This window comes from Euphorbia lathyris, chromosome 8, assembly GCF_963576675.1.
Source record: "Euphorbia lathyris chromosome 8, ddEupLath1.1, whole genome shotgun sequence".
Lineage (NCBI taxonomy): Eukaryota > Viridiplantae > Streptophyta > Magnoliopsida > Malpighiales > Euphorbiaceae > Euphorbia > Euphorbia lathyris.
The window spans coordinates 47,985,969-48,058,057 of NC_088917.1; the positions used below are offsets into that span (position 1 = coordinate 47,985,969).

General features: G+C 38.6%; 2 protein-coding genes across 11 annotated transcripts; both read left to right on the top strand.

Moving 5' to 3' along the window:
* The first annotated feature begins 5,484 nt into the window (after window positions 1-5,484).
* LOC136204199 (succinate dehydrogenase [ubiquinone] iron-sulfur subunit 3, mitochondrial-like) lies at window positions 5,485-8,351 on the top strand. 8 transcript variants are annotated; one of them, XM_065995411.1, is made up of 6 exons: window positions 5,485-5,747; window positions 5,962-6,017; window positions 6,214-6,293; window positions 6,944-7,164; window positions 7,236-7,445; window positions 7,512-7,784. In XM_065995411.1, the coding sequence occupies exons 4-6, from the start codon at window positions 6,992-6,994 to the stop codon at window positions 7,660-7,662; spliced, it is 534 nt and encodes a 177-aa protein (XP_065851483.1). In that variant the 5' UTR covers window positions 5,485-5,747; window positions 5,962-6,017; window positions 6,214-6,293; window positions 6,944-6,991; the 3' UTR covers window positions 7,663-7,784. The 8 variants fall into 8 exon arrangements, 7 of the variants coding, with proteins under 7 accessions (XP_065851483.1, XP_065851479.1, XP_065851480.1 ...); XM_065995407.1 differs by having other exon boundaries at window positions 5,962-6,036; window positions 6,214-7,164; XM_065995408.1 differs by having other exon boundaries at window positions 6,214-7,164.
* Window positions 8,352-12,564: 4,213 nt separating this feature from the next.
* On the top strand, window positions 12,565-51,079 carry LOC136202841 (fe-S cluster assembly factor HCF101, chloroplastic). 3 transcript variants are annotated; one of them, XM_065993769.1, is made up of 16 exons: window positions 12,595-13,191; window positions 13,279-13,383; window positions 13,471-13,610; window positions 13,695-13,745; window positions 13,988-14,143; window positions 15,064-15,207; window positions 15,283-15,425; window positions 15,630-15,699; window positions 16,236-16,331; window positions 30,636-30,725; window positions 30,852-30,905; window positions 31,387-31,510; window positions 31,781-31,905; window positions 48,059-48,181; window positions 50,694-50,760; window positions 50,839-51,079. In XM_065993769.1, exons 1-15 carry the CDS (start codon window positions 13,122-13,124, stop codon window positions 50,754-50,756), a joined length of 1,554 nt encoding a protein of 517 aa, XP_065849841.1. In that variant the 5' UTR covers window positions 12,595-13,121; the 3' UTR covers window positions 50,757-50,760; window positions 50,839-51,079. The 3 variants fall into 3 exon arrangements, with proteins under 3 accessions (XP_065849839.1, XP_065849838.1, XP_065849841.1); XM_065993766.1 differs by having other exon boundaries at window positions 12,576-13,383; XM_065993767.1 differs by lacking the exon at window positions 30,852-30,905 and having other exon boundaries at window positions 12,565-13,383.
* Window positions 51,080-72,089: the final 21,010 nt, after the last annotated feature.

Below are 72,089 nucleotides of genomic sequence, written 5' to 3' on the forward strand. Positions count from 1 at the left end.
CATATTGGTTCTCGCCCAGTTGCACAACTTCTGCAATGGGTGTGGTAAATTTGTTGGCAGCTTAACAAAATCAATCGCCTCAGCCTCACTATTAACTTTCTTCAAGGCCTTCACAAAAACTTTTGCCGCCTTGTTTGCCTCCTGATTGCAATAATTAAACACGCATTATACAAACAAAGAAATAATCAAAACATATAATACAACCAACGAAATAAATGAATATTACCTCAACAGATTTGACACTACATAGAACATTTGGCCATGCTACAATAGACCTCATTGCCTCTCTAACAACTTCCAATTCACCTTTTATTGGGTATGGCAGACATGCAGCTCCATCATCAAATGACACAATCTCCACTCTATAATTGTCATTTCCCAGTGGTTGCCTATGGATTGTCTGCTCTTCTGGGTCAATGTCTGATTGTAGCGATATGCCATGGGCAACAATCTTCCTACTCTCTTCCACTGATAGTGCAACCTCAATGTCAAGTACATTGTCCTGATTCAACAATTTCAAATACAACTAATTAACTAAGTATATATAAGTGATGAATTCAACAAGCTGACAATCATAATAACCGTTTACCTCTAAGATCGTTGGAATCTCACATCCTACGCCTTCACCAACAACTTCCTCTTCTATGGTATTAGAGACCTCTAATACTAACTTCTTCTTCGCCACAACTTCATATTTCCCTAATATCTCCTCTCTATTGACATCATCTCGATTACAACTACCTTCTCCTGATTTGCCATTGTAAGTTGTTGGTGGAGCTGCTGGGGATTCCTCAGTCGTAACCCCTTTGGACACAAGTTTCTCCATTCGATCTAGTTTTTGGACCATTTTTGCTTCAGACTTCTTTAACTCATCTTGATACATCTCATGTATCTTCTTCAATTCTTCATCATGTTTCCTTGTTGACTCTTCCTCCCACTTTTCCTTTTCTGTTTCAAGCAATGCTTGCAACTCCTCAGCTCTTTTCTTTCTTCCCCTCTTCTGACCCGGTAGCTTGAAGAATACTACCGGCTTCACAACACCCACTCCTCTAACCCTACCACTGTGTTCTGGATTCCCTAATACCTCAGTTAGCACATCATTACTACCATTGGCTTTAAACACACCTTCAGCCTCCTCCTTTTCCAGTTTCAACTATGGAAATAAACATATCTACATCAGTTATACATATGTGTTTTTTGAATTACATTGTGTAATAGTCTAAATGCTACTTACAACTTTTTTAATCGCCTCCTCTACTTCAGTGTCCTTAAAATTTCCCAGTTTGTCTTGCCTTCCCTTTATCCAATATGTGTGCCTACTGATTTTTTCGACTTCCTCTTTTGATAGCTCTGAGGTCTGCCACGTAGTACAAATAATATCAATAATCATACAAATCTGAAGTCTGAAAATAGACAATAAACGACCATACCATTTCAACTCGGATTCCTCTGTACCCCTTGCGAAACATCCGGTGGTTGTACTTATTCTTTTGCCGCTTGGATATCTGCACTTGGCGGATTTCCTAAACAATAAAGCCATATATATGTGTATTTGTTAGCACGACACATACAAACTAACAAATTAATATTAAAGCATATACATGAATCAAATGGCAAACCATGTGCTGATTTGTAAGCCGATCGGATACAAACTGATGCCAGTCGTCCTTATTCATGAACCGGTAGTCATCAGGAACCTTTTGCAAGACTTCAACATCATCCTTGTGGGGCTATGATATACTTGGACATAAGTAAAGACTTGAAGTTCCTCCATTTGGTTGCAGCAGATACCAAGACTTCCTTCTTTTGACTCAGTGATAGTAACAACATACAAGTACGGTCTAAAGAACAGCATACAAATAACGTCTAAAGAACAGCATACAAATAACATCTAAAGAACAACATACAAATAACATCTAAAGAATGACATACAAATATGTGTATACCTTAACAGATTCCTAAAGCTGTTCCTTTGCATCAGCTGGCACTTGTCTCCAATCTTTGTACGCGATGGATATCCTCGTGCGTGCCAACACTCCTATATAAGATTCCATCCACCCAAACTCTTTGCTAATAGGATCTCCATGGCGATTATACTTAATGTTCATCCGAATCATCTGAATCATGGCTTGGGTCAGCCTTGCCATAGTCACGGTCTCACGTTTCATCAGTTTTAACCCACCAGTCACATTTGTGACTTCAGGTTCGTCGACAACAGGTGGCGATTCAGAGGGAGGTGAAGTCGATTGACGTTTTACTAAGGGTTGTGATCACTGTCTCATCATTGTTGGGTGACACTTTACGTTTTCTCTCAGTTTGATTGACCCTCTTTCGTTCCAATGACTTCTTAGCAGCTTGCTTTATTTTTTTTGCAAGATGCTGCACACGCGTTTTTTCTGGTGCTCCTCTCATATTAGAGATGGGTGCAATGATGATATTCCTGAAGTTGCATCAATCAAAACATACATGAAGGAAACTTATAGGTACATGACATTAGGATTATGCACAATAATTCACAATCAATCACATTATAACCAAAGCAAGTTCACACATAATAACTCAAGAAAATCACATTGATTTCATCAAACATCAATTATTCCAAAGTGTACAAGTAAATCCAGATTGACATACATGGTATAAGAACAAGCACACAAACAATTTCATCATAATTTCACTTATCAATCCATATTGCTTCTTCTCCTGGTCTAGCATATGAAACTGTACAATCGGCGTGAACATCATCGAAGGTAGGCACATTCAGTGGATGTTCATCGAATATCCTGCTGTTATCATCATCATAATAATCAGCATCAACCACATCAGCTTCATCTTCGTCATCACATTTGAAATATTTATCCGGGCACGTCACGACAATCGACCATTCAGGATCCAATAGGTCCTCAATGTAAAATATTTGCTTTACATGGGTAGCCAGCACGAATGGATCGTTCAAATGACCAATTCTATCTAGTTTGACCAAAGTAAAGCCTAGATCGTCTACTTTCACCCCTCTAGCTGACTCAACCTAATCACACAGGAATACTGGAATCCTACAGGGGTAGTAGTCCACCTCCCAAATCTCACTGATACGGCCATAAAAATTCATGTCCATAGTCTTAGGCCTTTTATCCTTTGCGCTTGCAAACTGCATAGCATCAGCAACTAAGAAGACACCACTGTTTTGAACTGATCTGGTAACGTCCCGTGCTTTTGTGTTGAAATCAACGACGTTGACATGATAACCCTGATATGTAGGAACGTGACTATTCGGTCCAGAAGTAAGCCACCTCAAGGTCTCTGAAACGGCAGACTTGTCAACTCTTATTTCATTTGAAACCTAACAAATAAAATCATTTATAGTTAGTACACAACAACCCATTACTTCAACCGGATATGCATAAATATCAGCAATTGAATTCATGTAAAAATTACCCTATTTTTAAGCCAATTGGGAAATGTCTTGTTTTGATTATCTCTCATCCACTTAGGATTCTTTTTTTGGCCGGGATAACTCAACTCTAAGAACTTCATATGCTCCCTATAATTAATACATATTTCATAGATAAGCAATAATTACTTATTCTACAAACAAACAAAAATAAAAGCAAAATCACAAGGTATACACGATAGTACTTACAGAAAATAAGGTTGTACATCTTCACAATTTTGCAAAACTGTTAAATGAGCCTTATGTAGTTGTTTTGTGTCCACTTGTACAATGGTAGGGGCAGATAAAGACTTGCATCCATTTACTAGTCCCGTCACGTTCCTTCTAGGAAGCCCCACAGTTGCAACATCTCCATTACTCATATGCTCTTGAACAAATTCTACGGCTTCTTCAACAATGTAGCACTCCGCAATGCAACCCTTAGGAAATTGTCGATTATGAACCATTCCTTTAAACACTTTCATATACCTCTCAAATGGGTACATCCATCTATAAAATACCGGACCACACAACTCGACTTCTCTTACAAGGTGTAGGGTTAAGTGAATCATTATGTCAAAGAAAGAGGGTGGGAAAAACTTTTCAAGCAAACAGAGGGTATTGACAAGCTCACTTTGGATTTTGTGAAGGACTGATATGTCGATTACTTTAGTGCAAACAGATTTAAAGAATAAGCAGAATCGAATGATGGCAATTCTAACAGGTTTGTCCAACACTGAACGCAATGCAATGGGCAGTAGCAATTGCATTATAACATGGCAATCATAAGACTTTAAATTACCTATTCTGGAATCTTTTAACGAAACTAGGTTCCGTACATTAGATGAAAAGCGAGAGGGAGTCTTCATATTGAAAAATGAATTGCAGACAATCTTTCGTTCTTCCGCATACAAGTTGATCTGACTCATAGGCAACTTGTCTCTCTTTTCACCAGATGTGGGTTTTAAGTCAGTACGGATCCCCATATCAATCATATCATTTCTAGCTGCAACTTCATCCTTTGTTTTACCCGGTATGTTCAATAGTGTCCCAAGAATAGACTCACAACAATTCTTTTCAATATGCATTACATCTAGATTATACCTGACTGTAAGGAATTTCCAATATTCTAGTTCATAGAATACAGACTTTTTCTTCCAACATATCAGGGTCACCCTTATACGAAACAGATTTCTCACCCTTCCCACTAGCTTTGGGCAAGCATTGAACTCTTTCATATACCTCCTCCCCAGTTAATGGTTTAGGAGGATCATCATTTTCTACAGTATTATCAAAAGCAGAAGCTTGCTTCCTATAAGGATGGTTTCTTGCAGTCCACCTACGAGTCCTTATATAAGCCATCTTTTTAGAATACTTCAACCTTATCGGTTTGGTCTGGTCAATGCATATAGGACATGCATTGTACCCTTTAACAATGCTCCCTGATAAGTTCCCGTAAACGGGAAAATCGTTAATAGTACATAACAAGACCCCTCTCAACCTAAAGTATTCTCCTCTCACTACATCATACACCCGATCAATTCCATCATCCCACAAGACTTTTAGGTCATCTATTAAAGGTTGCAAGTACACATCAATATCATTTCCAGTCTGCTTGGGTCCGAAAATTAACAAAGTTAACATCATGTACTTTCGTTTCATACATAGCCACTAGTAGAAAAATGGCCATTTGCATCGACCTATTTGCATCGGCCCTTATAAAGTGTGATGCAAAAGGTCCATTTGCATCGGCCCTTTATTTGGGGCCGATGCAAATGCCATGACATTTAATATTTGCATCGGCCCCTTAATAGGGACCGATGCAAATAACTGTATTATTTGCATCGGCCCTTTTAAATGGGCCGATGCAAATATCAATTTAATTATTTGCATCGGTCCTTTATAAGAGACCGATGCAAATACTCTTAGTATAAATTTACAAATTAATAAAATAGAAGGAGGGTAACGGTAATTAATTGGGGTCAATTTATAAATATAAAAAAGTTAAGTATAAATTTGGATTTTAGGGTTAAGGATTGTCATTTGTGCCGCCTCCCATCTTCTTTTTCTCCTTCTCACAAGAACGAAACCCTTCCATGGCTGCGTTTTCCACCTTTGATTACTTCGTTCTCTTATCGGTTCTCCTTCTCGGCTTCAATATATCATGTCACCGTGACCGGAATCTGACTCATAGCTCACCGAAGCGTTTCCTGGAGACGCGAGTTTCATCTGAGATCAGAATGAAAACAACTAGGATCAAACGCGAATTCTTAGAGAGTGTCGATCTAAGCCTCGAAAGCTCCGGAGTTGAAAATAGACGGTAATTTGCTGGAACACCTCTCTTTCTCTCTCTAACCAAGTATTTATCCCAATATAGGTTTACTATGCTTGCTACCACTCTCCATGCTATGCCTATTTTGTTGAAGACTTGCAATTGGGATTGGTTTATCAATCTTAGTGCCTCTGATAATCCGTTGCTCAGAAGATGGTATGGTGAGTGCCCTTTTTTGTACTAATTAAGCTTTAATTTCTAGTGTATGCAGCATCGAAGTGGATCCAATTTGCCAAAACATCAAAAACAAGAAGAACAGTAAGTAGCCCTGCAGAATGTAAGCACGAGACGAACTGATTCATATTGTTTTGTTCATATTCTTGCAACTCCATTATATATCTTTAGATTATGCAGCTTGCATCTTGTGTTGAGTAAACTAGTCTTCTTCATGCTAAATCTAAATTTATATACCAGAAACTATACTGATCTCCATTTATTTTGCTTTCAATTTTAGGCAGGAACTGATATTAGTCCATACAACAGAGGAAGGGAAAATACGGTCTGGGGTGTTAGCCTCATGCTTGGTTATCTTGGGTAATGATTTGATCCTGCTTGTGAATGATTTCCCCTCTTGCACTAAATGACATTTTTAGGTCTCTAGCATGTTAATGTCTGATGATTTGGGAATGAATAAAACCTGTATGCCAGATTGCAAAAAATTAATGGGAAATTGTTTACCATATCACATTATTACAAAAAAGATGATACAGTTTCTTTGAAATGTGTAATAGCTAGGCTTTCAGAGATCTAGAGAATTTACCTTTTTTTTATGTATGTTCTATTCAACTAACTTTTGTTTTGGACTGACCAGTCATAGTTTTCTTAGGTTAAACAAATAGAGTTCATGTATGTCTATACCATGTTCTGATAATCATGTTATGTCTATTTTCATGTTTCTAATCCTAAGAGAGTGATTCCACAACATTGTTTTGCACATAAACCTGTAGATTAGGAAACAAACCCCCAATATACAAAATTTTGAAGTAATAGAAGATCATCCAGCAGCCCAACAACATGCTCAACAATCTATTCAAACATATGACACTGTCACAAGCCAAACTAAGAATCTGCTTAAGGAGTTTAGAATCTACAGATGGAATCCTGAAAATCCTAAGAAACCCTTTCTCCAATCTTACTTTGTGAACCTCTCAAAATGTGGTCCAATGGTTTTGGATGCTTTACAGAAGATTAAGGCAGAGGATGATTCCAGCTTGAGCTATAGGAGGTCATGTATGGAAGGAATATGTGGATCATGTGCTATGAATATTGATGGGACTAATACAGTTGCTTGTCTTAAGCCTATTGATTGCGATGTTAGTAAAGCTACTATTATCACTCCTTTGCCTCACATGTATGTTGTCAAAGACCTTGTTGTTGATCTCACCAATTTCTACAACCAGTACAGGTTTTTCATTCTTTCTTTTTTCTTCTTTTCTTTTGTTGGATGAATTTGAAATTGGTCCCGTTTATGTACAGGTCAATAGAGCCATGGCTGAAAAGAAAAAAGAAAGCAGTGGATGGGAGAGAATATAGGCAAACAGTAGAAGATAGAAAGAAGTTGGATGGGTTGTATGAGTGTATTCTTTGTGCTTGTTGCAGTGGTGCATGCCCTGCCTACTGGTGGAACCCTTCGGAATTTCTCGGCCCTGCAGCTTTGATTCATGCTTATAGATGGATTTCTGATAGGTAAGATCCTTTTTTTTAATTGAAGTGGAACTGGAACTGATTTTGTCTGTTAATTATTAAACACAGCCGAGATGAGTTTACAAATGAAAGGTTGGAAGCATTGACAGAAGATAGAAAGAAACTCTACAAATGCATATGTTTGTATATGTTAGTAGAAATTTTAAGCTTTTCTGATATTGATTGCATATGTTTGAATATCAACTGCTACAGAATTTAAATATTGTAAAATTCGGGTTTTTTTAAGTCATGATCTTCACTGAATGTCGAAAGCTTGATGGTGTATTCGCTCTAAGTCTGATTAATTTTCTATGCATATCTGAATAATTCTCCATTTTCCTTTGTTTTAGTGTAGATTGGCAATAACAATCACATATTATGTTGGGCATGCCAGACGCATTTTTGTTACTTGTGCAGAAAGATTGTGAAACGTAGTTCTCATCATTTTGGACCCAAGGGTTGCAAGCAACACACAACTGGATAGGTTTGTGTTACAACTAGCCTGAGGATAATATAATAGTCATAAGGTTTTGCAATAGGCTTGTCAACATCGAGCGAATATTTTCTGCCTCCGAGGAGAGCAGCCATTTTAATAAAGTATCTCTCTATATGTATGAACTAGTAGATATCCTATTAGTTCATTCACATATTCAAATTAGAGGCTTCATTTAAATAACTATACAATTGCCACCTTGTCTTTTCTTACATTCCTGTTTTTTCGCATACTAGATGTGTTATTGCATTTGGAGTGGACTGAGAAGTTTAAAGAATTAGATTAAATGATCTATCGCCTTTACAATTTTGTTGGCTTATCAAAATCTTCCAAAAATGTTGTCTGAGGCTTGTGGCATTGCTTTGGTAATCATGTCCCATGACCAATTTTGATTTTTGAATCATTACTATCTTTAGGACCTTGATATTTATGTGGGCAATTTCATTGCACTAAGTCTCATAGCTTAGTCTTGTCATTTCATTCTTTGCACTAGTTTTCATTTCTCTTAATGATTACCTCTACTTTTCATTATCTATATCATAGAGCTCCATTCAATCCAAATTAAATTTTTTTAAAATGAAAAAGCATCATTTGCATCGGCCCCTTAAATGGACCGATGCAAATGAGACTGCATTTGCATCGGCCGTTTAAAAAGGCCGATGCAAATGAGACAACATTTGCATCGGCCCTTTAAAAGGACCGATGCAAATGCTGTCTCATTTGCATCGGCCTTTTTAAAGGGCCGATGCAAATGCTTCGGTCGTTTGCATCGGTCAACGGTCGATGCAAATTCATTTACGTCGAGACCTTTTGCATCGCCAAAAAACCGACGCAAATGGCCCTAAATGGCCGATGCAAATGCTATTTTTTCCACTAGTGAGCCATGGCGGAAGGTTATAAACAACCATTATCACTGGCCAACACGAGTATGTGCTGCTAAGATTGCCAAATGGGTTAAAACCATCTGAAGATAGTCCTATCCTAAGGTTTCTAGGTTCACTACCAAAATCTGGCCACTTAGTGTCAATCATTTGCCAAGTTGGGGAATCAGCTGGATGTCTCATCAATCCATCCTTTTTCCTACCAGTCGAGTGCCAAGTAAGTTCTTTAGTGGTAAATGTGGACTGAAACATTCTTCTAAACCTTGGGATTGGTGGAAAATACAATAAAGTCTTAGCTGCTACCCATACCTTCTCTGTATTATCCCTAGCTAGTTTCCACACAGAGACATTACATGATGGACATCGAGTAGCACCCTCATTAACATCTCTATACAAAATGTAGTCATTAGGACATGCATCAATCTTCTCATATTTCATCCCTAAAGCATGAAGAGTTTTTTTGGCCTCATTGGCAGACATTGGCATTTCATTCTCATCAGGAAGAAGGGTGTGAAACAACAGTAAAATGTTAGTATAACAAGACTCGATCAGACCATGTTTAGCTTTCAGATTAAAGGTTTGTATTAAACCATTCATCTTGGTGGATTTAGTACAACCAGGATACAAAGACTTGTTTCCATCATGAACGAAATGCATAAATTCATCTGACTCTACTGAGCACCCATCTTTTTCTAAGTCTCTCCCTAAGTCATGGTTCATTTCAACTGTTTCAGAACTCTCACCTATATGATTTGAGTTTGCAATAGAACACTCACTGTGCCATACCCAAGTTGTATATGTTTTCACAATTCCATTACAGATTAAATGATCCTTAATAAAGTCAATACTACCACCTCTGAGGTTACAACATTTGACACAAGGACAGAAAATATAGTTTGACTTTGTAGCATTATCAGTTGCAAACTTCAGAAACTCTTGTAAGCCTATTCTAAACTGTAGTGATCTCCTATCAGCCACCATCCATGATTTATCCATCTTGAACAAACATAATCTATAATCAGTTGTATTCTGACTAATAATTAACAATAAACACATACATTGACAAACAACAAACAACAGAGAAACCCAAAATGTATATGTAAATGTATCTGCAAGACTATAAACCCAACATCAAAAGTACAGTAAAGAATCATCTCCAAAGTAAACACAACATCAAAAGTACATGAAAGCATCATCCAAAGTAAACCAAGCATCAAAAGTACATGAAAGAATCATCCAAAGTAAACTCAGCATCAAAAGTACATGAAAGAATCATCCAAATAGAACAACATTGCCAAAAAACTAGATAAACATAAAAAATAAATAGATATACTAAAACCACATAAAACCCTTATTTCAGAATGTCAATACCTATTTTAAGCAAACAAACTTCGAATTATAGAAAGAATATGCAGTAGATTAAGTCAAAACTAACATGTAGATAGTATAATAATTTTAAGAACAATCGTCATGAACATAGCGTAATGTGTTAAATAAACCCAAAAACGAACCTTACCGAGATGAAGAATTAACGAGTTAGAAGATGATTCACCCGATTGAGAGAGATAAACCAAGCAGGAGAAGATGAATTGTGTTTAGGGCTTTGCAGAGGTGTAGATCGAAGGAGAAGAGGAGTTCGAAAGACTGGGTTTAGGATAAATTGGCCTTATATACCCCGTTCTTTTTTAAGTGCGCAAAATAAAAGTTAGAGTTTTTGCTCCCCCCCTTTTCTAAGTTTTGGTTGCCGCTTTTTTATTTTCGTACAACAATGACAGTCATTTATTCGAAGTGTCGTATGATGCTTAAGTGACTTTTCCATCAAAATCGTGTTCTTTTGGGATGACAGCATACTGTAACCGTAACGTCATCTGAGACGCGAGCACATTTTTTATTTCGCCTTCCGATGACATAGAATTAAAAAACTGTCACGAAACATATTCAGACGACACGAAAACAAATGTCTGTCATATATCTTGTGTCATGTGAAAGGAAATGGCATAGTGTTTGACTTAATGTTTGAATATGATGATAGTTTAGTTCGAATAATTTACCAAAGTTAGGACTTCTTACAATGCAAGTGAATTTGTGAATGGAGCACACAATGCTTATTCCCTATTTCAAGGACTTGTAGGTGTTGCATCCCTCTGGTTTGATCTTTTTGAACATAACTATTTCTACGAATAATTTTAAGCACTTAATTAGTGTCGGTATTGGATACAACAGAATTATTTTTTCTTATATCTAGAGGTGAAAATGATAAAGGTTTCTAGAAAAGGAAGAGTTGGCAGTCATTTATGCCTGGTTCTAATATTCTCCAAATATTGTCTCAGTCCTTTTTTCTTTCTTTTTGTCCAAATCCAGAGAAAAAAGAATACTTGACCAATTTGCAAGTACTGGTTGGTTGGGGCTTATAATTGTAGTTGGAAAGCTTTATGTGCTTCAAGATTTCATTTCAAATTCGTGCATGACAGAATTTTGAAAAAGGAGCTATCTGATTCTGAAGAGGGCTCAGAAGGTAGTTGCCGAAGCTTTTGCTAAGCTGAAATGAAGTTATGAAGAATCTTGCAGGAGTTGGGTTAGCACCATCAACAAATAAGCGAGGCAACAAGAGGCATGAAGCTAGAGTCAAAGGATTCACGACTTCAAACTGCTGCATTTTTAATTTAGATTATGTAAATCAATTGTTGATTTGTTGATGTTTTTTTTTTTGGAATAAGATTCATATGAAGCCCTGATGCTCTGCAAATTTGAACATGTTAATCATCAAAATTGGTCTATGGAAAAGAAATCAAATTTTCTTTTATAATTCAATTGTTGTTTGTTAAGAAAATGTTGAGCATATGGCCTGAGGTTTGAGGTTAGACGTTATATGATTCATCAAACACAAGTTCCTTTTACTTGACATTCTAACAATCAAGGGTTAAGAATGTCATGTACTTTTCAAAAGATTTTTTACCTCCGATTCTAGTCCTATTATCAAATACAAACAGCAGTTATGTTGATTTTTATAAATCAAATCTGATAAATGTTATAAGGATCATACGTTCTAGACACAAAAAATTTCATACATAATGATTCAATCATTAAAACGCATCCAAAAAGTCCATTAAACCAAGAACCATGAGTAATTGTATAACTAAGTCCATTAGATATATTTATCTTGCTAATTGTATTCCATAACAAGAACTTGAAATATTTTCAAGAACTCTAATTACCACATATAATATCACGACGGTTAGAAAAAAACTGTTTACAATAGAGTATAATGAACAAAATTGAAAATAAAAGAATTGCAAATCCTTCCGGACCATGATAGTTAGAACATTGACACAAATTTGTATTGCAATTCAATCTTTAAAACTAAAATTGGTTAGAATAAAGGAATGAACAAAATTGAAAATAAAAGAAGTGCAAATCATGTTAGGTCATGAAATTTAGATGAGAGACCGAAGTTTGTATTGCAATTGAATATTTAAAACAAAAATTGGTTTCAATCACTAGTTTGTTGTCTTACTATTTGAAGTTGAATTAGAGTCAGGGGAAAAGCATTCGTTAATTTGGCTTTTTTTCAAAATATAAACAACATATATTTCCACTGAAGTTGAATTGGAACAAAATCAAATGGGAAACAAACAGTAGCAGATTAAGGTCGAATTGGAAGAAAGTCTCAGTTTCCAATATTCCAACATCTAATATTACAATAGCAGATGTATTTACATCTGCCTCTGTTTAAAATACAACGATTTCTCCTTTCGAATAAGAATAATAATCCAACGGAGAGAGACGAACTGAGCGAGGAAGAGGAAGAGATACGTAGTGAGGCAATATCACAACAGAAATGAGCAATGTAACAAAAGAAAAAGAAGAAGGCGGAACCGATAGAGAGAAGTTGTGAATCTGCAGCAATCAACCTGTTAGAAGTTAATGTGAGAGAGAAGGGTTAACCATGATTACGAGCGTTAAATAGTGTTAATAATGACTAGGATCAATTTGACAGAGGTAATTAATTGGTTGGGAACAAGGAAGGAGACAGATTTGAAGGGACAGAAGTTTTTTTCCTGTTAACACCACTAGCTCTTATCAAAAGGGGCAATAGTATAATTCATGGTTGGGTGGACGCGAGAATTGAGTTGCCAAGTAAGCAAATCGAAGAGTCGAGGAGCAGCATAACGCCGTCGTTTACGGAAGAATTTGAATTATTGTTTATGACATACCGTATCATATCATTTGCACAGAAACATGCGGCTCACATCACATAAGCCACTGAAGTGAACCTCACTTGAGTTCTTCCCCTTCTCTCTCAAAATGCAACTTCTCTACGCTCCTTCTTCGCTCTATTTCTCATTGCGAACCCTAAATTTCCAATCAAAACCAGGTACTTTTTATTGTCTGCGATCCTTGCCTCATCCTTTTTCTTTTAAAAAGAAGAAAAAAATAAATAACCAGGAAAATCCATTTTCAGTCGTACGTTACTCGCTGCTGCCTCTCAAACTTAATTACGCATTTGGGCTATCAAATCAAAGGTCCAGTTTTAGCTGCATTAAGACCAAAACTGCTTCTCTTGAAGGTTTGTATTGTTGTACAATAGAATATAGCTTCCGCGCTCGAAAATTGGATAGTTCACTGAAATAAATGTTTTCTTTTATGGAAATAGGTGCTTCTACTGTATCAAGTAGGACAACTGAGAACGATGTATTGAAAGCCTTGTCTCAGATCATTGATCCAGATTTTGGAACGGACATTGTTTCATGTGGTTTTGTGAAAGATTTACTTATTGATGAAGCTCAGGGAGAGGTCCTTTGGAGCTAAATAGATGATTTTTTTTAATCATATATACGTTTGATATATGCCTTGAACATATTGAATTTTGTATTTCAGGTTTCGTTTCGGTTAGAACTCACTACCCCTGCATGTCCGATCAAGGACATGGTAAATAACACAGTTCATCATTGTTTCATCAAGAACTAACTTGTGTCTTTCATGGTAGAATTTTGTTTTATAAATTTTCTAAAAAATTACTGGATATTGAAAATGTGCGGATGGGTTGAATTAAAACATTCTCTCTCGTTTCAAATGCCGGAAATGTATTGGACCTTTTTACTTTTTGAATGGATATGAATACCTTTTCGACTTACATTATTTTCAAGTAATTTTGTTGCAACTTGCAACAGTTTGAGCAGAAGGCAAATGAAGTGGTGGCTGTGCTCCCTTGGGTTAAGAACGTGAAAGTAACAATGTCAGCACAACCAGCCAGGCCAATTTTTGCTGGGAAACTTCCTGCAGGGCTGCAGACAATTTCAAATATTGTGGCTGTTTCAAGTTGTAAGGTAGGCTTCTTTTGAACTTTGGTTCTGTCTCACTTGTGAATTGTAGAATTGTAATAAATTCATTATTAACTTTGTAGCAACCTAGGAAGCAACCTCACTTCTAGGAGGTTAACTTACGAGAGTGTCGGACATACACTCAGGCACTCCACTCTCCAAAATAAGTGTCCCCTCTTCTTTTTTTAATATGGTGGGGACACTTTGGGTACACGGACTTTTGAGTTAATTAAGTAGAATATAGGTTTTTTTTTTTAGTAATTTACGGAAGGAGGAGTTGATATAAAAAAGAATAAAATAAAACCCTAACAAGAAAAGAAATCAAAATCTAAAGAAACGAATATAGCAACCGACCCTTTTTTGGTAGTTTAAATAGTTTGAAGTATTAATTGTTTCTTTTTGATGAATTAATGACTTATTTATTATGGATGTTATTTATAGTTTATAATGACTTATGAATGTTATTTATAGTTTATAATATATATATATATATATTTGGGGTGTCCCTGCGGTACCCGTGTCTCAATTTTTCGAAAATGTCGTTTGCTGCATCCATACCCCTACGAGTACCCGTGTTGGTTCTTCCTAGGTAGCAACTCATTTCATCCAACATATTTTCATTCAAAATCAATCATGTGCCGCACATGCTTTACAGTAGCACACAGAATTAATTTTGTATTCACTTTTTAAGTTATTTTACCTTTTTGAATCACTTGACCTTTCATTGTAAAATGGGGCTATAATTACTAGGAACTTGCCATGAGAAATCATCAGTCTCCTTAGGCATTTGATGGGAAAAGAACACATTATACTTCATAAAGCACACTAATTACATGCTGTCTTGGTTGCTGAGACCATGAAAACATTGAAGCACTTATATTGCTTCTAACTTGTCTCAGTATTGTTATTTGTGAAAAGTTGTGCAGGGAGGCGTCGGGAAATCAACTGTAGCTGTAAATCTTGCATACACTTTGGCTGGTATGGGTGCTAGAGTAGGGATCTTTGACGCTGACATCTATGGTCCAAGTTTACCAACAATGGTTTCTCCTGAAAATCGTTTGCTAGAGATGGTAGGATTTAAGAGCTTCTGTCTTTTGCAAAAGCAATTTACGTCTGCAATTATCATTGTATTGCACTTCCTATAGAATCCAGAGAAGAGAACTATTATTCCAACCGCATACTTGGGAGTCAAGTTGGTATCTTTTGGATTTGCGGGGCAAGGTCGTGCCATTATGCGAGGTCCAATGGTTTCCGGTGTCATCGACCAACTTTTGACAACCACTGAGTGGTACGTAATGCTTTGAATTATCTGTTACAGCTTGTGTAGCTATAGGAAATAAGAAGGATTTTATATGTGCCAATTCCACTTCAGATTACCAATTACCTTCTAATGGTTTTCTGCATTACCTAGTACCTACTCATATGCTTCACGGTTCTAGTAAGTTTATATACACTTTTTGATAAGTAATATCATGGTTAAATGTTATTATAGGGGGGAACTTGATTACCTTGTCATTGACATGCCACCTGGAACTGGTGATATACAGCTTACTTTATGCCAGGTTAGCATCCTTGTCTTAATGACCTCATCTATTTTTACCCTTCAAACACGGTTTAATATTTCGCTAGTTGTCATTTTAGCTTGAGTCCTTATGAAGAATAATTATTAGAGCATCTCCAACGACCTCTTAGTTTGGCTCTTAAGAATAATTATTATTAGTGGCTCCTCAATCACTAAGAGCCTCTCCATCCTCTATTAATAGAGAGCCTCTTTCCACCTCTTAGTGCCTCCTTAATTCATTTTTTATTAATAATTTATTATTGAGGAGTCTCTCTTCTCTTACTATTGGTAAATATAATAGTTAATAATTTTAATGATAAAATAATAAATAAGGAGTGAATATGAGGAGTATTGTTGGAGATGATGATATGTCTTATTCACTCTTAAATCACTAAGAGTCAATTTTTTATATTCTTTTTAGAGAGTGCAATAAGAGTCTCTTGGAGATGCTCTTAGGAAACAAAGGACTTTTTTCAGTGTCTCTGCTGTTTTTTCTGATACGCTCACATTTTGAGTTGGGTACAATAAAATCTTCAGGTAGTTCCTCTAACTGCTGCTGTTATTGTCACCACCCCCCAAAAGCTAGCATTCATTGATGTTGCCAAAGGAGTCCGCATGTTTTCTAAGCTTAAGGTATGCATTTTTTCTTTACCATTACAACATAATGCCATCTCAAAATAGTTTTCTGATGTCACAGCCACAATATGATGTGTTGATTATGCAAACTATTTTTATTTAGAAGACTATTAATCTGTTAGAAATAGATTCTGAAATTAATATTAGAGGGAGGTTTAGAAGGTTGAGTCAGAGAGAAGAAGAAAGTGAGGAAAGAAATTCTTAATATTCTTAATGATAAATTTGCCTTTGCCTACATAGGCTTGCCATTAGATAGCAGCTGTTACAGTATTACAGCTGTGGTACTACATCTGACATACTATCTAAAAAGAAACTAACAGAATGAAATAACAATAGCGACAATTAATTAAACTTCCTAATTAAGCTTGATTAAACTTCTTCCTTCTGCGATACGTAACAATGCCCCCATGAGAATATTCTTGTCCCCAAGAATGATAAAAAGTAGGAAACTGGCGGCTAATAGTTGTCTCATCCTCCCAACTGGCGTCGACAGCATAAAACCCTTGCCATAAATGCTGAATGGGTTATTCTTCCTAAGGAAGTCCTTTCTAAAGCACAGAATATAAACTAACAGAATGAAATAACGACAATTAGTTAAGCTTCCTAATTAAGCTTGATTAAACTTCTTCCTTCTGCGATACCTAACAATACCCCCATGAGAATATTCTTGTCCCCAAGAATGATAAAAAGTAGGAAACTGGTGGCTAATAGTTGTCTCATCCTCCCAAGTGGCGTTGACAGCATAAAACCCCTGCCATAAGATGAGAAGTTGTTTTGTTGGAACACCATCAATGTAAGCTGTGCAAGTATTAAGGACTTTCTTAGGAAGAATAACCCATTCAGCATCACTAATAGGGGGTAAAGTAGTGTAGATGGGAGTAGAAGGCTGCAACTAAGTAAGGAATGTGAAACATAGGATGTAGTTTATAGTGAGTCATGAGGTAACTGTAGCTTGTAGGCAATCTTGCCAATCCTTTCGAAGATGAGAAATGGACCATAGTACCGCACAGAGAGTTTGAGAGAATGCCTAGTAGCTAAGGATAGTTGCCTGTAGGGCTATAGCTTGAGAAACTCCATATCACCCACTTTGTACTCTCTGTCATTTCTTTTCTTATCAGCTACTTGCTTCATCCTATTTTGGGAAGAGGGCAACTTTTCTTTGAGAAATGAACTTAACTGTTCCCTTTCCTTTAAAAACTCTTGCACTGATGCCACAAAAGTGGAAAGAGTAGGAACCACATGCAGTGAAGGAGTGCTACCATACAGAGCTCGGAAAGGGGTCATTTTAATTGAGCTACTCAACCAAGTTGAGCCAATCTGCCCACTTCTTAGGAGTCAAGAAGCACATCCTTTAGAGGTAATTCTAAAGGCATAGATTAAGCCTTTCAGTTTGTCCATCTGTCTCTGGATGGTAGTCGCTACTAAACTTCAACCGAGTCCCTAATAGCCTCATTAATTCCTTCTAGAAAGCGCACATGCTTTGGAGGTAATTCTCAAGGCATTGATTAAGCCTTATGGTCTGTCCATCTGTCTGTGGATGGTAGTCGCTGCTAAACTTCAACTGCATCCGTAATAGCTTCATTAATTCCTTCCACAACCAGGAAAGACCTTATTTCTGTCTGAGAAATAGAAAGAGGCTACGGAGCACCGATTCTTCCGGGGGTCGGAATGGCGGTGTCGGACTCACTGGGGACATGACCGGACTCGCACCCGACACAGCAAAAACGTGTCCTGCCGTGTCCAGTTTTTAGAAAAGAGAATAAAAACAAGAGGTTATCCCTCTTGAGCAAGGAACCAAGCAGAATTTACCCTTTATATGTTTAAAATGATACATTTACACTTATAAATATTCCTAAAGTTACTCTCCAAAATAGTCCTGCTTAAGCAATGTGATTATGTAGGAAAATAATTGGATTGAAAAATGACACATTTACCCTCTATATGCAGGGAAATAATTGGATGGTAATTTGTGTACTTTTATCACTTTTAAATCTTATTTATGTTTTTTTTTTCTACATATTTCTACATGTAATATATAAGTAATTATATAGAAATTTGTCATGTCCCGCCGCACCCGTGTCTTGTATTTTTTAAAAATGCTGTTTGCCGCATCGGCACCCGCACCCATGTCCGCACCCGAGTTGGTGCTTTATAGGAAAGAGGCATGCCATGCAGTTTAAACATAATATCCAAAAATGCCTTGGCCAATGAGTAGGCATGGAAAGGATGCGATAGAGGGATAAAATGGCCCATCTTAGTAAACCTATCCACCACTACAAGAATAGTATCAAAGACTTTACACTTAGGAAGTCTTTCAATGAAGTCCATTGCAATCTCCTGCCAGGCTCCTTGAGGGTAGGTAAGAGTTGCAAAAGTCCTTGATAGACAGAATTATCAGCCTTACATCTCAAACAAGTATCACAAGTGGAAACCCATTTAGTGACATCCTTAGGCATATTAGGCCAATAGAAATGCTGTCGGAGTCTAGTAAGAGTACTTTTAACTCTAGACTGGCCACTAATGGCAGAATTGTGACAAGTTGACAAGACTTTCTCTCTCAAGGTGGTAGTGGAGCCAATATACATTTTCTGCTTGAACCCGATGATACCATGCTGCTGGGAATACCTTCATCACTCATTGGTTGAATAGTCAATTGTTGTAACAGGGCGGCAACATTAGGATGTCAGAAGTTGGAATTTCTGACGTTAGTTCCAAATTATGGATGAGGAAAGAAGAATTAGAAAGAAGAGTAAGGAGGGGAGAATACAGAATTAAGAGATAAATTCAGAAGAAGAAACTGATAATATTCTCATTGATGCTGAAATAAAGGGAAGCATGACCTTTACTAGAAGGTGCGTACTCAGGAAATCTGTTACAAATGTAGCTGTATAAGGACAACTAGACCTGGCAATTGTCGTGTTCGAGTCGTGTTCGTGTCGTGTCATTTCGGGTTCGTGTCAAAAAGAGTAAACCCAAACCCAACCCAAAAACTTTCGTGTCAAAGTCGTGTTAACCTATTCGGGTTAGTGTCGATTTCGTGTCGTGTTTTCGGGTTACATGTAATTTTGTTATGCATATATATTAATAATAACTCTTAAAAATATAAGAAGATATGGTACTGTTTTTAAACATTTTATGTCATTTTTATATTAGTATGTTAACAATAATTATCGAAAAGTTCGATAATATCATGTTAGAGGATCATGTAATGTGTTTATAACCATTTAAGAAATTCAAATCAATATTTGCAATTAATAATTATAATTTTATTATCTTTATTAATAAAATAACATAAAAAACACGAGAGAATATAACAATAATTTTCAATATCCGTGTCATTTCGTGTCGTTTTCGAGTTCACATATCAACACTAACCCAACCCAAAAATTAGCGTGTCAATTTCGTGTCAACCCAAAAATGACCCATTACCTATTAAGCTCAACACTAACACTAAAAATCCGTGTCGTGTTCGTGTCGTGTAATCGGGTCGTGTGTCATTTTGCCACCTCTAAGGACAACTGTCCCAACAACTTACTATCAGTCAAAATAGGTGACACCTCACCAAATAACTCTAAAAGGGAAAACAACAATACCAGAAATACCCAGAGCTAAAGGAAAATAACAGAATTAACCGCTAACATAAATGGACTGTAAAAGAACAGATACAGTCCTTAAACTTCTGGACTGTAAAATAACAGATTCAGTCCTTAAACTTCTTCCTCCTAGCATACGTAACAATACCCTCCCTTTTGCACATTCTTGTCCCCAAGAATGGTAGAACTCAGGAAACTGATGATGAATAGTAAGTTCATCCTCCCATATGGCATCAATAGCTGACATTCATTTCCAAAGGATGAGAAACTGTTGAACTGGCATATCAGCAATCATAGCAGTTCTAGTTCTGAGCACTTTGTGAGGAAGAATGGTCCATTCATCATCTGAAATAGGAGGGAGAGTAGGAGAGATGTTGACTGAAGGGCTGATCTGCTTCCGTAAGAGGGAAACATGAAAACTGGATGGATTCTCCAATCTACAGGCAACTGGAGCTTATAAGCAACCTTTCCAACACGTTCCAAGATAGGAAATGGACCATAATAACAGGCAGAAAACTTGAGAGAATAGCGCAGAGCCATTGTGGACTGCCTGTAAGGTTGTAACTTTAGGAAGACGGTCTCCCACCTGAAATTCTCAATCAGTCCTGCTTCTATCAACTATTTGTTTCATCCTATTCTGTGCCTTAGCCGAATTTTCCTTCAAGAGAGTACTCATGTGATCTCGTTCCTGTAAGAGTTCTGCAACTGCTGCCACAGGGGAAGTAGATATAGGAAGAATAGGAAGTTGAGGACTGACCCTATAGAGTGCATGAAATGGACTCATTATAATTGAGCTCTGGTAACTAGTGTTGTACCAATACTTAGCAAGACTAAGCCACATAGCCCCTTTCTTTGGTTTAGCAAAACACATGCATCTTAGATAGGATTCGAGACATTGATTCAATCTTTCAGACTGACCATCCATCTGAGGATGATAAGCACTACTGTACTGAAGTTGTGTGCCTAGGAGCTTCATAAATTCCTTCCAAAATTTACTAGTGAAGATCTTGTCCCTATCTGACACAATAGAACGAGGAACCCCATGCAATTTAAAAATATTGTCAAGGAATACTTGTGCCACCACACCAACATTAAATGGATGAGCTAAGGGAATGAAGTGGCCTCCTTTTGTGAATCGATCCACTACAACAAGAATTGTATCATAACCCTTAGAAGATGGTAACTTCTCTATGAAGTCCATTGCAATATCCTGCCAAGCCTCCTAAGGAATAGGAAGTGGTTGCATCAATCCAGGATATGCTGCATGATCTGCTTTGCAGCGTTGACAAGTGTCACAAGTTGCAATGTATTTGATGACCTCCTCCTGCATCTTAGGCCAAAAAAAAAAACACTGCTGCACACGAGTTAGAGTCCCTTTAATTCCAGAATGACCCCCAAAGGATGAATCATGACAAGCTGCCAAAATCTTTTGTCTGAGATTTAAAGAGGCTCCAGTATAAATTCGATGGTTGAATTTAATCAATCCATTGTTCAAAGAGTACTTTGGATGTCCTTGAGGTTGCACTATTAATTGTTGTAGGAGGTATGTAGCAGAAGAATCACCTGCATAAGAAGATTGGACCTCATTTAACCAAGTAGGAAGCACCATAGTGATAGCCAGTAGGGATGCTTGATCCTCATTCTTCCTTGATAAAGCATCAGCAACCCTGTTGTCAACCCCTTTTTTATACTGAATAGTATACTCTAGTCCCAAGAGCTTGGAGACCCCTTTATGCTGAAAGTATGTATAGTTTTTGCTCCAAAAGGTGCTTAAGAATCTCATGGTCGGTTTTGATGACAAAAGGGGAACCTTCCAAGTAATGCCTCCATGTTGTACAAGCATGTAAGATAGCAAACAACTCTCTTTCATAGGTAGAAAGTCTTTGATTTCTGGGACTCAATGACTTAGGCCTCGTTTGATAACAAGTTTTCACTTAAATTAAAATGTTAAGCACTTATTTATGTTAAGTGTGTTTGATAAGAGTTATTTCTCCACCACTTAAATTAATCAATTAAGTTAAAAATCGCTTATTTTGATAAGTCAAAATATTTAGCTTAACATTTTAAGTTCAATAGTATAACTAATATTTTTATATTCAACACTTATTTTTAGTATTTATCAAACAGTTACATCATTAATATTTTCAGCACTTATAATATTCATCACTTAATTTTCAGTTTTATCAAACAACACCTTAGATAAATAACATATAGGCCTACCTTGTTGCATTAAGACTTCCCCTATTCCACTCCCATTTACATCGCATTCGAGAACAAAAGGCATAGAAAAAAGCAGGCAGAGCCAAGACTAGAGCCCATGTCATGATCTGTTTCAATTCAGAGAATGCTAGTGTAGCTTCAGGGTTCCATTGAAAACTATCCTTCTTAAGCAGTTATGTAAGTGGTTTACTTATGCTGCCATATCCTTTGATAAAGCGTCTATAATAACCAGTTCGTCCTTGGAATTGCCAATCCACCATGGCTGCAATCTTGGAAGGATCTGTAGCTACTCCAGCCTTGGAAATCACATGCCCCAAATAAGCAACATGGTCCACTGCAATGTCACATTTGGAGGCTTTAGCAAATAACTGCTATAATAACCAGTTCGTCCTAAGAAGCCCTTCAAACCCTTGAGTGTAGTAGGAAGTGGCCAATCCACCATGGCTGCAATCTTGGAAGGATCTATAGCTACTCCAGCCTTGGAAATCACATGCCCCAAATAAGCAACCTGGTCCACTGCAATGTCACATTTGGAGACTTTAGCAAATAACTGATTCTGATCCAGCAATTTAAACACAAGTTCCAAGTGTTGCCTGTGTTCCTCCTCATTGGCACTATACACTAGTATATCATCAAAGAAAACTAGTACAAATTGTTTTAGATAGGACTGAAAGATACTGTTCATTAAGGATTGGAAGGTTGCAGGTGCATTAGTGAGCCCAAAAGGCATCACAAGGAACTCATAATGCCCTAAGTGAGTTCGTAATGCTGTTTTGTGGACATCTGCTGCCAACATTCGAATCTGGTGATAACCAGATCTTAAGTCAATCTTCGTAAAGGTTGTTGCTCCTTTCACTTCATTTATGAGCTCCTGAATAATAGGAATGGGGAACTTATCCTTTACAGTGGCTTTGTTAAGCTCTCTGCAGTCAACACAGAACCTCCAAGTGCCTTCTTTCTTCTTTACCAACAACACACGGGAAGCATAAGGGTTGTTACTAGGTTGTATTACCCATGATTCAAGCATTTCCTGCACTAACCTTTCAATCTCATTTTTTTGATGGTGAGAGTACCTAAAAGGTCTCACATTAATGGGGTTTGTGGCTGCCTTCAAGAGAATGGCATGGCCATGTGTTCTTTTAGGATGCAGGGTTGTGGGTGTCTTAAATAGAGTACCTAAAAGGTCTCACATTAATGGGGTTTGTGGCTGCCTTCAAGAGTTGCATGGCCATGTGTTCTTTTAGGATGCAAGGTTGTGGGTGTCTTAAATAGATGTTGGTAAGGATGTAAGAGAGTGGGAGTACCCACAGCCTATTGTAGTTTCTGTAGCTGATGGAAGACAGTTACTAGTTAAGGCTAAATGCAATGACTGCAGCTGGAACATGCAAAATACCAGGTTTTCTTTTACCTTGCGAGTCTTACATTTGGGTGACTATGATATAATCTTAGGAACTGATTGGATGAGAATGCACACAACTGTTACTTTTAATAAGTTGATAATTAACAAAGATAAGGAGCAGATGGAACTTAAAGGCATTACTGAGAAGGCTATTCTTAAGCTCATGTCCTTTAAATCCATGAACAAACTTGTTATTAACAGGTGGAAAGGGGTTACCTCTAGTCTATTCCTAATACAACCACAGGCCATCTACCAAAAACTCCACCTTACTTCCAAGGCATGAAGGGAAACAATGATTGGTTCAGCCTCCACATTAGTGGCATACTCAGACTCCACTATCTCAACATCCTGCTGAATTTCTTGCTCTTCCTCTAACAATTCCTCCCCATTCAAAACATTCAACTTCTTATTAGTACATTGATGGCCTGGGAAGAATTTATCTCCACGCCTCCAACAAGTGCTAGGGACCCTCTTTTGAGTAGTATTTGGGTTGGTTAAGGGTTTTGATTCAGGAAGTTTATAGATGGAATTGGCAGAGGTAGTATTTGTTTGATTTTGTGGTTTGTAAGTAGTGTTTGATATCCATGGTTTACTGGTTATTGGAGAGCGGAATGTAGGTTTTGGTTTGACTGCTTCCAGTACATCCTTGAGATGGGATTCTTGAAATTTCGATTGTCTAATTGCAGAATATAGGCTGGTTGGTTCAAATGATCTCACTGCAGATCTAATTTATGGTTTTAGGCCAGATATGAAGCTCGAAACATAATAAGATTCAGTAATAGTGGGATATACCTTCTCCATCTTAAGCTTAAGGGATTTATATTGATCCTGATAAGCTACAGTTGTTTCCTCCTTGAGTTGTTGCATTTGCTGCACCACATCGTCCACCTCAGTGTCCTTGAATCGTTTCTCTACCTCTTCTACAAACTCACTCCATGGTATATAAGGATGGCTAGGGGACCAGTTCCTAAACCATTTCTCAGCCCTTCCACGAAGGTACATACCTACTATCGGTATTTTTCTGTTCTCTTCAACTTTGAAAAGTTGAAAATACTTGTTGCGTTTGCTTACCCATGATTCTACTTCAGACCCATTAAAGGATGGCAAATCGCACTTAGGTAGAAGCTTGTTGAAGGGAAGATTCTTACCCTGGAATCCCTCCCCTGTTTTAGAGATCGGACTGCTTCCTGGAATTTCTTTCTCTGAGTGAAAGAGGGTTTGATGTGGGTCTTGGTTAAGGGTAAAATGGGCGGAAGATGAAGGAATGTGAGATTCGATGTTGGGTTGGATGTGTTTGGCTATTTTGTAAACCAGATCCTCTAAGGATTGCTGGGAGTGCATCTGTTCCTTTTTGAGTTGGGTCTGGTCAATGAGAATAGCCTCGATTCTCCTTTGTTGGGCAGTTTGTGCATCCTGGAACTGAGACTGTATCTTTTGCAAACGCTCAGTGGTTGCCTCCGATCGGTCATTGAACTTTATAGTAAGCTCCTTGAGTTGTTGTTCAACCGTTCCATTTTTGCCTTAGCTTTTCGAACTGCTGCTCTTGTTTTGTTTGTATGTGAAACTTACCATTCACGGAATGGCTGAAGGAAGGGGTGTCTCTGATATCAATGTCAGAGGTTGGAATTTCTAACGTTAGTTCCAGATTTAGAGGGCGAGTCTTGGCGCAACGGTAAAACGTTGTTGTCGTGTGACCAGAGGTCACGGGTTCGAGTCTTAGGAGCGGCCTCTTGCCAATTAAATTGGCAAGGGAAGGCTTGCCCCCAATACACCCTTGCGGTGGGACCCCTCCCCGGACCCTCGCTCAGCGGGGACACGTAATGCGACCGGGCCGCCCTTTTTTTTTTTTTTTTTTAGTTCCAGATTAGGGATGAGGGAAGAAGAATTAGAAAGAAGAGTAAGGAGGGGAGAATACAGAATTAAGAGAGATTCAGAAGAAGAAACTGATACTATTCTCATTGATGCTGAAATAAAGGGAAGCATGACTTTTAGTAGAAGGTGTGTACAACCTAGGTCAGGAAATCTGTTACAAACACAGCTGTATAAAGACAGATGTCCCAACAACTTACTATCAGCCAAAATAGGTGACACCTCACCAAATAACTCTATAAGGGAAAACAACAATACCAGAAATACCCAGAGCTAAACGAAAATAACAGAATTAACAGCTAACATAAATGGACCGTAACATAACAGATTCAATCCTTAAACTTCTTCCTCGTAGCATACGTAACATAGGATCACCCTCATTGGATGCTTGAACCTCTTCTTACCATGCAGGAATAGTAAGGGATAGAGCTAGAAGGGATCAGGAATCTTGTATTTGCCTAGATAAGGCATCAGCCACTATATTTTCAGTCCCTTCTTGAATGGTATACTCCAAGCCAAGTAGTTTTGAAATGCCTTTATGCTGCAAGTAATTATGAAGCTTTTGTTATAGCAAATGCTTAATACTTTCATGGTCCGTCTTAATTACAAATGGAGAATTTTATAAATAATGCCTCCAAGTAATACAAGCCTGTAAAATAGCTAGTAATTCCCTCTCATAAGTAGATAAAGACTGATTTCTAGGACTCAAGCATTTAGATAAGAAGCATATAGGTTTACCTCTCTGCATCAAAACAGCCCCTATTCCAGTCCCACTAGCATCACATTCCAATGTAAAGGGTTGATTGAAGTCAGGAAGTGCTAACGTAGATGCTTCAGACATATCTGTTTAAGTTGTTGGAAAGCCCCAATAGCTTTTGGGGACTAGATTAACTGATCTTTCTTAAGCAACTCAGTCAATGGCTTGCTGATAAGGCCATAGCCTTTAATGAACCTTCTGTAATAACCTGTAAGCCCCAAGAAGCCCTTCAGCCCTTTGAGTGTTGTTGGAATTGGCCAATCAACCATTGCTGCCACCTTAGATGGGTCTGTAGCTACCCCATTTTCCGAGATAATGTGACCCAAATAGGAGACTGACGTCACTACAATGTCACATTTAGACCCCTTAACCAACAACTGATGTTGGTGCAAAAGCTGAAAGACCAACTCAAGATTTTTCAAATGTTCTCTTCGATTGTCTCTAGATTAAGATATCATCAAAAAATACTAATACAAACTGTCTTAGATAGGGCTAGAAAATTGAGTTCATTAAGGATTGAAAAGTGGTTGGGGCATTAGTGAGCCCAAAAGGCATCATTAGGAACTCGTAATGCCATGTGTGAGTCCTTAAAGCAGCCTTGTGTATGTCATCAAAATTCATCCTGATTTGATGGTAATCCGACCTCAAGTCTTAGAGAACACCACACCAACCCTTTGTAGTTCATCAATTATATCTTGAATGATTGGTATGGGAAACTTATCCTTCACAGTCACCTTGTTAAGTTCTCTTTAGTCCACACAAAATCTCCATGCACCATCCTTCTTCTTCACAAGAAATACAAGTGAGGCATAAGAGCTATGGCTTGGTTGGATAATCCCAGAATTAAGCATTTCAGCAATCAGTCCTTCTATCTCATTTTTTTGATGATAAGAATAAGGATAGGGTCTTACATTAACTGGCTAGGTATGAAATGGTCATGTGACCTGATAGGAGGTAAAGAGGTTGGTACTTGAAACAATGTGTTGTATTGCTGGAGCCCGGATTGATATGGAGGTGGAGCTGGGGTAGTGGGTCCTTATGTGAGGGTTCAGGTTGTATTTGGGGTTCTGGGAAAGAGTGGTGAGACAGTAAGGAGAAATAAGGTTGAAGTGACCCCTTCCAACCTTTGGAAAGAAGTCAGTTCATAGACTTAACAAATAACAATTTGGGTGAGATTTCCTCTCCCAAGCCTTTCAACTCAATAAGCTTCTACTCCTTATGCACTAGCAACTTGTTTTTCTCAAAATCAAAGGTGATTGGGGTGTGTTGCCTCATCCGGTCAGACCCTAAAATTAAGTCATAATCTATGAAGCACTCGGAGGTCAATGTACGCGTATCCGATACTCCGAGTACGGGGACACGGCTGGGAAGTATCCCCTTTTTTCTTTTCTTTTTTTAATTAGGGGATACGCCGGGGACACACCGGGGATACTTTGGGGATACTTTAGGGGTTTTTAAAAAAAAAAACTTTGAAATTATGGAGTTTTTTTTTTAAAAAAACTCAGAAAGTTCAAGGATTATAATTAAATTAATCCTAATCCACTAACTCACCGTATACACAGGTACAAAAGGAAGAAATTCCCAAATTGATTTCTTCTTCTCTCTTCTGTCGAGGAACCCTAACTAAAAAATCTTTGGTTTTAGTCTTCGTTCTCTTCTGTTCGACTTCGGCTTCTGCCAATCTATCACTTGCTGAGCCGGAATTTGAGACAATGAAGGAGAAATAGATGAAGAACATGGAGATATATTAGAATAGTTTTTAAATTCAATAGTTCAAGCAGTTTTAAGTATAAATGTTTGCCTTTTTATGAATTAATGACTTATTAGTTGATATTGTAGATGTTATGTGTGGTTTTATAATGACTTATGAGTATTATTTGTGGTTTTATAATGACTTTATGAATGTGATTTGTGATTTATATATTTATGTATTTTTAAATTTTTTCACTATAATTGATATATATATTATTAATTATAAATAAAATTTACCACCGTACCCGTATCTCATATTTTTTAGAAATGCTGTTTGCCGTACCCGTACGCGTAGCCGTATCGGTGCTTCATAGGTCATAATCACCTAGGTCTAGAATTCTAAGAGTAAAAGTGAACCTGGTGCAATGCATGCTCCAGCCATAATCCTTGCATTTCGTGTGCACCATTAATTGTCTCCCATCTGCCACTGTCACTAAGGCTAGCTTGACTTTGAGAAGAGGTATGAGCTCATTAGCAAGCTTCTGGTCGAGGAAGCTATGAGTGCTCCCACTGTCGATCAAAATCATGATTGGCTTCTTCTTCAGCACCCCCTTAAGCATGAATATTCCACTAGTGAGTCCATCATCAAGGGCATTGATGGATAATGTGGGGTCGCTCAGTCTCCAATGACTATGCCTCCTCCTGCCCTGTGTCTACAGATTCCCCAACCAGCATCTCCTGTTCCTCCTGCTCTTCATCCTCTGCATTCATCATGTTTAAAGTTAGTAGAGTTTTGAGGAAGTTTAGGTTCAGTTAGTTTACTGTTTGATGGCTGTATGGGTTTGGTAGAAGGATGGATAGTACTAGACCTTGGTTTAACAGGGAGTGGAGAACGAAAAGTAGGTTTAGGCTTAACAGCCTCTAAAACATCCTTCAAATGCGTTTCTTGATATTTAGCCAATTTAATGGCAGAATACGGACTAGAGGGTTCAAATGCTCTCACAACAGATCTAATCTCAGATTTTAGCCGAGTCATAAAACTTGAGACATAGGACTCAGTGTGATCAGGATGTACCCTTTCCATTTTTAACTTAATGGCCTCAAATTGTTCCTGGTAAAACAGTACACTGGAGGTCTACTTAAGCTGTGATAGCTGCTGAACAACACCCTCTATTTCAGTATCTTGGAATGGCTTCTCCACTTCAAGCACAAATTCGTTCCAAGAGACCTGGGGTGAACGGGAATCCAGTTCCTGTACCATCTTTTAGATCTGCCATGAAAATACAAACCAGCAAGCAACACCTTGCGTTCCTCAGCCACCTCAAATATTTGGAAATATTTATTGCATTTACTGAGCCACAAATCACCCTCAGCCATCAAACGAAGGTAAGTCACACTTTGGTATGAGTTTATGAAAGTATGGTGCCCTTTCAGGTTGGTGAGAATCACCATTCACAGATCCCGGGGTAAGTACCAAGGATTCCTCTATCAGGATGGCTTGAACTAGGTTGGTATGGGTTATTTGGGTTTGGTGGTGGGGTTGAGAGAAAGGTAGAAGATTGGGTGGTCTCTTTTTCCCTTGGTTTCTGAAGAAGGAAGGCCAGATGGCCGGTGATTTTCTCCAGGGCCTGATTAGAGTCCAATTGGTCCTTCCTAAGTAGGTTCTGCTCCAGGAAAAGATGATCCATCCTCTTTTGTTGATCCAACTGCTGCTGCTGAATCTTCTCCAGAGTTTCTGCGGTAGTTTCAGATCTGTCGTAGAACTGAATGGAAAGGCTTTCAAGTTGTTGTTCCAATGCTCCCGTGGTGGCTTGTGCATGTTGTGTAGCAGCTCTGGTTTTCTTATAAGAGGTGCTAACCATTCACAGAATGGCCGGAGGTAGGGTGACTTTGATACCAATGTCAGAAATAGATTCTGGAATTAATATTAGAGGGAGATTAGAAAGTTTAGAGTGTTAGAAAGTTGAGTTAGAGAGGAAAGAAGATAGAAAGTGAGGAAAGAAATTCTTAACATTCTTAATTATAAATTTGCCTACATAGGTCTGCCCTTGACTAGCCGCTGTTACAGAATGCCAGCTGTGGTACTAGAGCTGGCATAAGTACCTCTAATAGCATCTCCAATGCAAGCACCCTTCAAAGTTGCCAAAACTTAACACATCATCTCAAAATATATTATTTTATTTTCTCTCTCATCCACATCCCCTTTAGCATTTTTTTTAAAAAGGCTCCAATTCTAAACATCTCTAAAAGTTGCAACTATGGTTCCACAAATCATTATTTTATATATAATTTATTTTAATTATAAATATTGCCATAAAATTCCACCAATAGTAGGCAACTAAATCATTTTTTATATTAAAAAAAAGAAAAAGTAAAGGTGCTAAAGGGGTGCCAAAAATTGGCAACATTGCTATAATCATTTAAGCAACCTTTGTTACTCCAATGCAAGACACTCTTTCTAGCACCCTTCCAAGCACCTTGCATTGGAGATGCTCTAATAGTCCAAAATAGGCTATAATAGACTGAACAGGAAATAACAGAATGAAATAACAACAACGATAAAGGAAATAACTCTTAAAAAGAGAACTAAGCCTAAACTTCCTAAGTAATTAAACTTCCTAATTAAGCTTGATTAAACTTCTTCCTTCTGCGACACATAACGTGATCATAAACATTATTTATGGTGGAAGTTAGTTATAGTTGTAATTATTCAAAATAAATTTGATATTGATCATATTTACATGTTCAAATTTTTCTTCTTGACTGTATAGGTGCCTTGCATTGCTGTAGTTGAGAATATGTGTCACTTTGATGCTGATGGGAAACGCTACTACCCATTTGGCAGAGGTTCTGGCTCTCAGGTATGCACATTATCTAATGACCAATTTTCCTGTTCTTCAGAATATAAGGGGATTTTGATTAGAGCATAACAGGTATCATATTTATTTGAGTTAGTATATTAATGCACTTCAGTGATATGTTTGCAGGTTGTGCAGCAGTTTGGAATCCCTCATTTGTTTGACCTTCCAATTAGGCCAACTGTAATCCTATTAATGAGTTCTCCACATATATTCTTTTTTATGCTTGCTTATTGTTTATATATATATATATATATATATATATTAAATGGTTGGATAGTGGTTTTCAAGTTTCTTTCAATTGATTTATAGGTATTTTATTTTCAATCCCCGTTTGATGGCTGAAGTTCTTTTATGTTCTTTATTCGTAACTCTTTTTATCCAAAATCGATTGAAAATTACAAATTTTTGGCATTTGGGCACATATGTATTTGTTATTAATCCAAATAAAAGTTTAAATTTATTGTACCCAAGATTCTGAAGAAACTATGTAAACTCTTTCTTGCAAACGAAGCAACTATACTCTTAAAAACGAAAAACTATGAAAGTGTTTTTTAATTTGTATTCCCTCCCCTGAGTTATTGGCATCATGTTCTATCCTAAGTAATAAAATATTTGAAATTGTCTGCTGAAATGCACTATCTTGGTTTCATTAATTGTCAAGCTATCTGCTTCTGGAGATAGTGGAATGCCGGAGGTGGTGGCTGATCCTCAAGGTGAAGTTTCAAGGAGTTTTCAGGAACTTGGTGTCTGTGTTGTGCAACAATGTGCCAAGATTCGTCAGCAAGGTACTTAAACTCCATCATATCTTAGCAGAAAGGTAAATTATGAAGTGGTAGTGTAATTAGAAGATTGTTGTAATATGCATGTCACACCAAGTCTTAGTTATGCAAAGCTCTAAATGTGAAAAGGTCAGATTGGAAGTATTGCTTTGGAAGGATTTGTAAGAAATAGAAAAAATTTAAATTCAATATATTTGGTTGAGAAATTTTCAATATACTCTAGCTAAAGGTGAGCTGGGATAAATAATTGTTTTTGCTATGTTCTTCTGTTTATAGTTTCAACAGCTGTCATGTATGATAAATCAATTAAGGCAATCAAGGTGAAGGTGCCAGATTCAGATGATGAGTTTCTTTTGCACCCTGCAACAGTAAGACGGAATGACCAATCTGCCCGAAGTGTGGTATGCTGGAAATTTCTTCTTGACATTTTATTTACCTCACAAACGTGCTGACCTTGATTTAATGTTACAGAAGATTTTTTGCACTGCCCTTTGTTTTAATATTGCACTTCTGGTAAAACATTAGTTTCTACATGTAGTCGTATTTAATGGGAAAGGAAAGTAATATCTTCTTCACACCTTTCAATTAGATTTACAGCATATATATATATATATATATATATATATATACACTCAAGGAGTCCTATAGAGTCCTATATTGCTGCTAAGTATATCCCTATATCAGTAATATTAGTTACACTAATTATAGTTGTAACACTCCCCACAAGCTGGAGTATAGATATTGATCATGCCCATCTTGGTGCAGATATAATCGATCAGAACCCCCGGTAAGGCCTTGGTAAACACATCTGTTAATTGGCTTCCAGTTCTAATATGTGTAGTTGTGATTGTACCATCTTCCAACTTTTCTCATGTAAAATGACAATCAACTTCTATATGCTTGGTTCTTTCATTAAACACATAGTTATTTGCAATATAGATAGCTGCTTCATTGTCACAATACAGCTTCATAGGTTTTGTCTGAACAAACCCAATTTCACCAAGTAGACGATGTAACTAGCTCGGTATTCAGATTCCACACTGGATCTAGAAACTACATTCTACTTCATACTTTTCCAAGAAACAAGATTTCCCCAACAAACACACAATACCCACTGGTAGAAGATCCATAACATAGTTTGCATCGGTGAAACCTTTTGCAACGTGATGTCTATGATTCTGAACGACAACATCCCAGTGCGTTGTTCTAGGTGAGGACATGAGGTTGACTTACCACACTTACCAGAAATGAAATGTCTGGACGAGTGATTGTGAGATAATTCAGCTTGCCAACAATTCGTTTGTATTTCTCAGGCTCCTTGAGTAAGTCACCATCATCAGGCTTCAACTTCACATTTGGTACCATTGGAGCATTACAAGTTTCTCTGTCAATTAGACCGACATCTTTTAACACATCTAAACAATATTTTCTTTGATTTAAACAAATCCCTTTCCGGTTGCGGAATACCTCTATTCCCAAGAAGTATTTCAAAGGACCAAGGTCCTTCGTCTGGAAGCAAGTACCAAGGAACTCCTTCAACTTCTTAATCCGAGCAACATCGTTGCCCATAATTACAATGTCATCAACATGCACAACATGTTGCATCTAGAACTTGAACTGAAGTAGAAGACTGAAGGATCATATGCACTTCGGCATAAGCCGAATTCCGTCACTACAGCCATAGTTATTAAATGCGCATGGCGCTAGAGGTCCTAAAGCCTTGGCGCATGGCGCGCACCATAGCGAGACAAGGCACACTTACAAAAACAAAAATTATAAAACTATCAAACTAACATAAAAATGCAATGAATACTAAACAATGACAATATTCTTAACAACAACAACAACAACAACAAAGTCTTAGTCCCGAAATGGTTCGGGGTCGGCTAACATGAACCATCATATAAAACTGTGAAATCAAGTCTTGTCAGCGACACAAATTCTCTTCCTCCACTCTTTCCTATCCACTACCATATTTTCCTCAATCCCCAATACACTCATATCACACTCGATCACCCTCCTCCAAGTTTGCATAGGTCTTCCCCTACCCCTACCCCTCACCACTACATCCCTTTGCCACTCTTCTGTCCTCCTAACCGGCGCATCAAGCGCTCTTCGTCTTACATGGCCAAACCACCTTAGTCGGTTTTCCCTCATTTTATTCTCAATAGATGTAACCCCTACTTTTGTCCTAATTATTTCATTACTCACCCGATCCTTTCTCGTATGACCACACATCCATCTCAACATACGCATCTCCGCCACCGACATCTTATGAGTGTGACAGTGTTTCACTGCCCAACACTCCGTACCATATAACAGTGTTGGTCTGATTGTCGTGCGGTAGAATTTTCCCTTCAATCTATTTGGCATGCCGGGGTTACAAAGGAAACCCGTAGCACTCTTCCACTTCGCTCAACTAGATTTAATCCTATGAGCAACATCTCCATCTACTTCTCCATCCGTTTGGATAATAGATCCTAAATACCGAAAGCAATCCGATGCCTGAACAACTCTCCCATCTAGGGTGATTGTCCCTGCCTCCCACTCCTATTGCCGCTAAACTTACACTCCAAATATTATGTCTTACTTCGGCTCAGCTTAAAGCCTCTAGATTCTAAAGTTTGTCTCCATAGTTCAAACTTCCTCTCCACGCCTTCTTTCGTCTCATCAACCAACACAATATCATCTGCAAACAACATGCACCATGGTATACCATCTTGAAGTGAACTCGTTAGTTCATCCATAACGATGGCAAAAAGAAATGGGCTTAGTGCAGAACCTTGATGCACTCCAATCGTAATAGGGAACTCTTCAATCTTCCCAACACTGGTGCGTACACTCGTGCATGCTCCCTCATACATGTCATTTATGATGTCAACATATTTCCGCGAAATGCCTTTTCTTATTAGGGCCCACCAAAGTACTTCCTTTGGTACCTTATCATATGCCTTCTCCAAGTCAATGAAAACCATATGCAAGTCTTTCTTCTTATTTCGACGGTGCTCCATTAATTGTCTCATTAGGTGGATGGCTTCCATAGTTGATCTTCCCGGCATAAAGCCAAACTGGTTTTCCGAGATCTTCACCGTCCTCCTTAGCATTTGTTCGATCACTCGCTCCCACAATTTCATATTATTTCTTATTGTTTCTCCAAATTTTGTTGAAGAACGTCGTCAACCATTCGATTCCTCTCTCTCCCAAACATCTCCAAATCTCAATAGGGATGCCATCAAGTCCTATTGCTTTTTTCAATCTCATCTTATTTAATGCCATTTTGACTTCACCCTTTTGAATTCTCCATATGCATTCACGATTTATCATATCGTGAGGGATACTTATATCTCCAACTTCTTGTCCGCGATCTCCATTAAATAAGTTATCAAAATAGGACCTCCATCGTTCCTTGATATCCTTATCTCCAACTAGGACTTTTTGGTCCACATCCTTCACACATTTAACTTTTCCGAGATCTCGCGTCTTCCTATCTCTCATCCGAGCAATTCCATATATGTCTCTTTCCCCTTCTTTCGTATCCAATCTTGTGTACAGATCCCGATTCACTTTTGCTCTAGCATCTCGTATGACCTTCTTTACTTCCCTTTTAGCCTCTTTGTACTTTTCGTAGTTCTCATCACTCTTGCACTTCCCTAATATTTTATAGGATTCTCGCTTACTCTTTACTGCTTGTCGTACTTCTTCTATCCACCAAGATGTGTCCTTACCCGGTGGCATGCTACCTTTAGATTCCCCTAGAACTTCCTTCGCTACTTCCCTTATACTATGCTCCATCTTAGTCCATATCGAATCTATATCTAAATCCATATTACATGTCCAAATATCTTTTTTGGCAATCTCATCCACAAATTTTTGTTGATTCTCTCCTTGCAGTTTCCACCACTTAATCTTAGTCTCCACTTGTAGTGTTCGTTTTCTTATACATCTCCTACTTTGAAAATCAAGCACCACTACTCTATGTTGGGTTGTCGTACTCTCACCAGGGATCACCTTACAATCAATATAACTCTTTCCCCAAGCACTCCTTACTAGGAAGAAGTCAATTTGGCTCGCATTACCACCACTCCGATAAGTCACTAAGTGAGATGTTCTTTTCATAAACCATGTGTTCATGATACTCAAGTCATAGGCTGATGCGAATTCCAAGATATCATTTCCTGCTTCATTTTTATCTCCAAAACCATACCCTCCATGAACACTCTCAAACCCATCTCGCCTAGAACCTACGTGTCCATTGAGATCACCACCTAGTACCATCTTTTCATCGCTAGGAACCTGTTGCACCACTTCCTCCAAGTCCTCCGAAAAAGCTTGTCTTATAGAGACATCTAATCCTATTTGTGGCACATATGCACTTATGACATTCACAACCTCATCTCCTATCGCAAGCTTAACACTCATAATCCTATCGCTCTTCCTAGACACCGCTACTACATCATCAATATACTCCCTATCAATAAGAATACCTACTCCATTTCTACCCTTATCTTTTCCCTAAGTACCACAGTTTATAACCCCAAGGAGCTATCTCTCTAGCCTTGGCTCAAACCCACTTGGTTTCTTGTAGGCACATTATATTTATTCTCCTCCTTTTCATGACATCTACAATTTCAGCTAATTTTCCTGTCAACGAGTCTATGTTCCATGTCCCAAAGCGTAACCTATTACCCCTACCCCTACCATTACCATGGACTAGCTTATTTACCCGCAACCCTTGCATATTTGACACCACCCCCGGGTTTTGGGGTGGCGCGCCGCTTCGGGGCGACGACCTAGCAACCCTTGCATATTTTTTACTACACCTGGGTCTAAGAAGTGCAGCGCGTCGCTGAGTAGGGAACGCCCCCACGATATTCATATTATGGTTCATGTCATAAGATGTGGCTAAGTTTTACGCTGGCCGCCACAAACCTACCGCAACCCCCCTCCTTTGTCCGGGCTTGGGACCGGCTGTAAATGCCACCAAGTGAGCTTCACAGGCGGAGTTCATGACAATATTCTTAAGCATAAATAAAATTTAAAATGCAAAATCAACCCCATGTTAGAAAACTAAAGTTGAATACTAAATCCTAAGTTCTACTCGTGATCAAAACTTTCCAAATTCATCACTCATCATCACTATCACACTCATCTAAAGCATCATCAAACTCTTTATTCAAACGTATAATCTTTGTCTTCCTTTTTCATATTGGTTTTTTTTTCTCATTTGGGACCCTTCAGAACAAGGTTGGATATGAAGGAAGGGGAAAGAGACATATATAGAATTGCTCGGATGAGAGATAGGAAGACGAGAGATCTCGGAAAAGTTAAATGTGTGAAGGATGTGGAGTAAAAAAAAAGTCCTAGTTGGAGATAAGGATATCAAGGAACGATGGAGGTCTTATTTTGATAACTTATTTAATGGAGATCGCGGACAAGATGTTGGAGATATAGTATCCCTGACGATATGATAAATCGTGATTGCATGCGGAGAATTCAAAAGGGTGAAGTCAAAATGGCATTAAATAAAATGAGATTGAAGAAAGCAATAGGACCTGATGGCATCCCTATTGAGATTTGGAGATGTTTGGGAGAGAGAGGAATCGAATGGTTGACGACGTTCTTTAACAAAATTTGGAGAAACAATAAGATGTCATCAAAATGGAGGAAAAGTATCATAATCCCTTTGTATAAGAAGAAAGGCGATGTCCAAGACTGTGCCAACTATCGAGGAATCAAATTAATGAGTCACACTATGAAACTTTGGGAGCGAGTGATCGAACAAAGGCTAAGGAGGACAGTGAAGATCTCGGAAAACCAGTTTGGCTTTATGCCGGGATGATCAACTATGGAAGCCATCCATCTAATGAGACAATTAACGGAGCACTATCGAAATAAGAAGAAAGATTTGCATATGGTTTTCATGGACTTGGAGAAGGCATATGATAAGGTACGAAGGGAAGTACTTTGGTGGGCCTTAATAAGGAAAAACATTTCGCGGAAATATATTGACATCATAAAGAACATGTATGAGGGAGCATGCACGAGTGTACGTACCAGTGTTGGGAAGACTGAAGAGTTCCCTATTACGATTGGAGTGTATCAAGGTTCCGCACTAAGCCCATTTCTTTTTGCCATCGTTATGGATGAACTAACGATCGCATCAGCCTATGACTTGAGTATCATGAACACATGGTTTATGAAGAGAACATCCCACTTAGTGACTTATCGGAGTGGCGGTAATGCGAGCCAAATTGACTTCTTCTTAGTAAGGAGTGCTTGGAGAAAGAGTTATATTGATTGTAAGGTGATCCCTGGTGAGAGTACGACAACCCAACATATAGAGTAGTGGTGCTTGATTTTCGAAGTAGGAAATGTATAAGAAAACAAACACCACAAGTAGAGACTAAGATTAAGTGGTGGAAATTGCAATGAGAGAATCAACAAAAATTTGTGGATGAGATGACCAAAAAAAGATGTTTGGACTTGTAATATGGATTTAGATATAGATTCGATATGGACTAAGATGTAACATAGTATAAGGGAAGTAGCGAAGGAAGTTCTAGGGGAATCTAAAGGTAGCATGCCACCGGGTAAGGACGCATCTTGGTGGACAGAAGAAGTACGACAAGCAGTAAAGAGTAAACGAGAATCCTATAAAATATTGGGGAAATGTAGGAGTGACGAGAACTACGAAAAATACAAAGAGGCTAAAAAGGAAGTAAAGAAGGTCATACGAGATGCTAGAGCAAAGGTGAATCGGGATCTGTATACCAGATTGGATACGAAAGAAGGGGAAAGAGACATATATAGAATTGCTCGGATGAGAGATAGGAAGACGCGAGATCTCAGAAAAGTTAAATGTGTGAAGGATGTGGACCAGAAAGTCCTAGTTGGAGATAAGGATATCAAGGAACGATGGAGGTCCTATTTTGATAACTTATTTAATGGAGATCGCGGACAAGAGGTTGGAGATATAAGTATCCATCACGATATGATAAATCATGTATGCCTGCGGAGAATTCAAAAGGGTGAAGTCAAAATGGCATTAAGTAAGATGAAGTTGAAGAAAGCAGTAGGACCTGATGGCATCCCTATTGAGATTTGGAGATGTTTGGGAGAAAGAGGAATCGAATGGTTGACGACGTTCTTCAACAAAATTTGGAGAAACAATAAGATGCCATCAGAATGGAGGAAAAGTATCTTAATCCCTTTGTATAAGAACAAAGGCGATGTCCAAGATTGTGCCAACTATCGGGGAATCAAATTAATGAGTCACACTATGAAACTTTGGGAGCGAGTGATCGAACAAAGGCTAAGGAGGACGGTGAAGATCTCGGAAAACCAGTTTGGCTTTATGCCGGGAAGATCAACTATGGAAGCCATCCATCTAATGAGACAATTAATGGAGCACTATCAAAATAAGAAGAAAGACTTGCATATGGTTTTCATTGACTTGGAGAAAGCATATGATAAGGTACCAAGGGAAGTACTTTGGTGGGCCTTGATAAGGAAAGGCATTTCGCGGAAATATATTGACATCATAAAGGACATGTATGAGGGAGCATGCACGAGTGTACGTACTAGTGTTGGGAAGACTGAAGAGTTTCCTATTACGATCGGAGTGCATCAAGGTTCCGCACTAAGCCCATTTCTTTTTGCCATCGTTATGGATGAACTAACAAGTTCACTTCAATATGGTATACCATGGTGCATGCTGTTTGCAGATGATATTGTGTTGGTTGATGAGACGAAAGGAGTGGAGAGGAAGTTGGAACTATGGAGACAAACTCTAGAATCTAGAGGCTTTAAGTTGAGCCGAAGAAAGACAGAATATTTGGAGTGTAAGCTCAGCGGCCATAGGAGTAGGGAGGCAGGGACAATCACCCTAGATGGGAGCGTTGTTCAGGCCTCGGATTGCTTCCGGTATTTAGGATCTATTATCCAAACAGATGGAGAAGTAGATGGAGATGTTGCTCATAGGATTAAAGCTGGTTAGTCGAAGTGGAAGAGTGCTACGGGTTTCCTTTGTGACCCCGGCATGCCTAATAGATTGAAGGGGAAATTCTACCGGACGGCAATTAGACCAGCATTGTTATATGGTACGGAGTGTTGGGCAGTGAAACACTGCCACATCCATAAGATGTCGGTGGCGGAGATGCGTATGTTGAGATGGATGTGTGGTCATACGAGAAAGGATCGGGTGAGTAATGAAATAATTAGGACAAAAGTAGGGGTCGCATCTATTGAGAATAAAATGAGAGAAAACCGACTAAGGTGGTTTGGCCATGTGAGACGTAGAGCGCTTGATGCGCCGGTTAGGAGAACCGAAGAGTGGCAAAAGGATGTAGTGGTGAGGGGTAGGGGAAGACCTAAGCAAACTTAGAGGAGGGTGATCGAGAGTGATATGAGTTTACTGGGAATTGAGGAAAATATGGTACTGGATAGGACGAAGTGGAGGGAGCGAATTTGTGTCGCTGACACGACTTGATTTCACGGTTTTATATGATGGTTAATGTTAGCCGACTTCGAATCATTTCGGGACTAAGGCTTTGTTGTTGTTGTTGTTGTTGTATGGATGAACTAACGAGTTCACTTCAATATGGTATACCATGGTGCATGTTGTTTGCAGATGATATTGTGTTGGTTGATGAGACGAAAGGTGTGGAGAGGAAGTTGGAGCTATGGAGATAAACTTTAGAATCTAGAGGCTTTAAGTTGAGCCGAAGTAAGACAGAATATTTGGAGTGTAAGTTTAGCGACGATAGGAGTAGGGAGGCAGGGACAATCACCCTAGATGGGAGAGTTGTTCAGGCCTCGGAGTGCTTCCGGTATTTAGGATCTATTATCCAAACGGATGGAGAAGTAGATGGAGATGTTGCTCATAGGATTAAATCTGTTTGGGCGAAGTGGAAGAGTGCTAGGGGTTTCCTTTGTGACCCCGGCATGCCTAATAGATTGAAGGGAAAATTCTACCGTACGGCAATCAGACCAACATTGTTATATGGTACGGAGTGTTGGGCAGTGAAACACTTTACATTCATAAAATGTCGGTGGCGGAGATGCGTATGTTGAGATGGATGTGTGGTCATACGAGAAAGGATAAGGTGAGTAATGAAATAATTAGGACAAAAGTAGGGGTTACATCTATTGAGAATAAAATGAGGGAAAACCGACTAAGGTGGTTTGTCCATGTAAGACGAAGAGCGCTTGATGCGCCGGTTAGGAGCGAATTTGTGTCGCTGACACGACTTGATTTCACGGTTTTATATGATGGTTAATGTTAGCCGACTTCGAATCATTTCGGGACTAAGGCTTTGTTGTTGTTGTTGTTGTTGTTGTATGGATGAACTAACGAGTTCACTTCAATATGGTATACCATGGTGCATGTTGTTTGCAGATGATATTGTGTTGGTTGATGAGACGAAAGGTGTGGAGAGGAAGTTGGAGCTATGGAGATAAACTTTAGAATCTAGAGGCTTTAAGTTGAGCCGAAGTAAGACTGAATATTTGGAGTGTAAGTTTAGTGACGATAGGAGTAGGGAGGCAGGGACAATCACCCTAGATGGGAGAGTTGTTCAGGCCTCGGAGTGCTTCCGGTATTTAGGATCTATTATCCAAACGGATGGAGAAGTAGATGGAGATGTTGCTCATAGGATTAAATCTGTTTGGGCGAAGTGGAAGAGTGCTAGGGGTTTCCTTTGTGACCCCGGCATGCCTAATAGATTGAAGGGAAAATTCTACCGTACGGCAATCAGACCAACATTGTTATATGGTACGGAGTGTTGTGCAGTGAAACACTTTACATTCATAAAATGTCGGTGGCGGAGATGCGTATGTTGAGATGGATGTGTGGTCATACGAGAAAGGATAAGGTGAGTAATGAAATAATTAGGACAAAAGTAGGGGTTACATCTATTGAGAATAAAATGAGGGAAAACCGACTAAGGTGGTTTGTCCATGTAAGACGAAGAGCGCTTGATGCGCCGGTTAGGAGCGAATTTGTGTCGCTGACACGACTTGATTTCACGGTTTTATATGATGGTTAATGTTAGCCGACTTCGAATCATTTCGGGACTAAGGCTTTGTTGTTGTTGTTGTTGTTGTATGGATGAACTAACGAGTTCACTTCAATATGGTATACCATGGTGCATGTTGTTTGCAGATGATATTGTGTTGGTTGATGAGACGAAAGGTGTGGAGAGGAAGTTGGAGCTATGGAGATAAACTTTAGAATCTAGAGGCTTTAAGTTGAGCCGAAGTAAGACAGAATATTTGGAGTGTAAGTTTAGCGACGATAGGAGTAGGGAGGCAGGGACAATCACCCTAGATGGGAGAGTTGTTCAGGCCTCGGAGTGCTTCCGGTATTTAGGATCTATTATCCAAACGGATGGAGAAGTAGATGGAGATGTTGCTCATAGGATTAAATCTGTTTGGGCGAAGTGGAAGAGTGCTAGGGGTTTCCTTTGTGACCCCGGCATGCCTAATTGATTGAAGGGAAAATTCTACTGTACGGCAATCAGACCAACATTGTTATATGGTACGGAGTGTTGGGCAGTGAAACACTTTACATTCATAAAATGTCGGTGGCGGAGATGCGTATGTTGAGATGGATGTGTGGTCATACGAGAAAGGATAAGGTGAGTAATGAAATAATTAGGACAAAAGTAGGGGTTACATCTATTGAGAATAAAATGAGGGAAAACCGACTAAGGTGGTTTGTCCATGTAAGACGAAGAGCGCTTGATGCGCCGGTTAGGAGCGAATTTGTGTCGCTGACACGACTTGATTTCACGGTTTTATATGATGGTTAATGTTAGCCGACTTCGAATCATTTCGGGACTAAGGCTTTGTTGTTGTTGTTGTTGTTGTTGTATGGATGAACTAACGAGTTCACTTCAATATGGTATACCATGGTGCATGTTGTTTGCAGATGATATTGTGTTGGTTGATGAGACGAAAGGTGTGGAGAGGAAGTTGGAGCTATGGAGATAAACTTTAGAATCTAGAGGCTTTAAGTTGAGCCGAAGTAAGACTGAATATTTGGAGTGTAAGTTTAGTGACGATAGGAGTAGGGAGGCAGGGACAATCACCCTAGATGGGAGAGTTGTTCAGGCCTCGGAGTGCTTCCGGTATTTAGGATCTATTATCCAAACGGATGGAGAAGTAGATGGAGATGTTGCTCATAGGATTAAATCTGTTTGGGCGAAGTGGAAGAGTGCTAGGGGTTTCCTTTGTGACCTCGGCATGCCTAATAGATTGAAGGGAAAATTCTACCGTACGGCAATCAGACCAACATTGTTATATGGTACGGAGTGTTGGGCAGTGAAACACTTTACATTCATAAAATGTCGGTGGCGGAGATGCGTATGTTGAGATGGATGTGTGGTCATACGAGAAAGGATAAGGTGAGTAATGAAATAATTAGGACAAAAGTAGGGGTTACATCTATTGAGAATAAAATGAGGGAAAACCGACTAAGGTGGTTTGTCCATGTAAGACGAAGAGCGCTTGATGCGCCGGTTAGGAGGACTGAAGAGTGAGAAAAGGATGTAGTGGTGAGGGGTAGGGGTAGACCTAAGCAAACTTGGAGGAGGGTGATCGAGAGTGATATGAGTTTATTAGGGATTGAGGAGAATATGGTAGTGGATAGGACAAAGTGGAGAGAGAATTTGTGTCGCTGACACGACTTGATTGCACGGTTTCATATGATGGTTCATGTTAGCAGACCCCGAATCATTTCGGGACTAAGGCTTTGTTGTTGCTGTTGTTGTTGTTGGGACCCTTCAGAACACGTGTTCCAGATATGTAATTGTAAAAAAACCATAAACTTGCCCTAACTGCCCCTATGTCACCAAGGCGCGCCTTGGTGCGCCTTTGGCAACTACCCCTTGGCGGAAAATGGCGCACCACGCGCGTGCCACGCTAGTTGCGCCACGCCATGGGGGCGTCATGACACTAAGGCATGCGCCTGGTGTGCCATATGCCAAAGGCGCGCCTTTAATAACTATGACTATAGCGCTAAATTTTCTAAAACCATGCATGGGGAGATTGCTTCAACCCATATAGGGACTTCCGTAATTTGCACAACTTCCCAAACTCCCCCTAAGCAACAAACCCAGGTGGTTGCTCCATATAAACAAACCTCTCACTCAGCTAAGGAAATGAACACACGAACAGAAGTAAGTTTGGCAACGGGAGAGAAAGTATCGAAATAATTGATACCATAAGTTTGAGTCGAGCGACTGTACCATCAAGATTTATCTTAACAACAAAAACCCATTTGCAACCAATTGGCTTCTTCTGTGCCGGTAGAGGAACAAGATCCCAAGTCTGATTCTGTTCTAGTGCCTTCAATTCTTCTTTCATTGCTTCTAACCACCCAGGGGTGAGTCATAGCTTCGGAAATGGATGATGGAACAATAGTGGAATCTAAAGAGGCTACAAAGCACTTGGAGGAGGGTGATAAGGCATTATAAGAAACAAAGGAGAAAACAGGGTAAGTGCAAGACCGTGTACCTTTCAGAAGGGCAATAGGAAGATCATGACTGGGATTAGATGAAGGTGGAGGATCTGGAGCCGAAATAGAGGAGAGAATATTGGTCTCTGGTTCTGGAGCAGGTGCCTCTACTGCAGGATGCACATGCTTGGAATAAACGTGACGAATAACAGGCGGAGAGATTACATGTTCACTTACTGTACATATCAGAAAATCATCACCTGTGTTATCTGGAGGTAAAGTGGGTGAGGATGGAGACGGGCAAAAGAAAGGAAGGAGTACTTTCAAAGAACGTGACATCTGCAGAAACAAGATATCGCCCCAAGGATGGAGAGTAACAACGGTACTCTTTCAGACTCCAAGAATATCCCACAGAGACACTTTAGAGATTTGGGATTGAGCTTGGAGACTTGAGGACGAATATCTTGAACAAAACAAGTACATCCAAAAATATGAGGAGCAACAAAAAACAAAGATTGGGAAGGAAAGAGAATAGAGTATGGAATCTGACCCTAAAGGACAGCAGACAACATCCGATTGATGAGGTAACAGATAGTGGAAACATCTACCCAAAACACTTTAGGGACTTTCATTTGAAACATTATGGCACGAGGACTTCACGTAAATGGCGATTCTTACGTTCAGCCACACCATTTTGCTGAGGCGTAACAACACATGATGTTTGATGAATAATATCATGCTGTAAAAGATAAGACTGAAAATTGTTGGATAAGTATTCTTTAGCATTGTCACTCCACAAACTGCGAATATTTTTACTAAATTGAGTTTAATCTAACATCAAAAGCACATAAAACAGTAAATAAATCTAACCGGTACTTCAAAGGATAAAACCATGTTACTCTAGAAAAATCATCCACAAAAGTCACGAAATAACAATAACCAAGTTTAGAAATGACAGGACATGACCCCGCACATCAGTGTGAACTAAATCAAAAACTGACTTAACATGTTTATTTAAGGGGAATACGATACTCGTTGATGTTTAGCGAACTCACACGCTTCACATTCCAAAGTATACTCCCTCTACCAATATTCTGTTTCGTCCCAAGATCCTGAAAAAGACAATAGGTGGAAAGAAAACAACAATTAAGTGTTTTGGTGAACTGGCTAACGGATAACAAGTTAAAAGGAAATTGAGAAAGGCATAGAATAGAGGATAACGATATTTCAGAAGTGGGATGAGCTGTTCTATGTCCATTAACAGATGGTAAATTGGTAGAAGCATGAAAAGAAGAGAGAGTACCTGTGTTACCAATCATGTGATCGGTAGCACTAGAATCAATAACCGAACTATGGGATGAGGTGGATAGGTAAGCTGCCTAATTACCTGTATTAGCCAACGCAGTGGTGGAGGACTTGGGATCACCACGATCAAGAGACATCTGCTGAAGTCGAGCGTATTCATCCACAGAAATAGTAGCAGTTGGAGCCTAAGATTGGAAGTGAGGAACCGGTAGAATACCATCACCGGTAGCAATGTTAGCAAATTTCCTAGGGTTACTTTGTTGAGCCCGATCGTGTAGCTCCTACAATTCTTCTTAATGTGTCCTTCTCCTACACAATGATGGCACACTCGAGGACTATGTGATGTGCGGTTACCAATGGAATTCTGATAACCACCTTAACCTCATGATGCACATTACTCCCCAGAGCCGTTGTCTCTTGAGACACCACACCAGAAGCCTTTTCACCATCCTTGCACACAGGAAGAAGCTGACTATAGCGGTCAGAGAAAGAGGGAAGTGTCCCGCTGGTCAATATCTGACGATGTGTTATCTCGAACTCAGGACCAAGCCCTTCCAAAAAGCTAAGAACAAATACACGATCATCCTCATCTTGCATACGTTTAACATCAGTTGAAATGGGAAATCTGGTTCGCTTTTCCTCACGAACCTATTTATAATCATTGTAATACTGGAAGAATTTGCAATCCTTTTTCTCAGGACGATAGTACGATGATGACAAATTATGAATATGAGTTAAGTCTTTTTTACTAGCATACATAGACTCCAGATAATCACACATCTCTTTGATAGTATCACTATGAGTTACAATATCATTAATGGTGGAATCTAAGGTATTTTGAATCAAATTGAAAAGTCTATAATCTGTCATCATCCACTTCTTTCTATTTCGTTCATCATGTTTAGGTGGAGGATTACTAGTTAAATGATCTCCCAAGTCAACACTATTAACATATACATAGTAGTAGTACATTTCGATTGAGTATAATCTTTAACACCGGTCAATTTCCTATCGGTAATTCTAGTGTTACCCATAGTTATTTCGGTCACAGTCTTCTTACCCTCTTGGTCAGACATTATCTTTTCCCAGAAAAAATCTCACTAGAGGAGGTTCAACAGCAACAATAAATGCACACTATTGTCCTTCAATCAATAACCACACTAATAAAGCAAAGAAGGCAAAACAGGCCAACCTCAATTGAGAAATGAAATGCCAAGTTAGTGAGGAGAGAAAGAAACAAAGAACAGAGACGGAGATCCAACCACACGCCGAACTCAGAGAAGAGGCAGTAACCCGAATCACCCAAAACAGAGAACAACTGGATAGAGGGGCCGGAAATAGAGAGACAGGACCGCCGGTGCAAAAATCGCGTCGATCAGAGCAGCCATGCGCTCACACGCGCAGGTGAGTGGGCAGCGCGTGGGGTCACTCGTGGCGTTTCTGGTCGCCGGATTTCTGCGACTATGGAGATCGGCGGCAGAGGGGTTGATTGTCAGGGGTGGTGAGATGAACGGAGGTGTTGAAAATTTCAACCTTCACCCAACAGACGCTACTTCACGGAAGAAAAATCCCAAAGCCAAACACAAGGCTCTGATACTATGTAGTCTCATTTAATGGGAAAGGAAAGTAATATCTTCTTCACACCTTTCAATTAGATTTACAGCATATATATACACTCAAGGAGTCCTATAGAGTCCTATATTGCTGCTAAGTGTATCCCTATATTACTGCTAAGTTATATCAGGAATATTAGTTACACTAATTACAGTTGTACATAATGAAATTACACTAATTACAGTTGTACATGATGAAATAAAGGAGCCGTCTGGCATTTTTAGGCAAGATCGCTGAACTTGCATTTGCTGTTAATGTAGGCCCTTAACAGTTGGTACTTTTATGCTAATTTTAACAGATACATGGACTTTGACCTCTTGATGTTGGTAGCTTTTGTCCAGTAGATAAGTAAATTATGGAAAGGAAGTTGTGTGTGGGCGTGTGTGTGTGTGTGAGAGAGAGAGAGCCAATTTTATTATAAGCTTTTATATTTGGAAAACAGAGATGTAAAATGAGACAGATGAACTTGAGCATATAAAATTTCAATGACTTGTATTTGTGGAGATAAAGAGAGAGCATCAAGATGGGAAGATAGTTTTCATCATTCTCGAAAGAACTAGGAACTTAGAATTCATCATGTTCCTTAGGTGATGCATGAAATCTGTTCAATTATAAGTGCGCTCCAGAAAAGCATTACAATAATTAATGTTGTTTTGCTGTAAACACTACAGTGATATCAGACAGAAGAACTTGACAAAAAAGACAAATGAAAGACTTAGCTAGTAAATATTCTTCAGAATTATATAATAAAATATTATATTGCAAGCAGTATGTAACATTTTGTGGAAGGCTTATTTGGATAGTATTTTTCCTATCTAGACATGCAAGAATTAAAAATTAGCATGCAGATACTCACTAATAGAAGGCATTGATTCTGTGATCCTGATTCTTTTTCATTATCAAAGCTTAGAAATTTCTTATAACGTGGCATATAACTATAAACTTGTGCTTGAGTTGTTATATTAGTTTGCTTCTTTGAATAGATTTATCTAGTTGTGGGAGGAAAGAAAAAACTAATTTCATACTTGTAATGTGAAGTAGTTGTGGGGATGAATAGTCCATTTGATTGATGATTATGAATAAAACAACTTCTTTCTTGTAAGAAAACTAGCTTGACAAATTTTCTTTTCTGGATGAAGCCCATAACTGCTCCTTTTGTTTTCTTTGATCAAAATAAGGACGAGTGGACCGGGGAGCAAAAACTGCAGTACACTGATGTTCCAGAAGATATTGAACCTGAAGAAATTCGGCCTATGGGAAATTATGCCGTGCAAATAACATGGCCTGATGGATTTAACCAGGTGACTTTCGTTTGCTTTATGCTATTGTTGGTAAACATAATAATTCAAAGACTATCTATATTTTTAAAATTATTACATGATTACCAACAATTCAAAGACTATCTATATTTTTAAATTGTTACATGAAGTAGGTTTTTGTTTGGGAAAGCAAATAGCCTCATCTAATACTATATAGATATTGTTTGCTTTGATCCATGTTCATTCCTTGAGTCTCACGGTTTTAAAACATGTCTACATGCATTGGCAACACACCTAACTATTATAGTCTAGTCACAACCTCTCAATTTTCTATGTGGGTTTCAGATCATTCCTAGTCCCATAGTTGTTAAAGGCGCCAGGCGTACTAAGGCCCTAGGGGTCCTAGAGCCTAAGCGCAAGGCTGAGCCACGCGCCTGATGAACATATATACCGCAGAAAATGAAAAACAAATAAATACAAAATCTATTTATCAATGTTTGATACTAATATCATTAATACTCTATTAGTAGTTAAGACACAAGCTATGATGAACTAAAAGCTCACTTATAACCATATAAACAAGACAACCACATAAAAACGTCAAAAACACCAAGTTAAGTGTTGACAACTGAGACTAAGATATTAAACGTCAGTCTTTTGCTTGTTAAGCGAGGCACACAGGGTGACAGTCTTTAATCATTAATTAAAGCGTCTCTTGACGCGCCTATTAAGCGAGGCACACAAGGTGACAGTCTTTTAACAGAGCCTCGCCTAGGACCTATTAAGAGCAGGACCTTGAGCCTAGCCTGAGGCGCGCCTTTAACAACTATGCATGGTCTTATCACCATATTTTTAGACCGCTCATTCCACCGTGACCCACCCCTCCAGGATCAGTTCATTAGATCAACAATTCGTTTCAACCTAATACTAAGGTTCCGTTTGTTTGTCGGAAAATATTGTGCAAGGAAATATTTTCCTGATTTTCCGATTTTTGTTTAAGAAAATAAGTCAACGAAAAATTTTAGTTTACTCAACAAAAACATATATAAAAAAAATGAGAAAAATGTTTTACCCTATTTGAAAAGAGGAAAATATTTTCCGCCTTTTGGAACCCTATTCCATTTCTTTTTTATCCTTTTGAAAATATAGTAGACATTCATCCCTTCTTCCGGTATTCTAGTGTTGTAGCTAAACATCGAAAAATTATTTTCCAAGACATAATATTTTTATGCAAACGAATGGATCTGACATGTGAAACATGCGAAGCGTCAATATCCCATTAATTCTATGCAGATTCCGACAACTATAATGGTATGCAAAATATAAAAATCGGTAACTTTTAGACATGTTTTAGGCAAGGCTAAAAATAATGTAAATTTATTAGTTTTTGAGTTTTTATCTATTACATTAGTCAGTCATTTATTTGCAATAATGCATTATAATGTTCTGAGGTTTGTTCTAATTTAGTCCCTTTATCCATTTAAAATACTACTATTTTGCCGTTACTTACTTATTAGGGTTAAATTACATCTATATTGCTTTAACTTTGAGAGCTTTACACTTTGATACATGAACTTTAATTTTATATTTAAAAATATTATTACTTTAAATATTAAAATTACATTTTTATGTATTTTTTTTATTTCCTCTTTTATCTTGTTCTCTCTATTTAATTTTAATAAAAATATAATTTTTATGTTAAATAATTTATTTAAAATATTTAAAATAAAAACATGATATTTTTATTAATAACTATGTGAATATTGCAGGACACCATAAAACCCAAATATTAGTTAATAAAATTGAATAATTTCTTTTGGCTTTAATTCCGTTATAATCAAATTAAACCTAAATTTGCTTATATAAAGTAAGGCTTAATACATCATTTGCTCCCTGAACTTGCATAAAATGTTCAGTTAGCCTTCTGAACTTACGTAAAATATAATCAATTAATCACTCGGTTGTAAAAAAGTAAGTTAAATGCAGAAGATATGTTGCACGCATCTTAAAAAAGTAAAACGACCAAGGTTAGGATATGAGATTCTAATATTAGAGAAGAAAAGGTTTTATAGTTGAATGAGTAAGAACTTTTTTAATACGCTTTAATCGATTTTGCGAATTATGTAATAACATTCTAAGGCACGTGCAACATATCTTCCACATTTAACTTACTTTTCTTACAGCCGAGTGATCAATTGATTACATTTTATTCAATTTCAGGGGCTAACTGAACATTTTATGCAAGTTCAGGTGTCAATTAAGCTTTTTAGACAAATTCATGGGGCAAATGATATATTAAACCAAAAAGTAATAACAACTATAAACATTCAAAAGAAATGGAAAATGAATTCAAAAGAACTATAAACTGCTCAATGCTAGTGTTGAAATTAGAAAAAATGGTTGAGTATCTGGTGTTGAATTAGTTGAAAGTTGTTAATTCTGTGAAATTAGTATGCATAAAGTGACTGATGCACATTGATATTGTTAAGCTCGGATTCTATAACAAGAATGAGAGTATAGAAGCATGATTTATGAATATTTTTATGCGACACAGATAGCTCCATATGATCAATTGCAAACATTGGAACGATTAGTTGGTGTTCCTCGATCAGCTTAATTCTGTAAGTGTATGTTATTTTTCTTAAAAAAGTTCAATTACACAAACAAACAACTATTGAGGTTATTTCACTTGACCACAGGCTTAACGTTGTCAGCAACAAATTAATGGGCATCCTATCCTAAGCAAAGCTTGTTTAGTTAGATGAACGACATGAAAGAAGCTCCTCAACAGTTTTAGGTTTCTAGTTTCTAGTGTGTGTGTCTTGCACAAATATGTATAGCCAACTCTAGCTAAGGAAAGATAAGATACATAATGGTGGAAATTGTAATGCGAATTTTATTCATTTTTCAACCTGAATGAATTCTAAGGTTTACTACAAATATTGCTTCAAATGCTCTGTTTTTATCAAGATTGGGCTAAATTTTGTCATTAAAATAGTAAACGAACAAAAAAGTTGCCAGAATTGAACTTTGTAATTATTGGCATTCTTTTCCAAATAAGATTTGGACTTTGCAAGCCCTTAAACTCCAACTAAGCTGCAGACTTTGATGGATTTTAATGCAGAAACTGAAGAAATAAATATGGCCTTACACAGTTGTTTAAGTTAGTAGTATTTTATTCGAATTGCAATTCAATTTGTTTTTGGTCTCATGGGTGTTGGAATTTCAGACTTAATAAAGGAGAATAAATGAGATGATAACAACTCAATTTGTTGTGAAAAGTGTAAATATTATTGATCTAATACTGAGTTTAAATACAACAGGAACAGTTAAAGAATAACTGTTTAATAACCACTTCCTACAAATCAGTGATTTAATAACCACTTCAGCAACTGACTGAAACAATCAAACCTAAGAAAAATAACATGAGAAGATATTCTAAACACAATACTAAAATAATGTAGCAGCTATTAAAGCATAAATTCAACACTCCCCCTTGCTTTGGTTGCTACAAACTCCAAGCTTTTCTCTAAGGAACTCTAAAAAAACATTTGTGTCCTGTTTTTTTTTTAATAATGAGGTCTGCAAGTGTGTGCTGTGGACATGAGTCTTTGGACAAAAATAACTCAAGTAAACACCGATAGGCTGGATTAAGGTAAACACCGACGGGGCTGCGGAGGGTGCTCCTGGCATCGCTGGCGCTGGCGGGATTTTCAGAAATGGAAGAGGTTTTGTAACGGGCTGTTTCGCCTTTCACATTGCCGAATCTTATGCTGATACGGCTGAGCTGATGGCGATCGTCTTTGTTATTGAAGCTGTTTGGGAAAGAGGTTGGCACAATTTGTGGATTGAATCTGACTCGGCATATGCGGTTAAGTTGCTAAGTGAAAAATCTAATGCGGTTCCATGGAGGATTAAGCAAGAATGGTTAAGTTGCTTATCACGTTGCTCGTCTATGAACTGCAGAATCACTCATATCTACAGGGAAGGTAATCAAGTTGCGGATCGTCTTGCCTGTTTTGGCAAATCTGCGTCAGTGCTCCACTAGTGGCATTCTGCGCCTTATTTTTTCCAATCTCATGTTTTCGATGACCTTTGTAACGTTGCTCATATTCGTTTCCTTTAATTTTCTCCCTCTTTTGTAATTTTCTATTTTTTATTAATAATATTCAGGGTTGGTTAAGTGCGTTAGGGGTGCCAACCTAGTTGGGATGTCTAACCTCTTAATAGCGTCTCAATCTTTCATTTAAAAAAACTTCTCCTCATGCTCATCAATCTCATCATAATCACCAAACTGAGTTTGAGTTTCAGAGAAACCATTAAAATCGTCAAGGTCCCCTCTTCATCTTCTTTTCGATCCCTGACATTTTCTTCTTCAGCTAAAGCAAAGGCAGTAGTACTAGTAGGATTTGTCTCTTCAGCCTCCTCTTGAATTTCCTTTTGCTGAATCAACGCCTCTTTCAAAAATTTTGAACTCAAACCTGGTGAGATCATCTTTTCCTGCTTCTGGTGGTTTTTGGATGCTTTGGTTCGTTTATTTGGTAATCCTTGAACCAACTCTTTTCTTTGCAAATTCACAACAGCATCATGATTGAAATGCCCAAGTCTTTTGTGCCAGACTTCTGAATTAATTTGTGGTGCAGTAAACACTTTTTGCTCCTCCTTCAATGGATTCAATGCAAAGATCTTGCATTTCATCTTCACTTTGAAGACATGTTTGTCCGCTGAATCCTTTATGATGCAGTGATTTGTTTCAAATAAGACTTTGAAACCCTTCTCAAGAAGTTGGCCAACACTTAACAAATTCTGACTTATGTTAGGCACAAATAATACATCTTTGATTATTTTTGTACCTGAAGTGCTCTTAATAGCCACTGCACCTTTTCCTTTCACTGGAATGTATTCTCCATTTCCAATTTTGACTTTGGAAACTGCTGATGTATCTAGCTCTTTGAACAAAGCACGATCATAAGTCATATGGTTCGTACATCCGCTATTTACAAGCCAATTATCATTTGAATTTCCAAGAGCAAAACATGAAGCCACAAAAAGATACTCCTCTTCTTCTTGATCATCAACTTGAGCAACATTTTTCTCATGGGTTTCTGAATTTTGTTGACTGTTGCTTTTGCAAATTTTTTGATGATGTCCCATCTTTTGGCACTTCTCACATTGTTGATCTAGTCTTCTCCAACATTTAAAAGGCGGATGACCTTTCTTCCCACAATGATGGTAAGGAGGAAAGTCAAATTTAGTTCTTCCATTGGTATTAGAAGAATCTGAAACTTCCTTCTTATTCTTCTTGTACTTCATCCCTTTTCTCCCTGAGTGGATTGACCCTTTGCAAATAATGCACCTTCAACAAAAATCTCAGACCTCAAAAGTCTCCTCTACTCTTGTGCCTGCAAAGCGTTCAACAACTCTACCAAACTAATTTTTGACAGATCCTTAGTGTTTTCCAGAGAAGAAATGGTTGCTTCAAACCTTTCAGGAACAGTCACAAGAAGCTTTTGAACTAATATAGAATCAGGAAATTCAGTACCGAGTAATCTTACTTTGTTAGCAATGTTAAACAATTTGTCTGAATACTCTTTGACAGTTTCTGAATCCTTCATCTTTTGAAATTCAAATTCTTTGATCAAGTTAAGAGCCTTCATTCCCTTGATCTTCTCATCTCCTTCAAATTCCTTCTTCGAGAAATTCCAGACTTCAAAAGCTTATTTCATTGTCATAATTCTGATAAAGATACCAGATGAGACTGCAGCAAATAACGTAGCCCTGGCCTTCGACTTTTTTTATTTCTTTTCCTTGTGATTTTTTTATCTGCGCCATAGTTGGATTCTCGGACAATGGAGGAACTTCGTAGTCCTCTTCAACAGCTTCCCAGAGATCATTAGCATCTAGATGTGCTTCCATCCTTGTTGCCCAAATATGATAGCCTTCACCGTTGAAAACGGGTGGTGCTAATGCAGTAAATGGAGTTTCTGACAAATCCATAAAAGAAGAAGAGAAAACGAAATAATAACAAATTCACAAGTCTCTCAAGAATAGAGCTCTGATACCAATTTGTTGGAATTTCAGACATAATAAAGGAAAATGAATGAGATGATTTGATAACAGCTCAATTTTTTGTGAAAAATGTAAATATTATTGATCTAATACTGAGTTTAAATACAGCAGGAACAGTTACAAAATAACTATTCAATAACCACTTCCTACAAATCAGTGATTTAATAACCACTTCAACAACTGACTAAATCAATCAAACGTAAGAAAAATAACATGAGAAGATATTCTAAACACAATACAAAAATAATGTAGCAGCTACTAAAGCATAAATTCAACAATGGGAATAAATGCAATAGGAACCGTCATATTAATGAACGAGGAGACTAAATGTTAGATTTTTAGTAATGAAGAATCAAAGGAAAGTGCGAATTTCTTTAAAACCAGTCCTTTCTTTGCCAACTGCAATTAAAAAAAAACTCAAAATCAATGTACCATTAATTCTATCTTCTCATCTTCTATCCTTTTGGCTTTTAATGTTTGAAACCAACCATTTGTTCTTTCCCACCACTTAATGTCAAGATACCACTTTATAACTTGGTTGAGCCATCACCCCCCACCCACTCTCCATACTTTAAACACCCACCTTTTTCCCAATTTATTAAGTATTGGAAAATAAACAAGTCAAGCCACAACATGAGACCAATCAACCATAAATTAACTATGCATGTTTCTGATTCTCATTTAAAGTTCAAAATAAAATAAATACTGATGGATGCCTTTTGGTCTTTAATAAAAATCTCATTTCTTGGTGTGGTTCCAAAATACCACAATCAATCATTGTTGCCTAATGCTTATGCAACCTTCCAACTCTACCTTCATATATACTTGAAAACAAGAAATACACATCATCAACAATGATTCCCAGGTGATTTAAAAAAAAGTAGTATTTGTGAACCTCCTTGTTATTTCCTGTGTGAAGTTCCCCTTTGCCTCACTTGTAAAACAAATGGGATTAGAATAACCCCATCATAGACACTCTAAGAGCATCTTTAATCATCCATAATTACAACCATTCAATATACATGACGCATCATCATTGTAAGATTTTTTTTTAATAAACTTCATTTTATCAACTATTAATTCCAATGGTTAAACTCTATAATCACTCAATCATAAAGGATCCAACCAATCACAAGATATCCACCAATTAATTAAACTTTATCATATAATTTTAAAATTAAAAATATATTATAAAAATAATCAAAAGTTTAATAAACTATTCGATATCTATTGAGTGATTGATATATGCTCAATATATTAAACTCACTCCAATGGAAAAGAGTTTAATGAAAGAGTATAATGAGTGGATTATTATACTTCATTGGAGATGCTCTAATACATAAGTTAATATTGTGAGAAATGAGAGATAGATGAAAATAGAAGAAAAAGATGAATAGTAGATGTTATATCTTGAACATTTAATGCCTTTATATAAAAGTGTTCCCATACTTACCTCGTAGGTCTCTTATGTTGGTCCCGTGTGATTAGTTCCAAGAGGGGGTTAGGAACTAATATAACTTTTTCGTTTTAATTATGCTGGCTTAATATAATTCTTTGAGTTTTACAACTCAGTTTTGGTCAGCACGGCCGAGTGAGTCGTAAGATGGCTTTAGTCAGATACGGACTAGAGCTGTTTTACTTGCGAGTTGGGAAATGACACTTTTGTGATCAGCTTCCAACTCAGCACTCTGATTTACTCAGTGTCAGTTTAAACAATTTATATACTGAGTAAATATAGCAAGCAACACATACAAATATATATTGAGAGAGAGTTAGAAATTACTCAGCACGACTTATCCTGGTTCGGCCTCTCCGCCTACGTCCAGTCCCCAGAATCCCTCCGGGCTTTTTCAATCCGCTACTGAGCTCTTTAAAGGTAGAGCACAAACCGTTTACAAGGCAGTTGAATATGCAAGAGTACCTTCCTCTATTCGTCTACTCAACTCCTACTAAGTGCTTTAACCAAACACCTAGATTTCTCTACCGCTGAGTACTTAAAACCGAGTACTCACCACAACTCTCTCAATTTTACAATTGATACAAACTTGTTCTTTTTCAGACAAAGAACACTTTAGATGATTACAGAATCAAACTAGCTTTTACACAGAGATAGAAATTTGGTGTAAGATCTTTTTCTTGTTTTGATGTGCTTTGTATGTATACTCTTTTTCTCTTGTATTTCGGCAAAGGATCCAAAAAGTGTACTTGTCCTTTTATAGTTGAAATCTGAAGATACAATGATTTGAATCCGGACTTTTCCGTTGGATTCAAACGGCTTTCTCTTGCAACATATTCTGGTCAGCTTCAGATTTGCAGGCCAATCTTGTCGTCTGAATTCCGCAGTCGTCAGGCTTGTCCTCTTTCCGCAGGTGTGTCTTCTAGTTCCAGTTCGTCTTTTAGCTAACGGACAGTTGACCCATGCATCTCGAAATTGACTCTTTGCATAATTCCAAGGTTTCTATTATTGGTGCAGACAGTTGTCGGATCTTGTCTTTTAGCAAACGGATCATTGGTGCTGTCCTTGAAATCATTCAGCATGACTTTGATAACCGTTGTCTTTGATTGTTGCCAATTTCGATACTGAGTTGCCTTTCACTCAGCTTCCACGGTCAGCTTCATTCTGTGAGATATAGTTTCGAAGAAGACTTCTCTTCTTTTATACCGAGTTGCTTTTCACTCAGCTTCTACGGTGAGCTTCGATCCTGAAGAAGACTTTCCTTCCTTCGTGCTGAGTCATTCTTTACTCAGCTATGTTGTTATGCTGACTATGTTCTGTCTTAATTTGATTCTTGTTCTTATAAATATTCTTATACTCAACATTGAACAAACGCGTTAGTACAATTACATCAAAGCACTTAAATTTAATTGTCTTAATCATGGATTAACATAAATAATTTTGTCAAATCAAATCATGTTGGAAAGGTGTTTCAACAAACTCCCCCATTTTGATGTTGGCAAAATATTTAGTTATGGAACTCAGTTTTGAAATTTCCCATGATTGAATTGTCTTTCGTTCTTCTGAAATTACTCCCCCGTAAGGGTTGCATCTATTTGATTCAATTTAACTCTAAACCTTCCAAGATTTAATTGAGAAAAATCAAAGCATGCTTGTACTGACTAAGTTCAATTCTATACCTTCTCAGATGAGCCTAGGTCAGCATTCAGAAGAGGTCAATATGTTGGAACATGTGTTTACCCAGTTTGATACACGGTCAGTTTTAGGTATCAGAGAGATTATATCGCAAAATTTATTCATGTATCAGAGTAAATGTGTGTTGAGAGTTTCATGCATGTTCCTTTTTAAGTTCGATAGTTTGTTCATTTAAGACAGTTCAGCATATAGCACATTTAAGTAAGCATCATATGTAGATAAGTCAGTTTAAATAAAAGATGCTTTTAAAATAGATAGTTTGGTCAGCAAACAACCAGATAGAATACGCCAGACAAATACTACAAGTTAAATTCTAAGATTAACTAATCTATTTCTTCCTGTTGACTTGGGCTTGATGGGCATGATTAACTTTGCCTTTTCCCTTGGCGTTTCTTTGTTGCTGTTGACTACCAGATGCTTTTCCTGCTTCCCTTGATTCGTGCTGAGTTCCATCAGCTTGTTCTTTCTCCCCCGTTTTGCTAGCATCGGGCGGAGGAGGAATAAAAGTGTCATTGAGAGCAGCACGAGTTAATCTCACTGAGTATGCCTTAAGCTGTTTCGTGCTTTCCCTGAGACCATCGAAAACAGGAACGCCATCATGTATAATGGATCCGGGGACTCGAATAGATGCACTAAGCATACTGAGAATATATTCCTGCGATTTCCCAATCCAGGTCAGTGTGTCAGTCAACCTAGCATAAGCTTGATGATACATTTTGAGCAAGGCTGAATCATAGAACTAACGTTGAGCATTAGTATCGCGCACATGTTTGAAGGTGGCTTGGGAGTATTGCAGGATTTCATTTGTTTTCACCAAGTCAGTGTCCATCTCTTCCTTACTTAAGTTGAGTAGACGGACAGCTTCGCTAATTTGCTCGATCAAACACTGGGAAGAGGAGGAAATTAGCCCACGAGTATCGGTCAGCTCAGAGTGTAGCTTGGTGAAGTGGTGGTCAACCTCAGCAAAAGTAGCATATCCCGTGTTTACTGCAGACAGAGCATTTATTTGGCCTTGGAGGGAATCCATGTGATTCACCATCATTAACTGCAGTTCAGTCAGCTTCACTATGGAGTCTTGCTTGGGCTGTTGAGATTGAACAGTTGTCATGACACTCACAAGGTCTTTGAGACCCTTGATTTCATTCAGGAGCTGAGTGACAGAAGAGAGTTGTGTTGACTCAATATTAACGAACCCAGCAGCATCGACATGAGAGGAAGTCAAATCCTGGAGAATGGATTGAGCTGAGTCAATGATTCGACGCCCAGACTTAGTAGCATTTAGGTAGGCATAAGTTGCCTCAGGAGTTCGCTCAACAGCCGGTCTTTGAGTAGGTTGATTTCCAGTACCAGATGGGCCAGTATGATCAACAATTGGACTTTTGTTCAAGTCAGCACCAGGAACTGACTGTTCAACATTCTGCGATGTTGGGTTAGGAAGAGGAGGATCGGCAGAGATGTTGACCTGCTCAACATTGGTTTGAAATTGAGTTGGTGCAGGAGGAGGTACTTCAGAACTTACATGATTTTCCTTTGCTCGCTCACCCTCTTGAGCAGCTTGAACTTTGAGCTCTTGCTCGGTAGAGATTGGATTTTCAGGGGTCTTGGCTTGTTCCTCAGTATGAGTGACAGAGGCTTGCTTTTGTGTGAATTGATCTGGAGTTGGCTCGATGACGGAGGAGAAGAATTCGTACTGTAGTCTGATTAGGTCAGTAATTGGTTCTCTAAGTGGAGAATCAGCCAGTAGGTCTAGAGAGTTGGACTTGTGAGCTTTGCGTTTTGAAACGCTTTTCAGAACTGACCTTGTTGGTTGGAGGTGAGGGATCAGCAGCAATTGAGTCAAGAGACTCAGATGAATAATTGATCCCTAGGACATCATTAAAGTTCCTCACAGCATGAACACTTACAGTTGGGTCAGCTTGTGGTTCAATTTGCTCAGCATCAACTGACTTAGTTTGCTCAGCAGCATCTTTATCTTGCTCATCATCAACATTAGCTGTTCGATCAGCTTCAAACTGGCCTCCAAAATCTCCCAAATCATCTTCCTGTTCAGAGGGTGTTTTCTCAAGATCAATCTTTTGACTTCTCACGAAGTGGGAATCGTCGGAGACGACAAAATCAAGAGGGGCAGCATTAATGGGACTCAGATCAGATGTTCTTCTCTTCTTCCTTAGAGGTGTCTTTGGAGTTTCCTCTTTCTCTTCTTCCTCAGGCTCAGTGGGCCTTTTTCCTGCTGACTTAGCTTGCTCAGTAGTAGCTTTCTGCACGCTAGATATCATCTGAAGTTTCTTTGGGACAGTATTGATGTCTTTAGCGGCTTGGTCAGCTTTCCGCTTTTTATCTTACCGAGTTCGGTCAGTATGGGGTTTCACCACCGCTTTTTTTCCCTTCTTGGTCGGTAAGTGCTTCTTCGACCGCCGCTCCTTTTCCTTTCTTTGGTACAATTGGTTGATCATAAGCCAAGCCGAATAGAATACCTGCAGAAATCTCCGTACCCCAAACTTGAATTTCTTCTGCTAAGCTCACTCGGTGATCTTGAAGGATCTTTGTAATAATGGACCCTAACCTGAGTGTCCCTGTGCTCCGTTGAAATCCCCCGATAAGGAATATAGGCATATTGAGTGGCTGGTAGGTCAGCATGTGCCATATGAAGCACTGCTCGAAGTTAGATGCAGAGGATTGAGCATTGATCTTGGGATAGATGAAGTTGGTCAGTATGTAGTGAGCCATCTTTTGATTTTGACCCATACACGTACTGGTTATTTCTCCCTTGTGATCTTTCGGTTTACAGAACTCCACGGGATAGTCAATTTTGGTGGAATCGTTTGTGGTTCTGAGTTCGGCTCCTTCGTTCTTTAGGTTGTAGTGTAGCTAGATAAGGAGGGTTAACAAAGATCCTGTTCCCTTTGACCTCAGTGACCATGTAATCACTATCATCGTCAGCAGCTCGCAAGTTGGCATAGAATTCCCTTACTAACTCAGGATACGTGGCTTCCCGGACAGAGAACAACCCAGTCCAGCCATTCTTAGAGATCCATTCGCAGAAGGGCTTTTCAGCTTCGACAAACCCTTTAGAGAACCAACGGGAGCGATCAATTTTCCATCCCCTAACGCTGCCGAAAACTGGAGAATAGGTTCTTTCTGGTTCTTTCTTTTCCTTCTTCTTCTTTTTCGATGAGGTTGCAAGGTCAGCTTGGGGGCTCTTGCTCGGAGTTTGGTCATGCTGACCGTGTCCTTGAGACTTGGTGGGAGTCTCGACATATTCCTGCTGAGCAGGAGATGGAGGGTTTTCATCGGAGTGATTGCCGTCATAACCAGCTCCGGAGATGTTTTGGGAATCCGATATGATTTTTAGGGATTCTTTGAGAGTATTTGAAGATTGGGGATTTAGACAGAAATCAATTTGCCAGAGATTTCAAGGTGTAAAGAGATGTGAGTGGGAATTCGTCCACTATTTATAGAGGGTCGAGTTGATCTAGAACGTTGGAGTAGCCGTTTTACCTCGAGATGATCAAACGACAATAATCTGGCATTTATGACACGTTCGGCGCAGTTGTTTTCTTAATTATTACGATTACGTCATCTTAGGTGGCTATTTATGGCGTGTGTGCTAGCTTTTAATGTTAAACGGATTTTACTCAGTATTTGGAATTCTAAGCGTTTGAAACGCTCAGTTTTACGTAGAAGAATTTTCACACAAAAGTAACTCAACCTGTAGAAATCACTCAGCATGTATATCTAGTCGGCATAGGGTGATTCTATGTTATTCAGTTTAGCTCAGTTTGAGTAAGTTACTTAGCATGCAATAACTACTAGGCATATAGTATAATCACTGAATATTGATCAAGAATTTATTAGACAGGATTACACATACCGATCGCTTCCTTTAATATGCTGAATTGCTCACGAGCCAGAGGCTTAGTGAAAACGCAAGCTGTTCATCTGTTGGTACGTAGGTCAGCTTGATCTCACCTTTGAGTACATGATCTCTAATGAAGTGATGCCTTATGCTGACATGCTTCATCCTGCTGTGTTGGATTGGATTTTTGGATAGGTCAATAGCGCTTTTGTTATCGCACTTGACTTCAATTGTTTCTGTTTTGACTCCGTAATCCTCAAGCTGTTGCTTAATCCATAGGACTTGGGTGACACAGCTTCCAGCAGCAATGTACTCAGCTTCAGTTGTAGACAGGGCAACTGGTGACTGCTTCTTGCTGAACCAAGACACTAGACAGCTTCCAAGGAAATGACATCCTCCAGAAGTACTCTTACGCTTTAGCTTGTCCCGTCCATAGTCAACATCAGTGTATCCAATGAGTGTGAAGTCATTTGAGTTTGGATACCACAAACCTGCATTAACTGAGCTCTGCAAATATCTAAAAATTCTTTTCACAACTATAAGGTGTGATTCTCTGGGTCCAGCTTGATATCTAGCGCAATAGCATATTGAGTACTGAATATCAGGTCTACTAGCAGTAAGATAGAGTAGAGATCCAATCATACCTCGATATAACTTACTGTCTACTGACTTACCTTTCTCATCCGTGCACAGGACAGTGTCAGTACCCATTGGGGTTGATATGGGTTTACAATCCTCCATATCGAATTTCTTTAACACTTCCTTGGCGTACTTAGACTGACTAATGAAGATGCCATTCTTCTCTTGCTTGATTTGAAGTCCAAGGAAGAAGTTGAGTTCGCCCATCATAGACATTTCGAACTCAGTTTGCATCTGTTTACTAAATTCTTTGCACATAGATTCGTCAGTAGCACCAAATATTATATCATCTACGTAAATTTGTGCCAGTAGGGTATTTTTACCCTTCTTCTTAAAGAATAAGGTTGTGTCAGCTTTGCCTCTGACATAGTTCCTGGTCAGCAGGAAATTGGTCAACCTCTCATACCAAGCACGAGGTGCTTGTTTCAGGCTGTACAAGGCCTTCTTGAGTTTATAAACATGGTTTGGAAATTTTGGATCTTCAAACCTAGGAGGCTGACTAACATATACCTCTTCGTTTATAAATCCATTAAGAAAGACACTTTTAACATCCATTTGATATAGTTTGAAGTTCATGAAACTAGCATATGCACACAATATACGTATAGCCTCTAACCTAGCAACGGGAGCAAAGGTCTCACCATAGTCAATGCCTTCTTGCTGACTATAGCCTTGGGCTACAAGTCGGGCTTTATTTCTAACTACATTGCCTTGCTCATCTAGCTTATTTCTAAAGACCCACTTAGTTCCTATGGTCTTTTGATTTCTAGGTTTTGGTACTAAATCCCATACCTCATTTCTTTTGAACTGATCAAGCTCCTCTTGCATGGCATTGATCCAATGTTCTTCGTGCTCAGCATCAGCGAAACTCTTTGGCTCATGTACTGAAACGAATGCAACATTGCTGAGATACTTTCTAAGTTGATCTCTCATCATCAGCTTGTTGTCAGCAGCATCAAGAATGGACTTCTCCGAATGTCCTCTTGGAATTTTTATTTCATTGGGTAATGTTGAGTTGTCTGGAATAGGTGTTTCTACAACATCTGCAGGAGTAGATTGGTCAGGAAAGGTAATTTCGGTTTTGTGCTTACCTTTGGTCAGTCCTTATACTGATGACTCAGGGGCTCCATTTTGATCAGCGGAAGCTGAGCTTGGTTCATCTTCAGCGGACTGAGTTGTCTTTCCTGTAGGGTCAGTTTCATCGAACTCGATGTGGACAGACTCTTCTACAACTTGAGTTCGTTTATTATACACCCTATATGCTTTACTGTTAGTTGAGTACCCTAAAAAGATCGCTTTGTCAGCTTTAGCATCAAATTTAGCAAGATTATCTTTTGTGTTGAGTATAAAACATTTACACCCAAAAGCACGAAAGTAGCCAATGTTGGGCTTCCGTCCTTTCCAAAGTTCATAAGGGGTTTTCTTGAGTATAGGTCTAACTAAAGCCCTATTCAATATATAACATGCTGTGTGGACAGCTTCACCCCAGAAGTACTTTGGAAGCCTATTTTCACTCAGCATTGTCCTAGCAATTTCAACTATTGTTCTGTTCTTCCTTTCAACAACCCCATTTTGTTGAGGCGTCCTAGGAGCAGAAAAAGTTATGATCAATGCCACTGACTTCACAGAATTCATCAAACTGTTGGTTTTTGAATTCTCCGCCATTGTCACTTCTAATATGAGCTACTCTTAGGTCTTTGTCATTTTCAAGCTTTTTAATCAATGGTGTGAACATCTCAAATGTTTCATCCTTGCTACTCAGCAAGATGATCCAAGTGTACCGTGAGAAATCGTCTACAATGACTAAGGAAAATTTCTTACCGCCCAAGCTGAGTGGCTGGATAGGTCCGCAAAGATCCAAGTGTAGTAATTCCAACGGTCTCTTGGTTGAGACAATATTTTTACTTTGAAAAGACTTTTTCGTTTGTTTACCTTGCTGACAAGCATTATATAATTGATCTTTTTCAAATTTCAATTTGGGCAATCCCTCAACTAATTGCTTTCTAGCTAATTTGGCAAGGAGGTCCATGCTTACATGACCAAGTCTCCTATGCCATAGCCAGGAGTTATCCTCTTTAGATACTAAGCATATATTTTTTTAAAACTGTTTTTCTAAACTCAACATATATACGTTGTCAACACGAGGGGCAGTTAAAATCAAATTATTTGTTTTTCCCTCGAGTATCCGACACTGAGTAGCATCAAATATAACCTGTCTACCACTGTCACACAGCTGAGCTATGCTCAATAGGTTATATTTGAGACCCTTAACTAAGGAGACTGACTCAATAGTGGGGTTACCTCTGATGGTACCTGAACCAACTATCTTACCATTTTTATTCTCTCCAAAGCTTACGTTTCCACCTCGTTTAAGCTCAAGTGTGATGAAATGAGTTTCATCACCAGTCATGTGCCTCGAGCATGCGCTATCAATATACCATAGTTTTGATTTCTCCACGCATCTCAGGCTCACCTGCGTTTTAAACTATTCATCTTTAGGTACCCAATTCTTTTTGGGTCCTCGTTTGTTAGCATAAACATGTGCTATATCATGTTTTAGTTTGTGAAGACATATATTTATTGTGTGGCCAGTTTTACCACAGAAGTCACAAAATGTTACCCTTTTGGGGTGACTTTGTTTTTGGTCAGCACCATTGTGCTGAGCATGCCAGCATACCTTGGTGGTATGACCTTTGTTTTCGCAGAAGTCACATTGGACAATCCGTTTATTATACCAACACACGTCTATTGTGTGTCCTCTTTTCCCACAACAGTCACACTGAGTGAACTGTCTACGCTGATCAGTACCTGAGTACTCAGTATGGGATTTATTTGAACCTTTCATTTGGTTCTGTAGATTTGTGACATCCTTTCTCAGTTTCTTTGAATCTGATTGGACTTCCGAGATAAACTTATGCATGATTTCCATATTTCTATGCAAAGTTGAGTTGTCTTGGAGAAGATATCGAAGGTCACTTAGTTTGACCTCTTCAATCTCGTCACACCGCCTACTGAGTGCCTTTATTTTCTTGTTACACTTTTTAGTCAGTGTATATAAATCACTCAGGGCGTTAACCATTTCATTTCTAAGCAAGTGTAAGGAAGTTACCTCATTTGAGTATTCCTCCTGTTCAGATTCTTCAGATTAGTCGGTGACATCAGCTTCAGATGATGTTGACTCATCGCTGTCACTCCATGTGGCCACCATTGCCTTTTTGCTTCCCTTCTTTTCTTTCTTTAAGTTGGGACAACTTGACTTAATGTGCCCAGTTTGATGGCACTCGAAGCATGTGACAGGCTTGGAGCTGTCCTTTTTATATCTGCTGTCACTAGACTCAGCTTTGTACCTGTCGCTTCTTTTGTATGGCCTCTTGATGTTCCTGTCGTTCTTTCTGAACAGCTTCTTCATTTTTCTTGTAAACATGGCCATCTCCTCATCATCTGATGAGTCATCTTCGGTTGAGTCAGCTTTCATGACAAGAGATTTCTGCTTCTTGTCTTCTGACTTTTCTTTTGCTTCGAAGTTTTTCATAGAGATCTCATGAGTCAGCAGAGATCTGATTAGCTCGTCATATTTATACGTGGTCAAGTCTTGGGCTTCCTCCACAGCTGTTTTCTTAGCTTGCCAGCTCTTGGGTAGACTTCTCAAGATCTTCTTCACCTGTTCCTCTTCGGTGAAATTCTTCCCGAGCCTCTTGAGCTCATTTATGATATTTGTGAATCTTGAGTTCATCTCCGAGATGTCTTCATTTTCGTTCATCTCGAACAGCTCGTAGAGTCTCATGTGCTGGTTTACCTTAGATTCCTTGACCTTGCTCGTGCCTTCATAGGTCACCTCCAGCTTTTTCCATATCTCCCGTGCTGACTCGCAACCTGAAATCTTATTGTACTCTGCAGCATCTAGAGCACAGTGAAGCATATTGATAGCCGAAGCGTTATTTTGTAATTTCTTGAGGTCATCTTCTGACCACTCAGTTTCACTCTTAACAACTTTCTCATTGTCAACAATTTTATAAGGTACATATGGGCCTTGAACTATTGCAAGCCATGCACTCATGTTTGTGGCTTGAATGAAGTTCTTCATCCTATTCTTCCAGGATGTATAATTAGATCCAAAGAATAGGGGAGGCCGACTAATTGATAATCCTTCAGGGAGTATCTGTGTTGTTTGGTTCCATGGAAGGAAACGAGTGCTGTTCTCAGCCATTTATTGGGATCAGCTCAAGATAGTTATATCTTTGAGTAGTGAGATATTAGGCTCTGATACCACTTGTTGGTCCCGTGTGATTAGTTCCAGGGGGGGGGGTAGGAACTAATATAACTTTTTCGTTTTAATTATGCTGACTTAATCTAATTCTTTGAGTTTTACAACTCAGTTTTGGTCAGCATGGTCGAGTGAGTCGTAAGACGGCTTTAGTCAGATACTGACTAGAGCTGTTTTACTTGCAAGTTGGGAAATGACACTTTTATGGTCAGCTTCCAACTCAGCACTCTGATTTACTCAGTGTCAGTTTAAACAATTTATATACTGAGTAAATATAGCAAGCAACACATACAAATATATATTGTGAGAGAGAGAGAGTTAGAAATTACTCAGCACGACTTATCCTGGTTCGGCCTCTCCGCCTACGTCCATTCCCCAGAATCCCCCCGGGCTTTTTCAATCCATTACTGAGCTCTTTAAAGGTAGAGCACAAACCTTTTACAAGGCAGTTGAATATGCAATAGTACCTTCCTCTATTCGTCTACTCAACTCCTACTAAGTGCTTTAACCAAACACCTAAATTTCTCTACCGCTGAGTACTTAAAACCGAGTACTCAGCACAACTCTCTCAATTTTACAATTGATACAAACTTGTTCTTTTTCAGACAAAGAACACTTTAGATGATTAAAGAATTAAACTAGCTTTTACACAGAGATAGAAATTTGGTGTAAGATCTTTTTCTTGTTTTGATGTGCTTTGTATGTATGCTCTTTTTCTCTTGTATTTCGACAAAGGATCCAAAAATTGTACTTGTCCTTTTATAGTTGAAATCTGAAGATACAATGATTTGAATCTGGACTTTTCCATTGGATTCAAACGGCTTTCTCTTGCGACATATTCTGGTCAGCTTCAGATTTGCAGGCCAATCCTGTCGTCTGAATTCTGCAGTCGTCAGGCTTGTCCTCTTTCCGCAGGTGTGTCTTCTAGTGCCAGTTCGTCTTTTAGCTAATGGACAGTTGACCCATGCATCTCGAAATTGACTCTTTGCGTAATTCCAAGGTTTCTATTATTGGTGCAGACAGATGTCGGATCTTGTCTTTTAGCAAACGGATCATTGGTGCTGTCCTTGGAATCATTCAGCATGACTTTGATAACCGTTGTCTTTGATTGTTGCCAATTTCGATACTGAGTTGCCTTTCACTCAACTTCCACGGTCAGCTTCGTTTTGTGAGATATAGTTCCGAAGAAGACTTCTCTTCTTTTATGCCGAGTTGCTTTTCACTCAGCTTCTACGGTCAGCTTCGTTCTGTAAGCTTCGGTCCTGAAGAAGACTTTCCTTCCTTCATACTGAGTCATTCTTTACTCAGCCCGCGCTATGTTGTTATGCTGACTATGTTCTGTCTTAATTTGATTCCTATTCTTATAAATATTCTTATACTCAACATTGAACAAACGCGTTAGTACAATTACATCAACGCACTTAAATTTAATTGTCTTAATCATGGATTAACATAAGTAATTTTGTCAAATCAAAATCATGTTGGAAAGGTGTTTCAACATCTTATTGTATAATGGACGGTTGCTTTCTTGCGAAATAGTGGATTGGTGTCTTAATATCTGAGGAAGCACGTTATCTCAGTCTTGATTGTGTCCCATCAAACCATTTGATTGGCAGGCTATGTGAAATGTGAGCCATGGTGTTTATCATTGGTTCGCATGGAGGTGACACACTATTGAGTTGTTTGATAATTTGTGGAATTTCTCCTTTGCTAGACCGCTTTCTACTTCCTCGAACTATCCTTAACTTGCAAAACAATAGAGACGTCGTTAACCGATCAAAGACTCTCGGATGCCTAAGTTAGTAATGGTTTATAACAATATGAGTATCTCAAATAATTATTTTACACCTCCTAACTTAAGGGTTATGAATCCAATTTTATAGTCGAGAACAATCCTAATTAGATTAGGACTTATATTTCCTATATCCCCTCTTTAGAAATCCCAAACTTTTAAGAATGGAAAAATATATTGTTGGTCCCTTATAACGTAACAAGTTAGTTCCAAGGGGGGGGATAGGAACTATTTAAAATTTTAGTATGTTAAGGCTGACTTATTTTTCTTTAAAAAGAATTACACAGCGCACTGAGTGAAGTAAGACACTAGCTTAGTCAACTGGTGACTAAGTCAGCTTCTTTCTTTGAGTCAGGAGATAGCACTTGAGTCTATTCCTGAACTCAGATACTCAATGCACACAACTCAGCGTGACCTCTTTACTTGGTCAGTTTTGTTTAAGTAAGCAATATATATATTGAAGGAGTTTAAGGTTAGAACGATGTTACTCAGCAGATTTATCCAGGTTCGGCCTCTACGCCTACGTCCTGTCCCCGGAACACGTTCCGAGCTTTCGAATTCTCTACTGAGCTCTTTAACGGTAGAGCATCAAACCTTTTACAACAAGAAGCTGAGTATAACAAGAGTACCTTCCTCTATACCTCTACTCACTCCTATTCTATTGCTGAGTACTATAACCGAGTACTCAGCCTCTCCTTTCTAATTCTAGAAATGATAATAAGTTTGTCCTAAACAACAATTGCTAAGACACTTTAGATGATTGGATAATCACTCTAGACTTTTACACAGTAGTATGGAAATTGGTGTAAGTATTTGCTTTGCTTTTTCACACAGATTCTTCGAGTAGAAATTTGGTCAGCGTAATAGCTTGTTGAAGATCTGCATCGAATGAAGCAACTGAAAGGCCTATTTATAGTGACACTTGAGGTATCGGTTATTTCAAATTTCGAAATAACCGTTGGAGGGAAACGGCTTGATGTCGTTGTCACTCAGTACACGCTCAGTGTCGTTGGCCAATCAGATTATTGTATCTTCTATCTTCGGTCAGTGCTGAGCAGCTTTTAGACAGACAGGCAGAATTGTTTCGCCGTTTATGGCAACGTCTTCCAGACAGCTTTCTGTGTCTTCTGAACTTTACCCAAAGTAGAAATACTTTGTCTTGAAGTTGTTCCTTGCTCAATTGCTGTCTTGTACTCTTTGTCGTCCAACTCAGCAGCTTTGTTCCGAAGTAGATAAAGAAAGTCTTCCAGATCCTTCTTCATGCTGAGCTGCGTTTTGTCCACAACGACAGCGTTTTGTTTACACGTGCCGAGTTGTCTTGGGCCTTTGACTTTCCTTGGGCCTTTAGCCTTTTAGTCTTTATGTCTTATAAACAATTTAACTCAACATTGAACAAACACATTAGTGTAATAAATCAAAGCATTTAAACTTAGTGTGTTTAGAATATTTTTTTAATCATATACTTAAATAATTTTGTCAAATCAAAATCATGTGGAAAGGTGTTTCAACAAACTCCCCCATTTTGATGTTGGCAAAACTATTCAGTGAAGAACTCAGTTTTGAGCTCCCCCATGATAGTTGACCTTTTATAACTTAATAAACTCCCCCGTAAGGGTTGAGCTACTGACTCAGTTTTACTCTAAACATTTTAAGGTTTAATCGAGTAAGTCCTAGATCAGTTTTCAAATAAAGGTCAGCTCATGAAACATATTCTATTAACTCAGTTTTAAACGGAAGATTTAACTATCAGAGAGCGCTGAGTATTTTGTTGTTCAATGAGTCTTATAAGACAATGTTTTAATCATATAAGACAGTGTTAACAGCATACAATCAGAAGACATTAAGAATGATAAACACAGTTGATGTATGCAAAACATAATAGCTCAGCATCACATAAGATTTTAATCAAGTTGAAAAATTTGATGCAAGCATAGTATTAATAAGTACTCAGCATTGTACAAAAAGCAGGGATACTTAAGACTTAGAAACTAGCTATCTTAACTAAAGCTATTTCTTCATCAAGTTTAGTTTGCCCTTCCCCTTAAGCTGACTACTTCCAGCAGCCTCTTGCTGAGTTCTTCCTGTTTGTTCTTTCTCCCCCGTTTTGGCAGCATCAGGAGGAGGAGGAGGCCTGAAGGTGCTGTTTTGAGCAGCTTCAGATATGCGAGCTGAGAAGTCCTTCAGCTTGCCGGTGCTTTCATTTATGCCATCAAAGACAGCCATACCATCGTCTAATACCTCTTGAGGCACACCAATTTCAGCAGCGCTGAGGATGCTCAGTGCGTAGGCTTGAGATTTACCCATCAAAGTGAGTGTATCAGTCAACGCGGCATAAGCTTGATGAAACATCTTGAGCAAAGATGAGTCATAGAACTGACGCTGAATGTTGGAATGACGGACATGAGTAAAGATTTGATGTGTATACTGGAGAATCTCATTCTGCTTCATCTGGTCAGTGTCCATCTCTGCCTTATTTAGATTCAGAAGACGAACAGCTTCATCGATCTGTTCTACTGAGCATTGTGAGTAAGAGGAAAGCTGATGGTTTGTCTTCTCTTGCTCAGTTTGAAGCTGGGTGAATAACTGATGAACTTCGGCAAAAGTTGCATACCCTGAGTTCGCAGCTGACAAGGCTTGAAATTGTCCCTGAAGGGAGTTGATATGTTGAACCATGGTCAGCTGGAGTTCATCCAGCTTTGTTATGAAAGCCTACTTTGGTTGTTGGGCTTGGGTATTGATCATTACACTCAACAAGTCTTTTAGACCTCGAACCTCGTTGAGAAGTTGAGTGACTTGTGGAAGCCGAGTGGACTCATTATCGGCAGACCCAGCAGTAGTGTCTGAAGTTTGATGAAGGTCTTGGATCAAGGCCTGAGCCGAGTTAATTATCCTTCTACCAGACTCAATGGCAGTGAGGTAGTTGAATGATTCTTCATTAGTTTGACCAGCTGGTGGAGGAGTGAGATTCAGTGCATCATTTGTAGTGCCAGTGGGGTTAGTGACTGGTCTTAGTGTTTCACCCTGCACTTGTTCTGTAGAATGGAGAGGTGATTGAACAGCAGCATTGGATGTAGGTTCAGAGTCAGGCTGAAGCTGACTTTCTATTGAAGGTTGGATAGGTTCAGTGCTGACTGGAGCAGGAATTTCCTTAGCCGGCAGATGGCTAGGTTCAGCATCTACATTGAGAATTGGCTCGGTGTTAGTTGGGTTCTCAGAAGCATCTAAGTCGGCTTGTTCCTGTGGAAGAGAAACAAAGGCTTGCTTTTCAGTGTGCTCTGGCAGAGTAGTGGAGGATTTCCTGAAGAATTTTAGCTTTATATTCGATGGATTGGTGGTTGGTCTTTTCTGCGTTAAGTCATCCATGACATCAAGCACAATTGTTGTATGTGCCTTGACAAGTCTTCTTCTTTTTCCTTGGGTCCTTGGAGGAGTGGGATCAGCGTGAATTGATTGAATTGAATGAGATGGAGAATTTACTCCTTGATCAACATCCTGATGTTCAGTTTGCTCAGCTTCTTCTTCTGCAGTCAACTCAGTGTGAGTTGGCTCAGCATCTTCTTCACTTGCTGTCTTCTCAGTGTCATCCTGACCACTATCTTCTCCTTCTTCTTCTTGCTCATCATCCTGATCTTCCTCATCTAATTCTTCTTCCACCTGTTCAATGAACTGATCATCTAGTTCAACTTCATCGTTCTATTGCACAGCGGCAACACCTTGACTCTGAGCATAGTGAGAGTCGTCGGGACCAAAGAAGCCAGCAGGAATGGCATCAATTGGACTTAACTCCGAAGAGTTCTTCTGCTTCTTGCTCAAAGGTTCTTCATCAACGTTTTCCCTTTCATCTGCCTCAGGCACATCTTGCCTAGGTCTTTTCTCAGCTGACTTGGGCTCAGCTTGTGCAGTCGTTCCTTTGGACACAATCTTTATCTTCTTAGGAGCGGGAACAACTTCCTTAGAGGTGCTTTGCAAAGCTTTCCTCTTCCTGTCAGCATGGCCCTTAGTTCTTTTGCCCTTTTTGATTACCGTCCCCTCAGCGTTTGGGTCAGCAGCACCTTTTGCTTTCTTGATTGGCTGATCAAACTTTAGGGCGAACAGAGCAGCAGCAGTTATTTCTGATCCTCGGCCCTTAGTTTCCCCTGTGAGGTCTACTCGGTGGTCAAGGAGGATCTTGGTAATGAA

Excerpts from the sequence above, each read along its gene's own strand:
- LOC136204199 (XM_065995407.1), top strand. The coding sequence starts at position 6,923 with ATGGTTTTGGATGCTTTACAGAAGATTAAGGCAGAGGATGATTCCAGC. Across the intron at positions 7,165-7,235 it reads AATTTCTACAACCAGTACAG|GTCAATAGAGCCATGGCTGA; the intron begins GTTTTTCATTCT and ends GTTTATGTACAG. Across the intron at positions 7,446-7,511 it reads TATAGATGGATTTCTGATAG|CCGAGATGAGTTTACAAATG; the intron begins GTAAGATCCTTT and ends TATTAAACACAG.
- LOC136202841 (XM_065993766.1), top strand. The coding sequence starts at position 13,122 with ATGCAACTTCTCTACGCTCCTTCTTCGCTCTATTTCTCATTGCGAACC. Across the intron at positions 13,384-13,470 it reads CAAAACTGCTTCTCTTGAAG|GTGCTTCTACTGTATCAAGT; the intron begins GTTTGTATTGTT and ends TTATGGAAATAG. Across the intron at positions 15,426-15,629 it reads CTTTTGACAACCACTGAGTG|GGGGGAACTTGATTACCTTG; the intron begins GTACGTAATGCT and ends ATGTTATTATAG.